Here is a 72089-nt window from a genome sequence, read left to right on the forward strand (position 1 = left end):
AGGACCCGCACATAGAGTGCCTGGAGACAAAATCACTACAGCTGAGATATGATGAGGTAAAAGGGACTGCTAGATGGTTTCCCTTACACAAAGGCTCACAAGGATATAGTGGGCAAAGGCGCTCAAGGAGCAGGTGGATGTTGCTCGGCATAAGGAAGAAGTTTTGAAAGCACGCCTACAGCCATGGATTGATGAGGTGTATACCATTATAGCCTCCATTGAAGCAAAGATCGCGCAGCTGAAAGCAACTCAGGAAAGGATTCAGGGCTGTAGTTTGATGACAGCGGTCATCAAACAACACATAGAGGATGTTCAGCAGGAAACTGCTCACTGCACTACCAAACTTGCAGTGATCCAATCAGAGTTGGGAGGTCTTTGCACAAAGATCACTGCACCTATAGAGTGACTCGAGGGCGATTCACAATGTTTGTGTTGGGGGTTTGTTGGGCGCGGGATCCCCCAAGGAAATTTTTGGGGCTTAGAGCCCAAATTTTTGTTAGTTTTGTAATTCCAATGTAAAGGCTCCGCATTTTGTGTGCGTAGAGCACGTAGTTTGTTAAAGAGTCATAGGGTTGTCCGCCCTTAATTTTGATAATGTAATTTTGGTTGTAGAAGATCCACCCATGGTCCGTGGACCATGGGATTATATAAATAGAGTGAAGCTCTAAGTAGTTAAGGAAGGGAAGTAGATCACAATATGGAAAAAGATATGATGTATGCGAGATAGTCTTGAAGTGTGAAGTCTAGTTTTGGGTCATAGCGTAGGAAGAGGCCCTGTAGCTGAGTGCCCAGAGGGCTAGTAGTTTGTAGCTGAGTGCACGCACCCCTGCAGCTGAGTGTGCAGGGAGAGTCGAGTCTATAAATAGTGGAAGTACTAATAAAGAGAAGTTTCTATCAATTCTGAGTCTCTATTTCATGTTTTATGCATCTGTTATACTGGGTATGAATTTCACTTTTAATTCTTATATGATGTGTGAATGTGTATAATTGTATTTGATAAGTGAACGCAACATAGAATATCTATTTTCACGAAGATAATCAAGACCTGTTAATAAGATAAGTAAGATACTTGGCGTAGTTTAGGAGATATAGGAGTTTGCTGCCATAGCAGTGCGAAAGGACTTCAGCCCTTAGTGAGGGCTGTGCGAAAATCGATTATAACAAATCATGAAGGTAATGAAAGGTAGAATAGTTTATGAAGTGACCTGTGCAAAGGCAGGTTTAGTTGGACTAAACCGAAATCACATCCATCTCAAGGGTGCAGAAACTTGGTTCTAGCATCACCCCATACTGCTTCGAGTGAGACTTCAGTCCGCACTCTGCAGGCTAATGCCGAAAGGGCCAGTAGAGTAGGGATTTGTTTGGCTAAATAACTCTGACCCTGGGTCAGGCCCCTATAAGCCAACAAATGGTTCCGTTGTCAGGACTAAAATTTGCATGAGAGATTTGTGATTCCGTATCATTGGACTCCAACTAAGAAAGAAATTGAAGGCTGGTTGGACAGAAGAATTCATGAGTTCGCGGTGCAGGAGAACATAAACCTACGACTATCAAAAGAAGAGCAGCTAGACAACTACCTGTATACAGAGATCCACGAAATCTTTTTCGCGTCCTTCCCTACTGAACTATATGAGTGGATCGCGAAGCTAGTAGATAGCTAAGGAAGGTGGAAACTTGATGGTCCTATTGTGTGGACCCAAGAATTGGTGCGGAGATTGGAAGCATCAAAGGATAAGATCACACGCACTGTCGATCATTGGCTCGATTGTATTATAGGAGTATTCATTACTGAGTTTGTGGTTGACACCTCAATTAGCTACAACGAGGCAAAGCAACGCTTTCTTAAAGGACAGCGAGGTAAGTACGTAAAGTCTTTCAATCCTTGGATTAAATGTTGCTATGCGAAAAGAGGGTTATGAAGTTACCTTGATTTTCGGGGCCATCCGAAGTGAAAGGGTTTACAGGGATGAGGGAAATAAGCATCCGGAAAATAGCCCCTTGATTTCTCCTCCGTGAGGAAACAAGGAAGAGCTCGCGAAGGTCTCTCCGCGAAGTGCTATTCATCTAATAAGACAAAGAATTTTGCGAATACCACCTCCACCCACACTACCACCAGCTTCACTGCCATCACCTCCATCTTCACTCGTACCAAATCCACCACCACCACAATTCAATATGGCAAGCACAATGAAGTTGCCTGTGTTCAAAGGTTTGGGAAATGAGGATCCAAACCAATTCTGGTTCGTTGTAAGGGCTATATGGGAAGTGCAAGGTGTTACAGATGAACATATAAAGAAGGCAACATTGGTTAGTGCCCTGCAAGATCACACGCTTGACCTAGTATATTAAGTACTCCAATGATAACCTGAATGTGAGAGTCACAGATATCCAAGCAGTGCTAAATAGATAATTTAGCAGACCTAAATCTGAAGCATAGTCGATCATGGGATTTAAGGAGATCACGATGCTACCAAGCAAGACTCTTTGTGAGCTAGATCAGAGGCTGAAATGTACGATTTGTGAAGCAAATATGAATCTGACAGATGGACAACATCGCAAGTGGTTTGTAGCTTTGCTACTACCACATTTAAGAAGTGCGCTATCACAGCAGAAGGTAACAACTCAAGCAGAGGCCTTAGAGATCACTATGAGGCTACATGAGACCTTGATGCAGGATCCTAATTTGGGAGTTTAGCAGATCCACGCACAGCTGAAGAATCCATGCCTTGAGATGCAGAGTTTGAAATAGGACAGGACAGTTTGACCTGAAGTGCGCGAAGAAGTGTGGTGCATAAAATGCAAGAGCCAGGGTCATGACAAAGACCACTGCCCAATTTTTACAAATTACCTCACAGGAGGAGGACTGATGCCTTTAAGGCTGGAAGCTTAAACAGGACCTAGTACAGCGCTTGCTTTGTGGTGCGCGATCTATCAAATAGCTGGAAAACATGCCACAAACAATTGTCACTTTTTACAGAAGTATACATAGAATTGGCAATAGTTGTTCTACAAATTTTGTAGTTCGGTGGGACATGACGAGTGTATCTGGAGAAGTTATGAGTTGATGATGGATAGAAACCCCACCTATAGGTTTCAGGCTGAAAAGCGGCCACTTGACCAAAATGCAGAAATGGCACGACCAGGATTTCAAGGGTGTGGACAAGGCCGAGGTGGAGGAGGACCTGGTAGAGGTCGCGGAGAGTTGATTTTCTATAATTACAAAGGGCTAGGACACTATGCCCGTGATTACACCAATCCAATGCACCTATCGTGCAAGTATTGTATGCTGTTTGATCATGAGATAGAAGATTTTCCTACGATGAGAGCTAGGATACATGACAAAGGAGTGATATCACCTCCCCTGACTCAGAACCTGCAGATGATGAGGTCTGAGCCACGCGAGGAAGACTCGAATGTAAACATTGTGCTCCGAAGTGGAATTGCGATGGGAGATGACAAAGGCAAACAACCGGAAGATAGTACTTGGGTTTTCAAAGCTCCAGCGAAGGAAGCAGAGTTTGATTTGGAAGCTAAGAAGAGCTTCGTTGATGCATCCACTTCAGGAAGAAATGATAAACCAGAGCTGGAAATGGACCCATCCATGCTAACAACTTTCCTTGAAACATGTATGAAGTTACTACGCGACAGTAAGGATGTGAAAGGGCTACAAGAACTTAACAATAGATGTGATGGGACCGCACAAGAAGAACCATGCGTAGTCTAGAAGATCGGAAAGCATAAGATAAGGACAGGCCATGAAATGAGACTCACCACATATATCAAAGAATATAAGATGGATCAAGTCATTCTGGATTTGGGATCAGATGCAAATGTTCTACTGAAGCAGACACGGAAGTGAATGGGAAAACTTGCACTACAATGGTCTCTGATTCAACTAAGAATGGAAAAGCAGTAGAAAATAATACCTATGGGGTGATTGCAGGGAATAATCGTGGATATTGAGGGAGCGAGCGCACTTACAGATTTCGAAGTAATAGAGATTGTTGATGACAACAATCCCTACCCTACGCTCCTAGGAATTAACTAGTCCACTGATATGAATAGGGTAATTAATCTGTAGAAGTGAGAAATGATATTTGAAAAGAAGTCACTGCACGTAAATATATCCCTGGACCCTGCTGAAGGATCGCACTATAAGGATCTAGTCTGCGATTATGAAAGTGATGATGATTTGGATTGCATCTATAAGATAACAGCGCGAGACCAAGACAGGGTGAATCCCACCACGGATGGGCAGATTACATGGAAGCGCGAGAGTTCCTGCACTTCAAATTCTGATGAAGAAGTAGAACGATGGCAGAATTAGTTACATGAAGTAACTGCGCTAAACTACAATATGATGACAAGGTCGCTACGCTGCATGTCAACAGAAGTAAGATATCTTCCTACTTATGATGGTCTAAATGAGGTAGATACCTTCTTGGATGCATTTGAAAGGGAGGTGTTGGAAAAGCAATGCTTCCAGGCCTTGGACTGGGTACTTGTTTTGGGAAGTTTTAGTGTCTTTGGATAAACGCCTAATCCACTAGACTAGTAGCTAAGTCTAGAACAACAGTGCAAAGCATTCTCTACTTTTTCTATAATTAATAGATTAAATAAGACATTAAAGAAGCCTACCTAAAGCTTTCACTTACTCCTTATCTCCCTTGACCAATTCTGTTGCTCCTTTCCATACTTAATCCGCTTGAAAAGTACCCGCACACAGACAGAAGACAAAAACCAAAAAAGCATATGATAATGATCTATTGATTAAACATAGAATGGAATCAAGGTCATAATACACATATTAAAGCATCAACGAACAATACAAACATATGGAAAAAGCTTTGAACACTTTATTAGTAAATGGAAGAGTTACAACCCAATTTGCTTGATTCAATGTCACTCCTCCAGTTCAATTCCATCCTCTCCTCATAAAAATCAAGACATTTTGACATCATTACAATACTTGAAACCAACTCAAGTCTCATACTAGCAATATCTCCCTATAATTCAATGATTTCTAGCCTTTGATCACTTATATGAATGGTATTTTTATAGGTGAATGAAGGAAGTTATGCCATACATGGTGGTAATGAATGCCCTCCCAAACTTAGTATTTAGTTCCATGGAGGAAGGGATAAAGGGATTGATGTTCCATAACTCCCTCCCTCATCCAATTTTGATCTGAAAGGAGTGGATAGGCTCGGGAAACTTCTAGAGGCATCCTATGGATAAGAAAATTCCAAACCCTAATGCATATTTCACTCAAATTCACCTAGCGCAGGCCAAAGAGGGCTCAAGTGTGCTGCAATGCACCCTAGCAGTGTACTACGATGCACTGCAGTGCACCCTGATAAAGGCCTACCTGTGTTGATCTTCTTAGAGGCAATTTTTGGATGATTTCAATCATGGAATCTCTTGGGAAGGAGGCATTTTGATGGTTGACTTCATTAAAGGCATGTAACAACTGAAATAGGGTTTGATGGGCCCTAATAGTACTGATCTGTAAGTTGGGGTTGATGTGCCCAAATGGATCTGTAACAATTGCCACCTAAAGCATGAAGTCGTAAATATATATGTCGAGTGAAATGATTTACTATGTGGAGAGGAGGTTTCGAAGTAGAAGGTGACCTGCATCAATGACAATACATATATCATGATAATTTGATTTTTTTCTCACGAACTTGCTGAGGGAAGGCATACCCATGCTCAGCATATAAACTTTCATTACATGTACAAATATAGTCATCTACAGATGTAGACCCATGAATGGATGATCATGAATGTAAGGCCATTGTACACTTGATTTAGTACTCCTGAAAATATCGCAGCCCGGATGGATGAAACTAGATCTGGGGTCTTCAATCTCATTCAATCTTTTGCTCAAGTACAAGTCTAACCACGTGAATATATGATCTGAAGTCGAACATGGGAAGACATCGTCTGATTACCAGCCAATGATGTAAGCCATTAACAGACGCGAGAGGAATAACCGATAATGATAATGACCCTCAAGGTACTATAGTACATTTTGCATGGTGTGAATAAATGATTTGATGTTGAACACCATACAAAGTCTCTCAGTCGAAGGCCAGTGATGTCAACTTGTTAGCACTCAGAATGAACCTCAAGGCTGAGAAGAGGCCGTTCTGAGGTGACCACAGACCAAGCTTTTGATCTGGAACCTAGCCCTGCTAGACTAGAGGGGTCTCTCTCTTTTCCAACAAGATGTGGCTGCAATAAATGAATTTTAGGCTAGCTATGGAGTGCGGTGATTTGTTTGAAAGGTTTTTGGGCCAAAAAAGCAAGGGAAAGGACCATTGGGCTATGGGGTCGATGCCAGTTTCTGCCAACAAAATTGGGGCAAAGTAAGTGCAATGTCTGGCTAGATAAAATATTACAAATGTGAGAAGAATAGGGGAGAAAGCCTGTTGCCCTGTAGGCATCAAATAGGGGATGGATCTACAGCAGCAGCGTTAGACGAAAGATAAACATAGGGTTACTCAACAGAGCATCTAACAGAGGATGGATTCTGCAAAGACAACCACTACATTTAACAACAAAATCATCATGAAAGGAGCATCATGTATAGATGAATTCCTAACACATCTCTTAGATAATGCTGTAACAAGGTAGAAAAACAAAATATGTAAGTGAATTATAGGAAAAACATACTAGAAATTAAACACCGTGATGGATCCCAGGTCTAAAGGGCAGAAACTTCTTTATTAAAATAATATTCAAGTAAACTTTACACAGTCCAAATTCCTATTCCTATTGCCAAAATCGAACAATTACATCTCAAAAATTATCCCATATATACCCTATTACATATTAATTTTTATTTCCTAAACATAGGAATCAAAATAATTAAAATTAAAAAGAAAACCAAATATGTGTTGCGGTCGAATTACATAAATTAAAATCATAACTAAATAATTTAATTAGATCTCATCAAAATAGATTTGTTGCAATCTTTTGAACTCGAACTGCTGAAGGTGTCATTGCTGGAAATCTGGAATGTTTTAACAGCTATTGATTTCAAGCCCACAAACTCTACCACCTGTCCATTGGAAAATTTGAACACTGCCATCTATCCCCTTCAAAAACTCAGCGCTGCTGATTTCATGGCTAAAACATTTGCCATTAGTTCCTAGAAAAATTCGAATAATGCCACATGTATTTGAATTCCCGTTGCAGAAATGCCAAAATTAGGATCAAACCCAGTGTACATTAAACAAGATAAAGTAGTGCTGGTTGGCCATGCCCATCCATCAGGTACAAGGCAACATAAGTCAGTAAGAGACCAACTCTGTATCCAATTGTTGACCAGAGAAAATACCCATTGTAAACACCCTTTTTTGTTGACCGATCATATCTAGCTGCAAATGCAACAAGTAAGCCAGGTAAGAGGATGTCTCCAAAGTCAATCAGATCATGGCCACTCCAAGTATTGTGGAAATGATGGATTTTTAAGAGCATGGGAATGCTTTCACCACCTGACTTATCACCACATGCAACCACAATCATGACGCTCTCATGGAACATAAGAGGTGATATGAAGGCACAAAAAATATCATACACAAATGCACAACTTAATAGAATGGTTTCAACCTTGATATTTGGTCATCGATCTATTTGCAAAACTGTAATCATCAATGATATGCCTAGAACATCTCGACCAATCCAGGCATAGGAAACATGTTGATTTGTAGCCCAAGTAATAACAAAATCTATATAGAAGGGAAAAAATATCACCGACAGGAGTGAGGCCTCCCCCATAATTGTAACCTTTATTGTCACATTAGTATAGCGACCAAATGATCTGGATAGTAAAGCCACTGAACCAATATGCATTCCCTCAATTCCACCTTGGTGTTTATATGCATGACATCCTTCTCTGTCTCAACTTTGATTGCAAATATATCATGGGTCTCCTTTCTTGTCAATTGATTGTATGAGTCAGATTGTTCATTCCTAATGAACTTCAACCATAAGGAAGCACACATTATGGTACCAACAACCATCATTCAAAAGAAAATTTTTGAAATATCTACAAGTGGTCGTTTTGGGGAGTAAAGTAGCAAGTCCACTTTTCGGCCAGTGGATAGGCGATCATGAAGAGTCTCCCCTGCCGATTGTAAGGAATATACGTCATAGGCAAGCTTATCGTTGCTTCCTTTCGATAAATCCAAGAGCAACAGACCAACATCTTCTAGCGAGATGGTGTATTTTATGTTCTCAACCTGAGAAGACTAATTAAAAAATGAAAACATTGATGCCAAGTAATCAAGATGACCACCAGGTGCAATAAGTGTACAACATCTGACTGTAGCAGCTGTAAGACTCTATAAATCTCATTGATTATAAAGATGTATAATTGTTGTTCTTGCATTTCAATTAGCCAATTCAGAATTACCTTGCCCATTACAGCACCTGAAAACAGTTTTTTCCGCAGCACAGTAAACACAATTCTCTAGCTGCAACAACAGATTGGGAATTATCCAATTTGTTAATTAGTGATCCATACAATAATGCTTCTTCATGATTTAGCGAGAAATAGCTTATGCTAGACACACCCCCAAGATTTGACAAGGACATAACATCAACATTGCTAACTGTTAGTCGAAAACTGGACCAAAATCCTAGAAGTTCCCTTTCCAAGGAAACGTCCGTGAAAACCCTTATATTCTTAGACTCTGCCAAATCTACTGCACTATCAACAACATTGCACTGAATCAGAATCGAGGACTGTGCTACCTCTAAATGAAAGCCTTTTTTCATAGGTTTTCCTTCTATATTCAAACAAGTTTCTTTATTCCCTTTAAAAACAAATGCAATTGGTTAGCAGATTCAAAATATTAGCTATTAGAATGTGCCCAGAGCCATAAAGATCAAGCTATGCATGCGGTGAACAGAAATGAATGAATATAGAATAGTTCCAAATAATCTTCTCCTGAATGTCAAAATCTTTAACGTCTAAAGCTCCCACAGTTGATGCACCATGAAATCCTGAATTGTTTGCACTCACTCCTCTACTTCCCCTTGCTTGTGCATTGACAAAGTGTGAATCCCATTTTGACAGATGGGTTCTACGCATAGTGCCAAGAAGAAACGCACAGCGCCAAGAGGAAATGCACAATGCCACACTTAAATTGTTTTGGTTTGATTTTTTGACTTGTGTGTGTTGTGGATGCAGGGGCGCTGAGCTGGGCCTTCAGCTCTTAATTAATTTTTTTAAATAAAATTTGTGATTTTGGATGCAAGACACATGGAGTTTGAAGCTGAGCATTTGAAATCCTGGAGTTTGCTAATTTCAACTTCATATGCCACAATCTTCCTGAGTGAATGAAATTTACTCTCAAACAAAATGCTGAAGATGAAATCCTCTCAAATAGAGTGATGTCACCTACAAGACTGGAGTATATTAAAGCTTCTAGTGCATTACTTGATGGGAGGTCATTCAAATCATAATTCTAGACGTGCTTTGCTACCTCGGAAAATTTCAAACCATTAGCCCCATTCCTACGATAGGATGCGGAATAGTGTAGCCTTCAATGTCCCAAGAACCAAACCATGGTATCCTGTTTGACTGCACTCCTTATCAACAGTTTTATTAAGCATTTGCATTTCCTTCTTTTGCTTTAGACAAAAGCCAGCATCCACTGCAACCTGCCTCAAAATATCTCGCCATGTAAGGGGATTCAAGAATTCTTTCCAAACTATAGCATCAAAGCTTCGATGTTTTACAGCTTGAGTTAATCTCAGAAAAATACCATCATTTAGAGAAGGATCACATTAAATCCATTTTCCAGCATTAACAGAGCTCTGAAGTTCACTTTCAACATCTTCTAGAAGAAGTTTCAGAAAAGCAATATGAATATGCCCAAGTAGCTTTGAATCATGGTCATGGAAATCCTGAGGAAACTTGTCCAGTGTGAATGGGCACAAACTGATCACATCAGCTAAAGTATATAAAAATTGAAAAACCATAAACATAATTCTGACATTCTCCTTTGAATCCTTCCATGGATGGACCAGACAAAGTTGTTTCATTTTCAATGAAGCAGGTGGAAACCTCCCCAAGATTCATACTTCTAAATCTCTAAGAAATTCCTCGAACCATGAGACCAGCAGCTATAAACCTTTCACCAACAATATCCCTATCAACAATGTACAATGCCCTCTGCACAAGATATCTCTTTTGATCAAAGCAGAGAAACGAGCTCGCCATATGTTGAGATGAGGATTAGCAGCATGGAAATAGACCTCAAATGCTATGTTCTCTCCTTATCTATCACAATCCAGCCACAAAACTAGCCACTGACATCTCCTAGCTTCCACTGGATCATTAAATACATGAACTGTTGCACGGGGAGATCTTTGAGTGAATCATTCATTTAATCATATCTTCTGATCTGGGAGTCGATTTTGGGAGTGTGATATACCGTTGGAAATCTCTTTTGGATTTTCTTCTGATGGAAATACTTATGAAATGTTTTGCACTGAAGATCATGTGCAAAACATCTCTGAAAAACAAACATAGTAAGAGCCCACTTTGATCCTTGGTGACAGGCTACGAAGACTAGAACCAACATTGGCCTTATTGGTTATGACAACTCCCTGGAGGTGTCAAGAACATAATAGACCAAGTGCCTCATCCATTGGGCAATACGGTCAGCAAACTTGAACAACCTGTACCAATCCAAAAACATAGATACACTACAACCTATACATAAACAAATACCAGAAGCAAAGTGCTGCCTTGGGTAGCTTATTTATGCACAAACCTACCCTAATTTGCAGCAAAATCAATAGAGCAAGTGATGTTGTAATGCCAGATCAACCAATAAAGTAACTGTGACAAGGATACTACTTGGAAGTGCTTGAACCAGGACAAAATTGGAAAGGCTGACAGCCATCCATGCACAAAATGAGTCTGGTTGTGTAAAAGACAATTTGATCTATCATTCAAACTGAAAATTTTTTCCATGTATGCTGCAATAGGATTGAAGAAACCAGACTCTGTTTTCTACCCTAACTCCTCAATACATGCTTCCAGCTACAACTTATTAATGCAAACATCCATGAACAACCCTATTGTTTCTTGTTTTAAAGGAGGGAGAGTTTCCAAGAAATTTTTGGGATCTCGAAACTCATGTGATTTAATTTGAACATTCAGCAGTTCAATTTCATTTTCTACTCTTTCAGCAACTAAGCCAAGAAAACAATATTTACTTTCAGGTGTGAGTCGGTTAGATTTCAAACTAAGAAATGCTAATGTCGAGAAATTTTGATCAATCTGAAATTTTGCTAACCCATCCCTTCAAGTCAATAACATTTCACTAGATAACGGATTTGCCACATACCCTATCATCGGTGATTACCATCAACACTCTGAAATATGGATTCTGGATTCGTTGGCAGTAAAGTCACTTTGAAACTTTGAAGCTTAGGATCTTGAACAATGGAGTCATCAGGTAGATGATTTCAGCCTTCATATGTGTTTGACCACTATCCACCATCAACAACAAGATCTGCAACTTGAACGATCTTTCCCGGAGAAGATCTGTCACCTCGTTCCTCAGCAATAACACCAATATGTTAGAACTCAGAATGAACCTCAAGGTTGAGAAGAGGTCGTTTGGAGGTAACCACAGACCAAGCTTTCGATCTGGCATCTAGCCTTGCCAGACTAGAGAGGGCTCTCTCTTTGCCAACAAGATGTGGCTGCAATAAATGAATTTTAGGCTAGCTATGGAGTGCGGGGATTTGTTTGAAAGGTTTTTGGGTCGAAAACAGCAAGAGAAAGGACCATTGGGCTATGGGGTCGATGCTAGTTTCTGCTGGAAAACTTGGGGCAAAGTAAGTGCAATGTTTAGCCAGATAAAATATTGCAAATGTGAGAAGAATAGGGGAGAAAGCCCGCTGCCCTGCAGGCATCAAACAAGGGATGGATCTACAGTAGCAGCGTTAGACGAAAGAGAAACATAGGGTTACTCAACAGAGCATCTAACAGAGGATGGATTCTACAAAGACAACCACTACATTTAACAACAAAATCATCATGAAAGGAGCATCGTGTGTAGATGAATTCCTAACACATCTCTTAGATAATGCTGTAACAAAGTAGAAAAACAAAATATGCAAGTGAATTATAGGAAAAACATACTAGACATTAAACATCGTGATGGATCCCAAGTCTAAAGGGTAGAAACTACTTTATTAAAATAATATTCAAGTAAACTTTACACAGTCCAAATGCCTCTTCCTATTGCAAAAATCGAACCATTACATCTAAAAAATTATCCGATATATACCCTTTTACATATTAATTTTTATTTCCTAAACATAGGAATCAAAATAATTAAAATTAAAAACACAACCAAATATGTGTTGCAGTTGAATTACATAAATTAAATCATAACTAAATAATTTAATTAAATCTCATCAAAATAGATTTGCTGCAATCTTTTGAACTCGAACTGCTGAAGGTGTCATCGGTGGAAATTTGGAATGTTTTAATAGTTGTTGATTTCAAGCCCACAAACTCTGCCACCTGTCCATTGGAAAATTTGAACGTTGCCATCTATCCCCTTCAAAAACTTAGCACTGTTGATTTCATGGCTAAAACATTTGCCATCGGTTCCTAGAAAAATTTGAATAATGCCACATGTATTTGAATTCCTGTCGCAGAAATGCCAAAATTAGGATCAGACCCAGTGTAAATTGAACAAGATAAAGCAATGCTGGTTGGCCATGCCCATCCATCAGGTACAAGGCAACATAAGTCAGTAAGAGACCAACTCTGTATCCAATTTTTGACCAGAGAAAATACCCATTGCAAATGCCCTTTTTTGTTGACCGATGATATCTAGCTGCAAATGCAACAAGTAAGCTAGGTAAGAGGATGTCTCTAAAGCTAATCAGATCATAGCCACCCCAAGTATCGTGGAAATGAGGGATTTTTAAGAGCATGGGAATGATTTCACCACCTGACTTATCACCACATGCAACCACAATCATGATGCTCTCATGGAACATAAGAGGTGATATGAAGACACAAAAAATATCATACACAAATGCACAACTTAATAGAACGGTTTCAACCTTGATATTTGGTCATCGAGCTATTTGCAAAACTGTAATCATCAATGATATGCCTAGAACATCTCGACCAATCCAGGCATAGGAAACATGTTGATTTGTAGCCCAAGTAACAACAAAAGCTATATAGAAGGGAAAAAATATCACCGACAGGAGTGAGGCCTCCCCCATAATTGGAACCTTTATTGTCACATTAGTATAGCGACCAAATGATCTGGACAGTAAAGCCACTGAACAAATATGCATTCCCTCAATTCCACCTTGGTGTTTATATGCATGACATCCTTCTCTGTCTCAACTTTGATTGCAAATATATCATGGGTCTCCTTTCTTGTCAATTGATTGTATGAGTTATATTTTTCATTCCCAATGAACTTTGACCATAAGGAAGCACACACTATGGTACCAATAGCCATCATCCACAAGAAAATTTCTGAAATATCTACAAGTGGTCATTCTGGGGAGTAAAGTAGCAAGTCCACTTTTCGGCCAGTGGATAGGCAATCATGAATAGTCTCCTCTGCTGATTGTAAGGATTGTACATCATAGGAAAGCTTATCGTTGCTTCCTTTCAATAAATCCAAGACCAACAAACCTAAATCTTATAGCGAGATGATGTATTTTGTGTTCTCAACCTGAGAAGACTGATTAAGAAATGAAAAAATTGATGCCAAGTAATCAAGACGACCACTAGGTGCAATAAGTGTACAACATCCGACTGTAACAGCTGTAAGACTCTGTAAATCTTGTCAGTTATAAATATGTGTAATTGTTGTTCCTACATTTCCATTAGCCAACTCAGAATTACCTTGCCCATTATAGCGCCCGAAAACAATTTTTTTCGCAGCACAGTAAACACAATTCTCTAGCTGCAACAACAGATTGGGAATTCTCCAATTTGTTAATTAGCGATCCATACAATAATGCCTCTTCATGATTTAGGGAGAAATAGCTTGTGCCAGACACACCCCCAAGGTTTTACATGGACAGAACATCAATATTGCTAACAGTTAGTCAAAAACTGGACCAAAATCCTGGAAGTTCCCTTTCCAAGGAAACGTCCGTGAAAACCCTTATATTCGTGGACTCTACCAAATCTATTGCAATATCAACAACATTTCACTGAATCAAAATTGAGGATTGTGCTACCTCTAAATGAAAGCCTTTTTTCACAGGTTTTTCTTCTATATTCAAACAAGTTTCTTTATTCCCTTTAAAACAAATGCAATTGGTTAAGAGATTCAAAAGATTAGCTATTAGAATGTGCCCAGAGCCATAAAGATCAAGCTGTGCATGCGGTGAATAGAACTGAATGAATATAGAAGAGTTTTAAATAAGCTTGTCTTGAATGTCAGAACCTTTAACTTCTAAAGCTCCCGCAGTTGATGCACCATGAAATTTTGAATTGTTTCCACTCACTCCTCTACTTCCCCTTCCTTCTCTTTTGCATTGACAAAGTGTGAATCCCATTTTGACAGACGGGTTCTATGTGTAGTGCCAAGAAGAATTGCGCAACGCTAAGAGGAAATGCGTAGCACCACACTTAAATTGTCTTGGTTTGATTTTTTGAATTGTGTGTATTGTGGATGCAGGGGTGCTGAGTTGGGCCTTGGGCTCTTAATTAATTTTTTTAAATAAAATTTGTGATTTTTGATGCAAGGAGCGTGGAGTTTGAAGCTGAGCATTTGAAATCGTGGAGTTTGCTAATTTCAACTTCATATGCCACAATCTTCCTGAGTGAATGAAATTTACTCTCAAACAAAATGTTGAAGATGAAATCCTCTCAAATAGAGTGATGTCACCTACAAGACTGGAGTATATTAATGCTTCTAGTGTATTACTTGATGGGAGGTCATTCAAATCATAATTATGGATGTTCTTTGCTACCTCAGGATTTTTCAAACCATTAGCCCCATTCCTGCGATAGGATGCGGAATAGTGTAGCCTTCAATGTCCCAAGAACCAAACCATGGTATCCTGTTTGACTGTACTCCTTATCAACAGTTTTATTAAGCATTTGCATTTCCTTCTTTTGCTTTAGACAAAAGCCAGCATCCACTACAACCTGCCTCAAAATCTCTGGCCATGTAAGGGGATTCAAGAATTATTTCCAAACTGTAGCATTAAATCTTCGACGTTTTACAGCTTGAGTTAATCTCAGAAAACTACCATCATTTAGAGAAGGATCACATTAAATCCATTTGCCAGCACTGATAGAGCTCTGAAGTTCACTTTCAACATCTTCTAGAAGAAGTTTCAGAAAAGTAATATGAATATTCCCAAGTAGCTTTGAATCATGGTCATGGAAATCTTGAGGAAACTCATCCAGTGTGAATGGGCAAAAGCCGATCACATCAGCTAAAGTATATAAAAATTGAAAAACCATAAACAGATTTCTGACATTCTCCTTTGAATCCTTCCATGGATGGACCAGACAAAGTTGTTTCATTTTCAATGAAGCAGGTGGAAACCTCCCCAAGATTCATACTTATAAATCTCTAAGAAATTCCTCGAACCATGAGATCAGTAGCTATAAACCTTTCACCAATAATATCCTTGTCAACAATGTACAGTGCCCTCTACACAGGATATCTCTTTCGATCAAAGCAGAGAAACAAGCTCCCCATATGTTGATATGAGGATTAGTAACATGGAAATAGACCTCAAATGCTATGTTCTCTCCTTCTCTATCACAATCCAGCCACTGACATCTCCTAGCTTCCTCTGGATCATTAAATACATGAACTGCTGCATGGGGAGATCTTTGAGTCAATCATTCATTTGATCATATCTTCTAATTCGGGAGCCGGTTTTGGGAGTGTGATATAGCATTGGAAATCTATTTCTGAGTTTATTCTGATGGACATGATTATGAAATGTTTTTCATTGAATATCATGTGCAAAACATCTCTGAAAACCAAACATAGTAAGAGCCCACTTTGATCCCTGGTGACAGGTTGCGAAGACTAGAACTAACATTGGCCTTATTAGGGATGACAACTCCCTAGAGGTGTCAAGAACATCGTAGACCAAGTGCCTAATCCATTGGGAAATACAGTCAGCAAACCTGAACAACCTGTACCAATCCAAAAACATAGATACACTACAACCTATACATAAACAAATACCGGAAGCAAAGTGCTGCCTTGGGCAACTTATTTATGCACAAACCTACCCTACTTTGTAGCAAAATCAATAGATCAAGTGATGTTGTAATGCCAGATCAACCAATCAAGTAACTGTGACAAGGAAACTGCTTGGAAGTGCTTGAACCAGGACATAACTGGAAAGGCTGATAGCCATCCATGCATAAAATGAGTCTGGTTGTGTAAAAGACAATTTGATCTATCATTCAAACTGAATTTTTTTTCCATGTATGCTGCAATAGGATTGAAGAAACCAGACTCTGTTTGCTGCCCTAACTCCTCAATACATGCTTCCAACTGCAAATTATTAATGCAAACATCCATGAAGAACCCTATTATTTCTTGTTTTAAAGGAGGGAGAGTTTCTAAGAACTTTTTGGGATCTCAGAACTCATATGATTTAATTTGAACATTTAGCAGTTCAATTTCATTTTCTAATCTTTCAGCAACTAAGCCAAGAAAACAATATTTACTTTTAGGTGTGAGTTGGCTGGATTTCAAACTAAGAAACACTGATGTTGAGAAATTCTGATCAATCTAAAATTTTGCTAACTCATCCCTTAAATTCAATAACATTTCACTAGATAATGGATTTGCCACATACCCTGTCATCGGTGATTACCATCAATGTTCTGAAATCTGGATTCTGGATTCATTGGCAGTGAAGTCACTTTGAAACTTTGAAGCTTGGGATCTTGAACAATGGAGTCATCAGGTAGATGATTTCAGCCTTCATATGTGTCTGACTGCTGTCCACCATCAGCAACCAGATCTGCAACTTGAACGATCTTTCCCAAAAAAGATTTGTCACCTCGTTCCCCGGAAATGATGCCAATATGTTAGCACTCAAAATGAACCTCAAGGCTAAGAAGAGGCCATTCTAAGGTAACCACAAACCAAGATTTTGATCTGGCATCTAGCCCTGCCAAACCAGAGAGGGCTCTCTCTTTGCCAACAAGATGTGGCTGCAATAAATGAATTTTAGGCTAGCTATGGAGTGCGGGGATTTGTTTGAAAGGTTTTTGGGTCGAAAACAAGAGAAAGGACCATTGGGCTATGGGGTCGATGTCAGTTTCTGCCAGCAAACTTGGGGCAAAGTAAGTGCAATGTTTAGCTAGATAAAACATTGCAAATGTGAGAAGAATAGGGGAGAAAGCCCACTAACCTACAGGCATCAAACATGGGATGGATCTATAGTAGTAGCATTAGAAGAAAGAGAAACACAGGGTTACTCAACAAAGCATCTAACAGAGGATGGATTTTGCAAAGAAAACCACTACATTTAACAACAAAATCATCATGAAAGGAGCATGATATGTAGATCAATTCCTAACACATCTCTTAGATAATGTTGTAACAAAGTAGAAAAACAAAATATGTAAGTGAATTACAGGAAAAACATACTAGACATTAAACACCGTGATGGATCCCAGGTCTAAAGGGAGAAAACTACTTTATTAAAATAATATTCAAGTAAACTTTACAGAGTCCAAATGCCCCTTCCTGTTGCAATAATCGAACCATTACATCTCAAAGATTATCCCATATATACTCTATTACATATTAATTTTTATTTCCTAAACATAGGAATCAAAATAATTAAAATTAAAAAGAAAAACAAATATGTGCTGCGGTTGAATTACATAAATTAAAACCATAACTAAATAATTTAATTAGATCTCATCAAAATAGATTTGTTCCAATCTTTTGAACTCGAACTACTGAAGGTGTCATCGTTCGAAATCCGGAATGTTTTAATAACTGTTGATTTCAAATCCACAAACTCTACCACCTGTCCATTGGAAAATTTGAACGTTGCCATCTATCCCCTTCAAAAACTCAGCGCTGCTGATTTAAGGGCTAAAAAATTTGCCATGGGTTCCTAGAAAAATTCGAATAATGCCACATGTCTTTGAATTCCCATGGCAGAAATGTCAAAATTAGGATCAGACCCAGTGTACATGGAACAACATAAAGCAGTGCTGGTTGGCCATGCCCATCCATTATGTACAAGGCAACATAAGTCAGTGAGAGACCAACTCCGTATCCAATTGTTGACTAGAAAAAATACCCATTGCAAAGGCCCTTTTTTGTTGACCGGTTATATCTAGCTGCAAAAGCAACAAGTAACCCAGGTAAGAGGATGTCTCCAAAGCCAATCAGATCATAGCCACCCCAAGGATCATGGAAATGAGGGATTTTTAAGAGCATGGGAATTCTTTCACCACCTAACTTATCACCACGTGTAACCACAATCATGATGCTCTCATGGAACACAAGAGGTGATATGAAGGCCCAGAAAATATCATACAGAAATGCACAGCTTAATAGAATGGTTGCAACCTTGATATTTGGTAATTGAGCTATTTGCAAAACTATAATCATCAATGATATGCCTAGAACATCTTGACCAATCCAGGCATAGGAAACATGTTGATTTGTAGCCCAAGTAATAGCAAAAGCTATACAGAAGGGCAAAACTATCACAGACAGGAGTGAGGCCTCCCCCACAATTGGAACCTTTATTTTCACATCAGCATAGTGACCAAATGACCTGGATAGTAAAGCCGTTGAACAAATATACATTCCCTCAATTCCACCTTGGTGTTTATATGCATGACATCCTTCTCTGTCTCAACTTTGATTGCAGATATATCATGGGTCTCCTTTCTTGTCAATTGATTGTATGAGTCAAATTGTTCATTCCCAATGAACTTTGACCATAAGGAAGCACACACTATGGTACCAACAGCCTTCATCCACAAGAAAATTTCTGAAATATCTACAAGTGGTCGTTCTGGGGAGTAAAGTAGCAAGTCCACTTTTCGGCCAGTGGATAGGCGATCATGAATAGTCTCCCCTGTTGATTGTAAGGACTCTACGTCATAGGCAAGCTTATCATTGCTTCCTTTAAATAAATCCAAGACCAACAAACCTACATCTTCCAATGAGATGGTGTATTTTGTGTTCTTGACCTGAGAAGACTAATTAAAAAATGAAAAAATTGATGCCAAGTAATCAAGACGACCACTAGGTGCAATAAGTGTACAACATCTGACTGTAACAGCTGTAAGACTCTGTAAATATCGTTAATTATAAATATGTGTAATTGTTGTTCCTGCATTTCCATTAGCCAATTCAGAATTACTTTGCCCATTACAGCGCCCAAAAATAGTTTTTTCTGCAGCACAGTAAACACAATTCTCTAGCTGCAACAACAGATTGGGAATTCTCCAATTTTTCAATTAGCGATCCATACAATAATGCCTGTTCATGATTTAGTGAGAAATAGCTTGCACCAGACACACGCCCAAGATTTGACATGGACAAAACATCAACATTGCTAACTATTAGTCGAAAACTGGACCAAAATCCTAGAAGTTCCCCTTCCAAGGAAACGTCCATGAAAACCCTTATATTCGTGGACTCTACCAAATCTATTGCAATATCAACAATGTTGCACTGAATTAGAATCGATGACTGTGCTACCTCTAAATGAAAGCCTTTTTTCTCAGTTTTTCCTTCTAGATTCAAACAAGTTTCTTTATTCCCTTCAAAACAAATGCAATTGGTTAGTAGATTCAAAAGATTAGCTATTAGAATGTGCCTAGAGCCATAAAGTTCAAGCTATGCATGCGGTGGATAGAAATGAATGAATATAGAAGAGTTTCGAATAATATTCTCTTGAATGTCAAAATATTTAACTTCTAAAGCTCCCGCAGTTGATGCACCCTGAAATTCTGAATTGTTTCCACTCACTCCTCTACTTCCCCTTCCTTCTCTTGTCCATTGACAAAGTGTGAATCCCATTTCGACAGATGGATTCTACATGCAATGCCAAGAAGCAATGCACAACACCAAGAGAAAACGTGTAGCACCACACTTAAATTGTCTTGGTTTGATTTTTTGACTTGTGTGTGTTGTGGATGCAAGGGCGTTGAGCTGGGCCTTCATCTCTTAATTAATTTTTTAAAATAAAACTTGTGATTTTTGATGTAGGGTGTGTGAAGTTTGATGTTGAGCATTTGAAATCATGGAGTTTGCTAATTTCAACTTGATATGCCACAATCTTCTTGAGTGAATGAAATTTGCTCTCAAACGAAATGCTGAAGATGAAATCCTCTCAAATAGAGTGATGTCACTTGCAAGTCTAGAGTATATTAATGCTTCTTTTGCATTACTTGATGGGAGGTCATTCAAATCATAATTCTGGACGTACTTTGCTACCTCAGGAATTTTTAAACCATTAGCCCCATTCCTGCGATAGGATGCGGAATGGTGCAGCCTTCAATGCCCCAAGAACCAAACCATGGTATCCTGTTTGACTGCATTCCTTTTCAACAGTTTTATTAAGCATTTGTATTTCCTTCTTTCGCTTTAGAAAAAATCCAACATCCACTGCAACCTACCTCAAAATCTCTGGCCACGTAAGGAGATTCAAGAATTCTTTCCAAATCATAGCATCAAAGCTTCGACATTTTACAGCTTGAGTTAATCTTAAAAAACTACCATCATTTAGAGAAGGATCACATTAAATCCATTTGCCAGCACTAACAGAGCTCTGAAGTTCACTTTCAACATCTTCTAGAGGAAGTTTTAGAAAAGCAATATGAATATGCCCAAGTAGCTTTGAATCATGGTCATGGAAAGCTTGCAGAAACTCATCTAGTGTGAATGGGCACAAACCGATCACATTAGATAAAGTATATAAAAATCGAAAAACCATAAACATATTTCTGACATTCTCCTTTGAATCCTTCCATGGATGGACCAGACAAAGTTGTTTCATTTTCAATGAAGCAGGTGGAAACCTCCCCAAGATTCATACTTATAAATCTCTAAGAAATTCCTCGAACCATGAGACCAGCAGCTATAAACATTTCACCAGGAATATGCCTATCAACAATGTACAGTGCCCTATGCATAGGATATCTCTCTCGATCAAAGCAGAGAAACGAGCTCGCCATATGTTGAGATGAGGACTAGCAGCATTGCAATAAACCTCAAATGCTATGTTCTCTCCTTCTCTATCATAGTCTAGCCACAAAATCAGCCACTGACATCTCCTAGCTTCCTCTGGATCATTAAATACATGAATTGTTGCACGGGGAGATCTTTGAGTCAATCATTCATTTGATCATGTCTTCTGATCTAGGAGTTGGTTTTGGGAGTGTGATATACCGTTGGAAAGCTCTTTCTGAGTTTCTTCTGATGGGAATGCTTATGAAATGTTTTTCACTAAAGACCATGTGCAAAACATCTCTGAAAACCAAACATAGTAAGAGCCCACTGGTGAGCACCAGTATTGCAGTAATAATGCTGCAATTCCTGGGCTGCCTACCTTACTCTTATCAGCCGGGTAGTTTGTAACAAAATTGGAAGCAACGATGCTGTATGCATAAGTACTAGTTGTTACTGTAGTTTGTCACTTGGTCAGCCAGCACAAGATCACTAGGAGCTCAAGCCAACTTCTATGGATTCCAGAATAAGCTTTATATGTGATGGAAGGAAAAAGAGATTACTCTATTGATGCTATTCTACTTACAGAAATGAAGACTGAAATGTAAAGCAAACCAAGGAAATCCTAGTTAACCACTAATCCTACTTTTGCAGAAACACTATGAAAACCATGAAAAGAATGCCATTATCTACTAAAGGAAGTAAACAACATCTACCTAAGCTATTTCTGAAAGTAAATGAGCAAAAAACATCTTTTTGGATTTTTATGTATTTTTATGTGAATTTGTTATGCATGTAATTTATTTGTTTGTAGATGTGGCAGTGAATAGGTGGCGATGGAGGGCAGTTTTGGGACTTGAGAGGATGTAGGATGGTGTGGATGGGCCCTAAGAGGTCTTAGGTGGCCTCTAGAGGCCTTTCCCACACTCGGCCTTCAAAAGAAAGCCTACAAGAAAATCTACAGGAGGAAAAACAACGTTCTACAGGAGGCCTAGAGGAGGAGGCCGAGAGCAATTTTCATTGTTTTGAAGGTGTGAGAGTCGGTGAAAAAGGTGGATGAAGGTTGGGATGAAGTGTTAGGGCACCTAAGGTCTACCAAGAATCATTAGGAGAGAGAAAGATGATTGGATTTTCTCAAGGAGAGAGAGAAACGTCTATGGAAAATGCAGGAAACTAAGGCAGAATTGAGCGGAGACTTGGGCGACCTGTAGGGCATGGATTAAATGGAGGATGTAGTGGTTGATAGGCTAGACTACTGCTAGAATATATCTACTAGATAAACAACTGATAGTCAACCAATGAGATTAAGCAAGCAAGGAAATAGGTGCATCTAAAAAAACAGAGTTTTTGCATCAAAGTAAACTATGATCTATGGAAGAAAATGCTAATAACCATTGCATGAAAGAAAAACATGAAAGAAGACTGTTGCAAATAAGGAAATGAGCATGATGAAGAAGTTCTAAAGCAAAGCAAACTAAACTATGAACCAATTAGAAAGCTGCAAACACTAGAAGTCCTATGAAGGAGGAAAATCTGTGTTTTTGGGCTAGCAAGAGGGTCTTGCCTCAGCTCATTGTCCCAAAGGGAGGAAGAGAGGCCAAGGCACTACTGCTAGCCTTTTGGATCTTTTCTTTATCACTACTTAACCTGCTATTGAAAACACAAATGGAAGCAAACTACTGAATCATCAAAAACAACCTATTCTTAACCATAAAAGAAATATATCTAATCAGCAACCTAATCTACAAACTGAAATGAAACATACAAATACAAGAAAAGAGGAGCTTGGCTACTTGGATTGGGCCCTAACCCAAGAGCTTCAGCCCTCTGAGGTAACTCAATGCTAACTCAAAAAGGATTCCATCTTTATTCTCAAAACAATAACAAGATTACATGAATTGTCACGATAAAAGGTCGAAGTTGAGCAGAGTTACATAAGCAATACTGCAGCAAAAAATCAACAAAAATTTGACCCTAGTGAGGCCCTAGGCTTCTCTACTTATACAAATGAAGCTCCCAATAGCTTCCTCAAAATCAAGGAGGCTTTGCTCCCAAAACTTGAGATAAACATTAGTTATCCTCCACTTGCTCGGCTGCCTGCTAATGCATGACTTGGCTGCCTATACTCCGAGATGAATGAAGGGGAATTCGAAGTGGGGAGTAATAAATGAGGGGGATCCCCTCCTATAAGTCCTCTCCTTTGTCCACTTCGAGTTATTGCTGCCATTTGTCCACCGTATCCTTAACTTTGACCACAAAAATCATCAATAATCTGCATTAAACACATATTAGACCTCATGGCATCATAACTAACTCAACTCACTCTATAAGCATAAATATAATCATAAAATCATGTAATAAGCTAAGAGAATAGTTGATTTGACTAGGTTAGGAGGTAAAATGAGCCCATATAATTACCCATTTATGAGGCTCATCATCACCCCCCTATTGAAAGTGTTGCTCATCCTCTAAGCAACTTAGTCCATCTCCTCATCTTTTATGGCCCTGGTGGCCTCCCTAGCATCCCATGCTTCTGATGTGGTCTCCTCTTCCTTGTCATAGAATCTTGCCTTCCTGTCTACCTCTTCCCGCTGTTGTTGCTCTTCTTCTTCTTTTCTGCCTTCTAGCATGCCTAGCAGTAGTGGGGGACTCAATTTTAGGCCAATCCAATTGACTTGCAACCTCTGGATGGAGCGCTTATACGTGGGCACTCTCCTTAATGCCTCCCTCATCATCATTGGGGAATGATATTCCCTGATCTGTAGACTGTGTGATAAGGTATTCCATCTCCTCATACAGGCATGTACACAGTTGTCCCCAAGTAATATATCCATATCCTCAAAATGTGCAATGGCTTGTGCTTGGTCACTGATATATCTAGGTGCAATCTGAGGATTATGTGCAAGCATGTTATGTGTGCTGATGAGGGCCATGGGTCTGATGGCTTAGCTCTGATCATTAAAGGCTCATTTTACTCCTTTATCATCAACCTTCTTATTTCTGATGCCCTTAACTCTTCATGGTTCATCCATGAGGCCATGGCCATTAGTTGTAGGTCCCCTAGCCTAGCATTGGGGTCCCACACATTCATGTTTGTGAGGGCCATATTATGCAGGTAGAATTTTGCCATCTTTGCCTTATCTTCTGATGTGCTTTGGTCACATAGGTCCTTACTCCAAGGAAACCCAAGAGGAAGGGTTGTGACCCTATTGATAAATTCAAGGGTTATCTCCATGGAAAGGCCCCTAAAGGTGACAGTGGCATGTGTTCTAGAGTGAGGTACCAAAGAGTGGGCAAATTCCTGAGAAATTTCCTCATCAAACCCTCAGAATTTCTCAAAAAGGTTCATCCTATTGGCTCTTGTGAATATGACCACTACTTGGGGGTGTGCATGGAGCTTGGAGAAATTGGTGGGCTCCTTCCTCATAAAACCTCTTGTCATTTTGCCTATGCTTCCTTGGAAAACCAACTATGGAAATGGAGAGAAAAATTTCTGAATAAAATAGAGAGACAAATAGACTATGTTTTTTTTAAGAAATAAGCAGCAATTCTTTTTTATCAATTTCCTCCACCCAAAAGTTCTATTTTCTCTTCAAAACTAAACCACTGCTTGCATATTTTAATACTCAATGGAGGTATGCCAAGAACCTACCTCTTCAGCCTGAGAATTGTACTAAAAACCATGTTTTCCCTCTTCAAAACAGCTTATTGGCCCTCTTGTAGAACACTGCCATCCCTCCAGTAGGATTCCTGTAGGTTCTCCTGTAGAACCTGTAAGTGCTCCTGTAGAATGCCAAGAGTAGGGATATGGGAGAGATCAATGGAGAATGATAGGTACAAGGCTTGTGGGGGCACGAGAAGGTAGCAGGAGTGGAGTTTCAAGGAGAGAATGAAGGAGAAAGGTGGTGAGAGTGCTTCGGCGAGGAGTACTTATTGCTTTTTATGGATATTTTTGGTGATGGAGGGTGAGCTAGCCAAGTGTACATTGGACCCATTCAGACCGTTGGTCCCCACCTTCCTTGTCATCATTTCCTTTTCCTCATAATCATCTCTCATGATTGCATCGGAGTTCCCATCGCCTCCACTACCTGTCCTTGACATCTCTCTTGAGTTTGACTAAGTGCACGTGTGGTGACATCTTCGGATGAGTGAAGTCAACTGGATGAAGGTGGCCAAGTTAACTGGCCACCTCAACCCCAACCAGCCTCAATCATCTCATTGTTGTTGCATGCTCTCTAATTATACCAATGAAAACAGAGGAGCGGGTTAGTTACTTACCTAAGATCCGAATGCATTTGTTGTGAGGTGCTATGGCCTTTCCTTCTGTTGCATGCCTTTATTTCTTTTGATGCATGCTTGTCTTCTTGCTGAGATATGGTTGTGTTGTGTGCAAGTTCCTTTCTGGCTGGATCTGATCTTTAGGTGTCTGTTTCAACCTTCAAATTTGCACCCTCATGCTGTTGATGCTAGATTTTAATGGGATCAGCTACTGTGGGTTTGTAGGACAGTGACTTGTTTTGTCCATATCTCCCAAATGGTAGACTTGATTGACCTGAAAATTTTTGAGCATGTTTCCATCATCATTATGCACCTCCCCATAGAAAAATTTTGGTCAATGGATGCATGGATCTCAAGAAAAACTAAAAATCATTGAAGGCAATGGAGGTTGATTTCTTGGAAACCATGCACTGGAATTTGCTGAAACTACTTGGGCATGTTACTACCCTCCATATGCATCTCCCCATGAAACAATTTTTTAAATGGATGAAGGTGATGGAGGTTGATTTCTTGGTAACCATGCATTGGAATTTGCTAAAATTGCTTGAGCATGTTACCATCATCCATATGCATCTCCCCCTGAAACAATTTTTTAAATGGATGCACGGTTTTCAAGTTATGGAGAAAACAAATTTATGCTCTATGTATTTTTGTATCCTATAGTAAAACAGAGCAGCCTGTAGTTTTTTTGTTTTGTTTTGGAAAGTAAGGAAAATGAGTGGTAGAAACTCGAGAATGATGGATGGATGGTGCTGCTTCCTCTCTTATTTTTTTGTTATTTTGTTTTTCTAAAAAAACTATTTTTTCTATATTTTTTCTTGGGCAGGAAGAAAAATGATGCTTGGGGTGTGATGCAGGTTTGGAAATGATGGTAAGGAGGTTTGAAGATTGTAGGAGGGTTTATAGGTTCTTCATGAAGCTTCCTTTTCCTTCAAATTGCCTTTTGTATCCATTTCTGGCTCTCTGTAATTCCTATAGGAGCCTCCCGTAGAAAACACAGTGCCTCCTGTAGAAAACACAGTTTTTGAAAAAGAAGCATAGTGGGGTGAAAGAAATGCCAAAAATGATGGAAAAAGTGTGGAGAAGATGAGATAGGTGCTGGTATGAATGTCAGGGTCCCCTTGGCACCTTCTTCTACTCCCGGTAGTCCTCCTACAAACCTGCATTGCAACAAAAAATTCTCCTTTTTTTCTCCTTTTTTTTTTGAAAACAACTAGGGTGCCTCAGAGAGGTTTTCACCCTAATTGCCTGCCCTGGGTGCCTCCAAGGGAGGTTTTAACCTAGGGATCTTATTTTTCCCTTTTTTTTTGTCATCACTGGGTCGCCTTAGAAGAGGTTTTCAACCCAATGATGGGATTCAAGCACCTCATGGAGGTTTTCACTTGAGTCCTTATTATTTTTTTTCTCTTATTTTTCATTTTTTTTTCCTCCTACCCTGCCCTACTTGAAAAACAAAATCACTTTCAAGTATAAGAATACTTCCAATGGAGCCATGTGCACATTAAGATGATAGACAAAATGATGTGGATGCTTGAAATGTATGCTTTGACATGTACCTGGATTTCGGAGACCAAATGATTTGACTTTGAAAGGATCAAGCATAGTTGAGGAAGAGAGTGATGCTGCAACTTAGTGACTGTCTGGAACCATATTTTAATATAGCTGTGATGTCCTTGGTCCTTTTTTTGATCTGGATCATTCTTCATGTCTTCTTCTATCATGACCTTCACATCTTCCTCTTTTTGTTGATTCTTCTCTTGAATACATGGAGGACTTGATGGTAACCATGAGGGACGTCTCTTGATCTTTGATTTTGATGTCTTCTCTTCATCAAGTGCAACCCATGGTCCTTTGATCTTCTCTTTTGAATCTTCTTTTTCTGGATGTGATCCTTCAATGATATCAATATAATCTCTTTTTTTTAATACTCTTCCTGAGCTATGGTGAATATCATTGAGCTCAAGAGGAGTTGTTTGGAAGTGTTGTACCTCAGCATTGTAAATGGGTTGAGCTACTTCAATGTGCAGGTTTGGAAATGGTGGTATAGGTAATTGAGTGGGAGTGTATATTTGAGATGGATGTGGATGGGGTTGTGGTTGGGCAAGTGGTGGAGGCAGAAGAGTAGGAAGAGATATGTATTGGGGCCTCCACCGCTGATCAGATGCATTCCACTGAGGTTGCAGTTGAGCATAGTGTTGAAATGAATGGGTGGCTGGTTGGGCATGATATTGAGATGTGAAGGACCAAGGAGGAGGTGTGGACCAAGAAGGATGAGCAAGGGGGCCCCAAGAAGGTATGGATGTGACTTGGTTGGGGTTTTAGTATGCCTGAGAGGTCCCTTGCATCCCCTGTTGATATGGTCTAGGTCCATGCGGCCTCCTTTGGTATATGTAATAGATATGTTCAATGACTCCTTCAGCCCCTTAGTATATAGCATTAATTCCGGGCAAGGATGGGCACTTGTCTGTAGAATGATTTTCTTCACAGATTGAACAAACCTCTATAGAGTTCAATGGGCATTCATTCCTGTGATGCCTCCTGGTGCATCTAGGGAAAAAAATGGCTAAAGCCCTCTCTGCTTCCTCTTGTTTTCTTTTGATATGTAAGGTATCCATTTGCATGGCAAGAATCTGCAGCATCTCACTCTTGAAGTCTTCCAGCATGTTTCTAATTTCACCTTTAATGGATGAATTGGAAGAAGAGGTACTGCCCCCAACATTTCTATTTTCAGCCATTGGCTCCAAAGGAATGTTTTTCTTCTTCTTCTTCCCGTATAGATTCTTTAAATATGTCTTGTTGTTCACCAAAGGGTTCTTCTTGATCGTAGCCACCGAAGAAGAGAGAAGGTTGGCTGTGTGAAGCAGTGGGGGTGTTGGGAAATTTTTTTCCTGAATTATCTCTATTCCTATGAGGCATGAAAGGAAATCTTTTTGGTTGGTTTTTGTTTCTTTTTCCCCACACTAATAGTACCTGCAAAACTGAAATGAATTGAACAAAACAAATTGCAACTAAATGAAATGAACTTGTTGAAATGAAATTTGCAGAATTGAAAAGGAAAGCAAGGAAATGAAGAATTTGAAAGAAATGACTAGCCTACTCTTGCTAAAATGAAATTTTCAAAATTGAAAAGGAAAGCAAGGAAATACAGAAGCTGAAAGAAATGACTATTCTACTTTTGCTAAAATAAACTATTTAGCAGATTGTTGCGATAGAAAATAGAAGAAAGCAGTAATCGCAAAATACTCTAACGCTTCCCTGGCGACGGCACCAAAAAGTGGTGAGCACCAGTATTGCAGCAATAATGCTGCAACTCCAGGGCTGCCTACTTTACTCTTATCAACCCGGTAGTTCGTAACAAACTTGGAAGCGACGGTGATATATGCACAAGTACTAGTTCTTACTGCAGGTTGTCACTTGGTCAGCCGGTGCAAGATCACTAGGAGCTCAAGCCAACTTCTATGGATTCCAGAAGAAGCTTTATATGTGATGGAAGGAAAAAGAGATCTAGGAGCTCAAGCCAACTTCTATGGATTCCAGAAGAAGCTTTATATGTGATGGAAGGAAAAAGAGATTACTCTACCAATGTTATTCTACTTGCAGAAAGGAAGACTGAAATGTAAAGAAAACCAAGGAAATCCTAGTTAACCACTAATCCTACTTTTGTAGAAAACACTATGAAAACCATGAAAAGAATGCCAGTATCTACTTAAGGAAGTAAACAAGATCTACCTAAGCTATTTCTGAAAGTAAATGAGAAAAAAACATCTTTTTGGATTTTTATGTATTTTTATGTGAATTTGTTATGCATGTAATTTATTTGTTTGTGGATGTGGCAGCGAATAGGTGGTGATGGAGGGCAGTTTTGGGACTTGAGAGGATGTAGGACAGTGTGGATGGGTCCTAGGAGGTCTTAGGTGGCCTTTTGGAGGCTTTTCCCACACTTGGCCTTCAAAAGAAAGCCTACAGGAAAATCTACAGGAGGAAAAACAACGTTCTACACGAAGCCTACAGGAGGAGGCCGAGAGCAGTTTTCACTGTTCTGAAGGTGTGAGAGTTGGTGGAAAAGGTGGATGAAGGTTGGGATGAAGTGTTAGGGCACCTAGGGTCTACCAAGAATCATTAGGAGAGAGAAAGATGATTCGATTTGCTCAAGGAGAGAGAGTAAAGTCTATGGAAAATGCAGGGAACTAAGGCAGAATTGAGGGGAGACTTGTGCAACCTGTAGGGCATGGATTAGATGGAGGATGGAGTGGCCGAGAGGCTGAACTATTGCTAGAAGGTATTTTCTACATAAACAACTGATATTCAACCAATGAGATTAAGCAAGCAAGGAAATAAGTGCATCTAAAAAAAACAAAGTTTTTGCATCAAAGTAAACTATGATCTATGGAAGAAAATGCTGATAACCATTGCATGAAAGAAAAGCATTAAAGAAGACTGTTGCAAATAAGGAAATGAGCATGATGAAAAAGTTTTGAAGGAAAGCAAACTAAACTATGAACCAATTAGGAAGATGCAAACACTAGAAGTCCTATGAAGGAGGAAAATCTATATTTTTGGGGTAGCAAGGGGGTATTTGCCTCAGATCATTGTTCCAAAGGGAGGAAGAGAGGCCAAGGCACTTTTGCTAGCATTTTGGATCTTTTCTTTATCACTGCTTAACCTGCTATTGAAAACACAAATGGAAGCAAACTACTGAATCATCAAAAACAACCTATTCTTAACCATAAAAGAAATATATCTAATCAACAACTTAATCTACAAACTTAAATGAAACATAAAAATACAAGAAAAGAGGAGCTTGGCTACTTGGATTGGTCCCTAACCCAAGAGCTTCAACCCTCTGAGGTAACTCAGTGCTAACTCAAAAATGATTCCATCTTTATTCTCAAAACAATAATAGGATTACATGAATTGTCATGATAATAAACTTGAAGTTGAGCAGAGTTACATAAGCAATAATGTAGCAAAAATTCAACAAAAATTCAACCCTAGTGAGGCCCTAGGCCTCTCTACTTATACAAATGATGTTCCCAACAACTTCCTCAAAATCAGGGAGGCTTGGCTCCCAAAACTTGACATAAGCATCAATTATCCTCCACTTGCTCGGTTGCCTACTAATGCATAACTTGGCTGCTTGTACTATGAGCTGGATGAAGGGGAATTCGAAGTGGGGTGTAATAAATGAGGGGGATCCCCTCCTATAAATCCTCTCCTTTCTCCACTTCAAGTTATCGTTGCCATTTGTCCACTGTATCCTTGATTTTGACCACAAAAATCATCAATAATCTACATTCACATATTAGACCTCATGGCATCATAACTAACTCAATTCACTCTATAAGCATAAATATAATCAAAAAATCATGTAATAAGCTAAGAGAATGGTTGATTTGACTAGGTTAGGAGATAAAATGAGCCCATATAATTACCCATTTATGAGGCTCATCACCCACTTTGATCCCTGGTGACAGGCTGCGAAGACTGGAACTAACACAACCTATTGCTAGAAGCGAGAAACCTGCCATTGATGTATGCAAGCCTCAAGGTACTGAAGGGGTGTTTCTAAGTCAACTTATTGGATAATGTGTTGATGTAAACAAGAAGCGACTCATTGTAGGAGGGCCTTGATGTATCCCACATCAACGACATGAAATGAGGTAAATGATTTTGGAGATGAAAAACGACTGATGACAAAAGGTTCAGGAATGGTGGTCATGAAAATGAAGGTTTACGGTATTGCAAAGGATGAAGTTTAAACTGAATGACCTCTCTTGAACATGGCAGCGACACTAAAATGAATTGGTAGCATTGACCCAAAACAAAGTAACGAATGGTATGATATACCAACGGTGTGATAACCATCAAGCTGAATGACCCAACCCACATAGTCATGGTGATGAGGTGAAAATGTCATGTTCAAGAGCGACTTGCTACCATAAAGTGTTCTCCCCTTTTTCCCATTTTCCCCAGTCATTGCTGACCAATATCTCTTTATTTTTATCAAGCTTGAGGAGGACAACATACGCTTGTTGTATAATTCCACCCTTCGGGTGAATCCATCACTATTTGATGCTTTAACGAGTCTAGTGAAGGTGAAACTCGGTCTTGTCTAGGTGGACAAGTTTGTTGCTATTTGATGTTTTTAACGAGTTTAACAACAAATATAACTCAGTCCTTTTCATGTTTAGAGAGTTTGAAAAGGTACAAAAGGAAAACTTCACTAGTTCTTTTTCATAAATTAATCTCTCAAGTCCGAAAAAATATAAAATAATACAAGAGAGATATCGTTTCCAATCCATTAACGAGCTGGAAATGACAAGCGCTCGACAATCTTTTCATGTTTAGAGAGTCTGAAAAGAGCTTAAATAGGACTCCAATTTGAGGAATGAGTGGTGTCTAGGATAGCAACTGGTTCCGGTGATGTTGGAACTTCTCAAAACATGTTGATTTATGTGAAGAGGCTAGCTAATAAGACCAATCATTGCGACTGTTCATCAAAAAGGGTAAAACACCCAAGCAAAAGCGTATGATCTTCCAAAGGGATGGTGGTGATGGGATGAAAACAAACAAGGCTCATCTGACAAAAGAGGCTGATAGAATGGAAATCACGAGGGTTAAAAATGGAAATGGGTTCATTTTTAGACAAGCTTGAACCATAGGGAACTATGCTTGGATTCAGTTTCATGTTTACACAAGCTTGAAATGAAAAATTATGCTTGGATTCAGTTTCATGTTTACACAAGCTTGAAATGAAAAACTATGCTTGAGATTGATTTACATGCCCCCAACATGATGAAAGGGAGAGTCTCCTGTAACTAGATGGAAATCACTGAGGTGAAGCAGGACGGTTATCCATCACCTTTTTGGCTTCGTCCAGATAGGGACAAAGGTGAATGGGGTGATTCCCTTCACATAACCTAAAGGGAAACTTAACTTTACCATTAGGTGCATGCCCCCTAATCTTCATTACATTCACCTAAGTAGACTACTCATGGCTATCAGGTGGATGGAATGAAGGTTCTTTTACGAGATCAAGTGAAAGACTCGACTGGGATTTTACGAGATCTAATCAAAGAATCGACTTGGAACTTTGACCCCATTTCATTTTTTAATGAGTTTGACACAAGACAAGGAACTATGCTCATATTCCTTGTTTCATTTTCAAAGAGATTGACACAAGACAAGGAACTCTGCTTTGATTCCTTGTTTCATTTTTTAATGATCTTGACACAAGACAAGCAACTATGCTCATAGACCCTTGTTTCATTTTTTAGTGAGCTTGACACAAGACAAGGAACTATGCTCAGATCCTGGGCTTCTTTTCTTTTTAAATGAGGTTGACAGAAGACAAGGAACTGTCCTCATGGGTCTGTTTCATTTTTTAATGAGGTTGACACAGTAAAAGAACTATCCTCATATTCCTTGTTTCATTTTTTAACGAGGTTGACACAGTAAAAGAACTATCCTCATATTCCTTGTTTCATTTTTTAACGAGGTTGACACAAGACAAGGAACTATCCTCATGTCCTTTCGATCACATCTCATAAGTGGTCATGAAAGAGAGATCTGGTTCCAATGCCCCTAGTACATGATGTACAACATCACAAAATTGATCGTCATTTGATGCAGGTATGGAATGGGTTGCCACATAATTAACCCATGGCGGGGATGATACCATTGGTAAAAAAGGACCATTTAGGGAAGATGATTGACTAGGAACCATATTTGGACTAGGAAATGAAAGCTGGTCAATGGTGACAATCCTGCCTTCATGCGGGAAACAAATCACTCGAAAGAGTGTTGAAACAATAGCTCCCATGTCATAAACATAGTCACACCCAAGAAGTAAATTGTAATCTAAAGGGCCTGGGACTACCATCACATTCAGATAAACGATTTTTCCTCCCAAAGTAATAGGTAACTGAGGGAGGATCCCTAGTGGTCGACTAGTTCCTCTGTTAAAAGCCAACAGATTCTGGGTAACTGGCACAAGTGGCAGCGAACCGAGTGCTTTCCAAGCAGTTGAGGAAAGGATACTCACTGATGTACCTTCATCTATAATAGTGCTAGATACAATCATATTACAAACTTGTACTATGATCTGGAAAGGCACATAAGAAGGAAGACGAAATCCTTCCAGTCGATTCCAATCAAAGGAAGTGACTAGACTACTTGGAGGGGGTACCATAGAAATGGGAGAATTAACCCCTTGAGTTACAAGAGCGGGATGATTTTCCTCCTCTCTTGATGGAACAATAGGACAACCCCCAAGCAAATTAGAATCTGAAGAAACAAAAATAACTTGAGTGGTATCATATTCACTCTCTTCGAGAAAAGTATGATTAGCTGAAGGTGAAATCGGGTCAACTGTTACCTCGAAATGTTGATTTGGGTCGGGTATAGACTCATAGGATTCACTTTCAGAGAGAGTGGTTTCGACTGACGGTTGATTTTGGTCAGCCAATTCCAGGGAAAATTTTAAGAACCCCCCCTAAATTTATAAATGTAATAAATGGGCGAATCTCCATGGTATATAGGAAAAATAGAAGGCGGTTTTATCAATAATATAATATGTATATATAATTTTTTGGCGAATCTCTCACCAAGCAAGGTGAATATTTCACTCAATTATAAAATCTTGTAAGATCTTGGCGAGTCTTTCACTAAATAATAAAACTTTGTAAAGTCCTAGTGAATCTTAGCATTGTGAACTCTTAGAGAAGAGTAAAAATGGATCTATGCTGGTTTAATCCCCCCATTTAAATAGGCCACATTCCAGGTGAATACCATGGGTCAATACCATGTGCCATTTTTATTTTTAATAATTCTAATATTATGGTTAATAATGGTTTTTTGCATGGTATTAATAGCAATCTAGTCCATTGTATTTGTCCCATAGTATTTTTCCCATAGGTTTCACCTAAATATAACCCATTTCTTGAGTGTTCGTAAATATAAGGTGAATTATGGAGTAAATATAAAAAAATGTTTTATTTGTTTACCATACCTCTAGTTTATTTATATTTTTATTAATTTACCATACCTCTGTTACAAATATGGTATTTGGCCCATAGGATTCAATTAAATAAAACCTCTTTCTTGAGCCTTCATAAATAGAACGAGGGTTATGGACTAAATATAAAAAGAGGTTTTATTTATTTACCATACGTCTAGTTTATTTATATTTTTATTTATTTACCATACCTTTTGAGTAAGTATAAAAAGACGTTTTATTTATTTACCGTACCTCCACTTTACTTATATTTTTATTTGTTTACACCAGGTGACTTATGGAGTAAATATAAAAAATGTTTTATTCATTTACCATACCTCTCATTTATTTATATTTTTATTAATTTACCATACCTCTTTTATATATATGGTATTTGGCCCATAGGATTCAATTAAATAAAACCTATTCTTGAAAATGGGCGAATGGAAGGTTGTAACTCCTAATTTCAAGGGCTAAATTTACCTTTTTTACCCTCTCCCTTAGAATAAGGTGGGCTATTTGAGGTGATTTGTAAAAATGTACTATGATACAAAATATTCGCCCACTAAAAATTTAAAACCCCTTAATTTCGCCAAAGGGCGAACATTCGCCCCTAAAATTATCCTTGGCCAATTCATCAACTAGTGAAGGATTTCGAGAGAGTTTCCTGTAACCAGATGGAAGTTGCTGCGGTGAAGTAGGACAGTTATCCAACACTTTTTTGGCTTCGTCCAGATAGGGACGAAGGTGAATGGGGTGATTTCCTTCACATAACCTACAGGGAAACTTGACTTTACCCTTCTTTCCATTAACTTTACTACCACTAGTTGATGGCGTGTCACCAACATGATCTCCAGAAGTCAATGACATAAGATGATCTAAACGGGAAGACCATCCTTCTAAGATTTGAGGAATATTAGGACAATTTCAAAGAAGATGGTCTCCCTCACAAAGTTTGCATGGATATCAAACTTTGTGAGGCTTGACAGATGGTTTCTCATCATTTGTTGCATTCAAAGCAATGGTTGCTTGGTTGGCCCTCTACTAAATTTTCTTCTTCTTCCCTTTCTTCTGCTTCTTAGCCACGTAGTTACTAGTACCAATACTTTTACCAGGCAAAGAGGAATAAGGGGAGGAAGAAACAACCAAGGAATAAGGCAAAGGGTCAACATTAGGATCAACTGGAAGTTGATTTTGTCTAGTTGGAGGTGTACTCAATTGCGGAGAAATCACAACATTTTGAACCAAGGAGGTTGAAAACAACCATACTGGAAAGCCAATTGTAAATCCCGGAAGGGACAATGTAGCCATATAAGGAGCACCAATATTTCCGAAAGGAGGAAAAGGACTAGGATTCCCATCAAAAGAAATTCCTTGATCAATGGACTCTGGATTTGTCGCCATATGTTCCAACCTAAGATCAACAAAGGAGTGAGCGTGGAGGACATTATTGCAGTCAATTAATTTTATTTTAATCACAGTAACATAACAAAACAAAAGAGGGATAATCTAGGCAAAAGGTTTACCAAGCAACTGTGAACTGCAGAATACCTCCTGGGGAACCAAGAAGTACAAGTAGGCAATCTCCCCGAATGTTGTGTTCGGTGTATCACAGTGTACAAGGTGGCCGACTCGGTTACCTAAGGATGGACAACAACCTAGTGTTTTCCTCCCATATATACCCGAAAGTACGTGGAGGCCCAATCCGTATAAGCGTTGTCTAATGCAAAACCGCACAGTGAGAGCATTCCTATATACTTTACATACTATAACACCGCCCTATATACCCGAAGGTACGTGGATGAGCTACGATATACTCACGTACGTGGAATGAGGTATCACACTTGAGATGTATTGCAGACAAGTTAGGGACAACTGCTTTGTTTTACGACACTGAAACATGTCTCTAGCCTAGACATCTAAATGTTTTTCATTAGGTGACAATGCTCCATTAGGTAAATTCAGATAAATTTTAAGTTGATCTTCTTTAGAATTTTCCTTTCAAGGTTCACCATGTTATGTATGTTTGCAATTCCTAAAATGCAACTATAATGATAAGCATTTCTCCATTCAATTTAACAATGAAAATCCTAGCTACTTAGGGATAATGCAATTAGATTCCTTTTGATCAAAGAGCAAAGAGCATAATCTAAATGCAATTTCCCTAGCTGTTCCTTTCAAGAATTCACAAACTACAATATGAAGGATGAAAAATGCATGTATTTATTTTCGATTTCCCTTAATGTGAATGAACAAAAACGAAATCTAATGCATAATCGATCAATAAACTCTTTTCACAAAAATAATGATTTTGCGACAATTTCTTTTCAAGGAAAGGAAGACATTACGACACTGTCGTTTTCAAAGAAATGAGGAATTATGACACTTTCAACGAAAAGACTAATCATATGCACACATCAATCAATTGATCTTTCATTAATGAAGGCTTTACGACAATTCAATTTTTGAAGGAAAAGATGATTTTATGACACTTTCTTTCGATAAAGATAAATCGACCAAAAAGCTAACTTTCGACTATAGATTGAAAATGACAAAGTAAATACATAAGAAACATTTATCAATCCTAGTCTGAGTAGGGCCAGCTAAGGAGATGAAAAGCTATTTTTAGAGACAAGACATCATTGACATTCAGCAAATCAGTCAAACAGGAGAAAATTGGCAAAAAACTTCAGCTCCTAGATGGGAACTAACCCTCAAGGGATCAACGTAGGCTGCAATGAGAGATAGTGCGCTTCAGTGCACTGGCTCTATGCAGGAAGTGCATTGCAGCACACTATGTCCTTCACTAGGCTGCGCTGGTTACAGTAAGCCATTTTTGAAGGCAATTTGACACAGTTTTGACTCAATTTTCAATGAAATAAGACTAAAATTCAATCAACAACCCCAAGTACAATATGTAAAAATGTCTTAAGAGGATGATAAGCTACTAATATGGATAATCGATCCCTAGTGGAGTCACCAATTTGTTTTGGGAAGTTTTAGTGTCTTTAGATAAACGCCTAATCCCCTAGACTAGTAGCTAAGTCTAGAACTACAGTGCAAATCATTCTCTACTTTTTCTATAACCAATAGATTAAATAAGACAGTAAAGAAGCCTACTTGAATCTTTTGCTTACTCCTTATCTCCCTTGACCAATTCTGTCACTCCTTTCCATACTTAATCCACTTGAAAAGAAACCTGCACATAGACAGAAGACAAAAACCGATCAAAGCTTATGATAATGATCTATTGATTAAACATAGAATGGAATCAACTGTATAATACACATATGAAAGAATCAATGAACAATACAAACATATGGAAAAATATTTGAATGCTTTATTAGTAAAAGGAAACGTTACAACCCAATTTGCTTGATTCAATGTCACTCCTCTAGTTGAATCCCATCCTCTTCTGATAAAAACCAAGACATTTTGACATCATTACAATACTTGAAACCAACTCAAGTCTCATACTAACAACATCTCCCTATAATTCAATTATTTCCAACCCTTGATCACTTAGATGAGTGGTCTTTTTATAGGTGAATGAAGGAAGTTATGCCATAAATGGTGATAATGAATGCCCTCCAAAACTTAGGATTTAGTTCCATGGAGGAAGGGATAAAGGGATTGATGTTCCTTAACTCCCTCCCTCATCCAATTTCAAGCCCAAAGGAGTGGATAGCCTCAAGAAAATTCTAGAGGCATCCTATGGATAAGAATATTCCAAACCCCAATGCATATTTCGCTGAAATTTTCCTAGCGCATGCCAAAGAGGGCTCAAGTGCATTGCAATGTACCCTAACAGTGTATTGGGCTGCACTGCAGTGCACCCTCATAAAGACATGCCTGCACTAATCTTCTTAGAGGCAGTTTTTCGATGATTTCAATCATGGAATCACTTGGGAAGGAGGCATTTTGATGGTTGACTTCATTAAGGGCATGTAACAATTGAAATAGGGTTTGATGGGCCCTAATAGTACTGATCTATAAGTTGGGGTTGAAGTGCCAAAATGGATCTATAACAATACTATGCGCTATGCCTGTGAGATGGTGGGGTACGCAGAAAGGAAGCTTTGATGATTGGCGCGAATGTAGGAGAATAATGCGCACATGATTCAGGAAGCCTAAGGTGCGACTGACAGACAAGTATGATGGGCAAGATGATTCGCGCATGCATTTGGCCAAGTGGACACAGGCCTATGGAGAAATGCCACAACCTAAGAGGGTGCACTTATTATGTCATACCCTAGATATTATACCAATGAACTTGGATATGGAAACAGAGCTCTGCCATGGGACAAGTTACATGCAAAAGCCATTTTAGAAACCTTCCTCCAAGTGTCGCTTTTTCCTAGATTTTTAGCATGTGTGTCATAAGCCTCAATCTTATCAAAACTGTTTATTCGACACTTCAGAGCTCATTCTGCACATTGATCTTGGAGCTCTGGCATCACACATCGCAACTAGGAGAATTTTCCACTTTAGATCTCATTTCGCACATTGATCTTGGAGCTCTGGCATCACACATCACAACTAGGAGAATTCGTCACATTTAGCTCAACTTTTTCTAGGTAAGTCTAATTTTCATGTCTTTTGCTGATTTTCTGTTGCTTTTTGTATTTTTGTTTGTGTGAGTGTTGTTTTCTTGGTTTTTCTGAATGCTTCTTGTCGTTTTAATGCATGTTAACTTGTAGAATCACTATTTCAAGTTTTTCATTGCATCTCACAACTCTTGCATGCATGAAACTATTTTCTCACTAAAAGTCATCATTGCGGTGACTCGCTTCACACACTTACTTGTTTTCCCATTTTCTGAATCCTGCACTCACTGTTTTCATACATGATCATTCACTCTTATCTGCACTCAGCTTCACCATGCATTTAGCCTTTTTATGTTTTTAGTCACTCATCGACGATTCTAGGCTGCCTTGACCTGAACCTTGTTGAGAATGCAACAAGATGATGGAGCTTAGTGGAAAGGAGTCGCCTTCACTAAGTGGGCCCGCAGGCAAATTATGGCGCAAAGTCTATTTTTAGACTATGTCTATTTTTAGACATATGGATCATGGTCTGTGAGTTGCAGTATGGTGTTTATGGATGATTGGTCATGTTGGGAAAAATAGATGGACTTCTATTTCTGGTTCACAGCAGGAGTGAGCAAAGTCTATTTTTAGACTGCCAGGTTAAAAATAGAAAAGTCAAATATTATTGTCTCACAATAATATTTAGACTATAAACATTATCTTATCCTCTTGGAGCACTTCAGTTTGAGCTACAGATGTGGCACATGCAGCTGTCAAAAGGAAATATGCTTTTCTTGTGAGTCAGTTGAGCTATTGCATGCATGACATCAGTTAGAACTCATGCATGTGAGTTCTGTGGAGTTGGATGTGGAGTTGATGGAGTTGTGTTCAGTTTGACTTGGTTAAACTAGTTGTAAATAGTCTAACTGCAAATAGACTAGTGATGAGTGATGTGAATTAATGGATTAAATTAATTCACTAATTATTAACTCATAATGCAACTGAGGAATACATCAGTTAACTCAGTGCATGTACAGTTCAGTGGAGACAGGTGTTAGAGGTTGAGATTGCTATCAGTTGTGACTATAGTTGTGCATGAGATCTTGCACAAGCAATGTATTGAGTATTCCCATGAGAATTTCCCAGTATATGCCCAGTGAAATAGCCTGTGCTCACGTGATCTCCAGTGTGAGTGATTTTCACAAGGTATTGTGTGCAATAGAGGTAGGCAAAGCAACAGAGGAGATTTGAACTTGTGACTTGTTCAGATCTGAGCTAGTTTTGTGTGTAACAGGTGGAGATAGTGCTGGATACTTGTGAGGAGTATTGTACTGTGTAATGTTACATGTTCTCAATCATTAATATACAGATAGTGTGGGGTTTTCAGCTGTAAGCTTTCCCCGGGTTACATACTGTGTTAATGTGTGCATGTGATTGATGTTTCGTTGTTTTTAATGCTGCTAAATTGATGATCAACGTAGAGGAGGTTATGTATTATGCATGTATTCCGCAATAGTGTATAATCGAGATAATCTCTGTTGAATATGTGTTTATTATTCAAAATTTCTACATGGTATCGGAGCTGTTGATCATTAGATCTACTATTCAGGAAGTGTTTACATCTTATTTCTTCAGGCAGAGTCTGTAATCGGGCCAGGTAGCCTCTGGATTCATCCTTCCTTTGGAAGGTGAGATATCCGGTAAAAGCCCATACAGTCAATCTCTGTACGAGAAATACTTTGTTCTCACGAATCTTAGATCATAGGCGGTTGAGTTTGGAGGTGGTGGAATTCGAATTTGTAGCAGTGTTTTCTTGGTATCAATGTGGCAATGTCTTTCAACGGATTGTGATTGGAGTATGCTCTTGAGGGTAGCTCAAACTATATTGCATGGAAGGACAGGATGGAGGCAGTGTTGGATGATAATGGGCTGAAGGATTTCATAGAGGCTGATGTCCCAAAGCCTACTGATGCTGCGCAGGTTGATGCTTGGCAAAAGAAGACAACAAAGTGTTGAAGGATTCTGTTGGAGGGCGTGAAGGATCACATTGTGTCCAGCCTGCATGGAAAGGCTTCTCCATACTTGATGTTGACAGATCTATTCCAAAGCAAGAGCGATCAGAGGAAGCTGGCACTCAAGGATAAACTCAAAAACATCAAATGTGAGAAGGGAGACAATATGCCCATGTATCTCACGAAGTTCACTCAATGTCGGGATGAGCTAGAAAGTGTGGGGGTGACTGTCGATGATGAGGACTTGGTGAGCTTGGCTCTCCTTGGTCTTCCGAAGAGTTGGCATTCCTATCAAGACTCTGTCAATGGTCGGGAGAAATTGCCAGGATGGGAGAGACTTTGGTTAGATCTTGTGCAGGAAGAGATCAGGCAGAATACCAGGGACGGATCTTCATCAAAGGGACCTGATGAAGAAAATTTCACTTTGGCTGCCAAAGAAAAGAAGGGGAAGAGCAAGAAAGCTTCTCAGTCTGGTGTGAAAGGCAAGAAGCAGGACATGTCCAAGGTGAAGTGTTTTCACTATCACCAGCATGGACACTATGCCACTAATTGTCCGCAGAAGAAGAAGAACAAGCAAGCTGTTGGTTCTGCAGCAGGAGAGGCTCTAGCCTTGCAGTTTGAGCTTGATTTTTCATTGATCGCATGCTTGGTTTCAAGTTTGATGGGATCGGTGTGGTTCTTGGACAGTGGTGCGTCTTTTCACATGACAGGAGATCGAGATTTGTTTTCTAATCTGGAGGACAAAGATCTTGGAGTGCACATCGAGATGGGCGATGATGGTAGATACAATGTGACCAGTATCGGTACCATTTCCTTTGAGAGGGAGTCTGGTAAACCCTTCGTATTGAAGGAAGTGATGCATATTCCAGGATTGAAGAAGAATCTTATCTCTGTGGCGATGTTAGAAGACAAGGGATATGATGTTGTTTTCAGCGAGGGAAAGGCTTTCCTGCACAGCAAGACAACTGGAGAAACCCGGAAGATAGGGGTTCGAGTGAGGAACCTTTATCAGTTGCATGTAGATGGATGCATAGCAATGGCATGCAAGGTAGAAGGATTGGTGAGCCGGGATGATGGCGAGCTGAGGCATAGGAGATTGGGTCACCTTCACCATGGAGCCTTGAAGATACTGTAGTAGATCACTACAAGGCTTCCTAAAGGCACTCTTGCGCAGTCAGATCAGTGCAAGGGATGTACTTTGGGAAAGTTTGTGAAAGCCACCTTTCATGAGAAGGATAGTTACACCATGACGATCCTTGAGAGAATTCACACAGACGTGTGTGGACCTTTCTTAGTAGCTTTGACAACAAAACACAGGTATTATGTGATCTTTGTTGATGATTTCTCTCGTAAGTGCTAGATCTTCTTCATCCAGAAGAAGAGCGAGACATACTCAAAGTTCTGTGAGTTCAAAGCACTGGTCGAGAAGGATTCGGGGAAGAAGGTGAAGGCTCTTAGGAGCGATAATGGTGGTGAATACATCTCTGGCGAGTTCAAGGATTTCTGCAGTGCAGAAGGGATTCGAAGAGAGCTCATAGCTCCCCATAACCCACAGCAGAATGGGGTTGCTGAGCAGAAGAACAGAACGATCGTGGGTGTTGCATGGGTAATGTTGCATGATCAGGGCCTACCCCTTCACTTGTGGGTGGAAGCATGCAATACAGCAGTTTATGTGCAGAACTGTTGTCCTCATAGGATAATTGGCATGAGTACACCCGAGGAGGCTTATTTTGGTAAGAAGCCTGATCTTTCTCATTTGAGGATTTTTGGTGCTAACATTTACATGCATGTGACAAAGGATGCTAGGAAGAAGTTGGAGCTGACCGCAGAGGTTGGGATATTTTTGGGGTACACTGATATGCCCCACAACTATCGTGTGTATTTTCCAGACAGTGGCAAGACTGTTGTGCGACGAGATATAAAATTTCAGGAGGAGAAAGACATGAAGTGTTCGCTTGAGAGGGAGCTACACTTGCATGCAGATGAGGAGCTATTAGTTCCTAAATATGAGCCTCAGGACGTGGATCAGCCATAGGACGAGGTTCATGGAGTGGAAGAGACCACTCATGTAGCGCCAACCATCAGAGGGTGAAAGCGCTTGACAGAAGTTGAGCGACTGGCTCAAGATGCAGAGAAAGTTGTAGGACCACTTACAGCCCAACGTAGGCAGAGACAGTCACCTGATCGATACACTGGATACATGGCTCTTATGAGCAAATGTGTTGTGACTGAGCCATCCTCTTTCGAGGAAGCTGTGGAGGATCCCGCATGGGTAGATGCCATGGTGGAATGGTATGATTCGATTGTCAGAAACAGTGCATGGGAGATTGTTCCTAGACCGGAAGGGAAATCAGTGGTGGGTTTGAGATGGATCTACAAAGTTAAGCAGGCCGCTGACGGGAGTGTGGAGAAGTACAAGGAAAGATTTGTTGCCCGAGGCTTTTCACAGATAGAGGGGATCGATTATGAGGAGACCTTTGCACCTATCGCAAGGTATTCTTCCATACAGATGATTCTTGCTCTCTCAGCATAGATGGGATGGCACATTCATCAAATGGATGTGAAGACTACGTTCCTCAATGGAGTCATTGAGGAGGAGGTGTACATTGAGTAGCCTGAAGGTTTTGAGATCTTCAGCAGCGAGTCACATGTGTGCAGGCTCAAGAGAGCGCTGTATGGGTTGAAACAAGCACCACATGCTTGGTACACATGGATAGGCAGCTATTTCACCGGACTTGGATTCTCCAAGAGTGAGGCAGATCCTAACCTATACCAAATTGTGGTGGAGGGTAAGTATCTTATCATTGTACTTTATGTAGATGATTTGATTCTAACGGGTGATGAGCTGTTGATACGTTCATGCAAGGATGATCTTGCTAAGGAGTTTGAGATGAAGGACTTGGGCCTCCTTCATTATTTCCTAGGATTGGAAATTTGGCAGCGCAGTGATGGATTATTTGTTTCTCAGGGTAAGTATGCTCGAGAGATAATGGAGAAGTTCAACATGCATGGCTGCAAGCCTGTTGATACTCCTCTTCCTGGAGGTTGGAGGAAGGAGGATGCCACTTCGGTAGAAGAAGTGGATTCCACTATTTATCGACAGTTGGTGGAGTCGCATGTGTGCAAACTCAAGAGAGGAACATCAGGATATGGATCTTGGTACAGACAGGAGTATGTAGATTGGGCAGGGAGCTCAACAGACGACATCAGGTACCATCATATCAGAGATTGTGTGCAACGGAGAATCATGTTACTTTCATACATTCCAACGGAGGATCATGATGCTGATATCTCGACGAAGCGCTCACCAGGAGCAAATTCGAATACCACCGAGGTAGGATAGGGGTTGCTGATAATCCATATCTTGTTGAGAGGGAGTGTTGAGAATGCAACAAGATGATGGAGCTTAGTGGAAAGGAGTCGCCTTCACTAAGTGGACCCACAGGCAAATTATGGCGCAAAGTCTATTTTTAGACATATGGATCATGGTCTATGAGTTGCAGTATGTTGTTTATGGATGATTGGTCATGTTGGGAAAAATAGAACGACTTCTATTTTTGGTTCACAGCAGGAGTGATCAAAGTCTATTTTTAGACTGCCAGATTAAAAATAGAAAAGTCAAATATTATTGTCTCATAATAATATTTAGACTATAAACATTATCTTATCCTCTTGGAGCACTTCAGTTTGAGCTACAGATGTGGCACATGCAGCTGTCAGAAGGAAATACGCTTTTCTTGTGAGTCAGTTGAGCTATTACATGTATGACATCAGTTAGAACTCATGCATGTGAGTTCTATGGAGTTAGATGTGGAGTTGATGGAGTTGTGTTCAGTTTGACTTGGTTAAACTAGTTGTAATTAGTCTAACTGAAAATAGACTAGTGATGAGTGATGTGAATTAATGGATTAAATTAATTCACTAATTATTAACTCATAATGCAACTGAGGAATACATCAGTTAACTCAGGGCATGTACAGTTCAGTGGAGACAGGTGTTAGAGGTTGAGATTGCTATTAGTTGTGACTATAGTTGTGCATGAGATCTTGCACAAGCAATGTATTGAGTATGCCCATGAGAATACCCAGTATATGCCCAGTGAAATAGCCTGTGCTCACGTGATTTCCAGTGTGAGTGATTTTCACAAGGTATTGTGTGCAATAGAGGTAGGCAAAGCAGCAGAGGATATTTGAACCTATGACTTGTTCGAATCTGAGCTAGTTTTGTGTGTAACAAGTGGAGATAGTGTTGGATACTTGTGAGGAGTATTGTACTATGTAATGTTACATGTTCTCAATCATTAATATACAGATAGTGTGGGGTTTTCAGCTGTAAGCTTTCCCCGGGTTACATACTGTGTTAATGTGTGCATGCAAATGATGTTTCATTGTTTTTAATGCTGCTAAATTGATGATCAACGTAGAGGAGGTTATGTATTATGCATGTATTCCGCAATAGTGTATAATTGGGATAATCTCTGTTGAATATGTGTTTATTATTCAAAATTTCTACAAACCTTTCCTTTCTCGGCTTGCACTACGCATTTATGAGAGTGAAGGGTCTTCCTTCCTCCTAGGAATTGCGTAGAGATGGCCCAACACTGGTCTCCAGGCTTGCTCTATGCAATTCTGAGAGTTAGTGCCCTACTGGCCCCCGGGATTGTGCAGATAAAATTTTATGGGTTGCAGTCATTGCTGTCTGAAACTGCATAGCAAGCCAAGCTGAACTTTGCATTGTACAGTCTCATAAATAAGTCATCCCACTAACAGTCCAAAATGTGGTCTGCGTAGTTCTGCTAGTCAGTCTCCCAGCCTCCCAATGAAGATTGTTCGATCTTTCTAGTCAATCACCCAGGTGTGTTGCATGTCAGTCCTCAAGTTGTTTTGGTTTTCAATTGAGAGATTGCTTACCATGAGTGTTTCTCTGTCTCCAGGTATCACAGGTGTTTGTTCATCTCTTAGAAGTATAGGTGTTAGAAAATTATATATTACAGAGCAATGGAACACATAAAAATATTGCAGAAATATAAGCACAGAAAAAGCATAAAACAAGAGAGACACAAATGTACGTGGTTCACCCAATTTGGGCTACATCCATGGAGAAAGAGCTAGTCCTTCCTTTTATATTATCTAGCAAAATGAAGAGATACAACCAACAACAGATCCACTGTAATTCCCTCTTCGTTCTCAATCTCCTCTCTCTTTCTTGCTCAGAATACACATCTCCATAGCCACAATACAATTCCCTCATATATAGCGAGGGGTTTCCTTCTAGGGAAGAAAACCCTAAACTAAACATAACTTCTACCATCAGATTTCTGCCTAATAAATGACCCAAATTGACTACAAAATTACAACATTTTACAAGGTAATTTTACATCTATTTTTAGCTTCGGGGGCGCTACCCATGATTCCCTGTTGGGGAGGCTCTAGGACCCCTCAATCACCCCCCTTGGACCCCCTTGGTGGCGCACATAAATGGGCAGTGTTGCCACCACATTATGAAATGGGGTCCAATGTGGTGATACCTCTGAATAAAGGAGATAATCAGGCTCTAGACCCATCAATAGGTACAATGGATTCCAAGAGAGTAGGGTCAAAGAACACCATTGAGAGTGCAACTGGAGATGTAGTTGAGAAAGTGTCTATGAGCTTGCCCATCTATGAAGACACTAAGTTGTTCATAGACAAGGAGATCAATATGAAATGGTAAGACATCAATGCCACCTTTTCAGGCACATTTGAGGAGAATCTGGAGGATCGCATAGTCTATGTCAACATACACAAGTCTAGCTTGTACCAGATTGCATGTAGGTATCCCGCGTTTCCATGACCAGAGATGATCCACTGGAATATCTCGCATATTGATCCAGAGACAATGGTGTTGAGTAGTGTCAGTGGAAAACAACTTTCTACCTTTAGGGAAAAGGACTTTCATGATATGTATCACTTGCCGCAGCCTGCAATCACCATGGATACACCCTTCACCAGACCCAGTAGTAGTGCGCACTCAGGAGACATCTTGAAGAGTTGGGTAAAAGAATCATCCAAGTTCAGGACAACACCCAACCAAGTGTACAAGACAAGGATACTGTGAAGGGCATATCATCTCTTGGTTGTCTTCTCATGTTTCTTATATCACCAAGAGAGCACATAAACCTTCTCATAGAGTTGGGTGATTTTGTTGGATCAATTGGCGAGCGAAGGAAGACATTTGAACTGGTTCGACATATTGGCTCTCAAGTTAAAGGAACAAGTGATAGAAGCCTGACATCCTCTGAAGGGATAACAAGCAAAGATATTTATGTCCTCTTACATACTTGATGGAGTCTGTGCCTATCAACAGTTCCCAAGCTTGGGTTGGGCATGGACACCTTCAAAAACCTCTGTGCACACCTAATTAAGTTCTTTTTCTGAATGTAGCTTCTGCAGTGTTATCATACAACTATCAGACCACTTTGTCACCTCGGTAGACCAGATGATCTTTGAGCAGGATCCGCCTTGCATGTCGTAGGTAGTGATGGAGGCATTGTTTACCATAACAGATTGGTATGCCTCACCCCTTAGCACTTTCATATGATGTACAATGTGGGGAAGGCTCTGCATGTTTTATAGAAGTTTGCCATGGATAAGTTGGTCATGCAAGAAGTGTCATATCACATCTCGACAAGGTTGTCAGCTAGACTGCATAGGAAGAAGAAGGCACCTTGGTCCACTCTTCCTTTGTGGTTAGAGTAGTATGATATCTGGAATCTCAATCATGCTGAGGCTGAGATGGAGGAATTCAAGGGGTTCACCTTCAACACCAGAAGTTTCAATCCCGATAACCCACATTGCTTGGTAAAAGACCACTGTGCAAGACTGCATCATCCTTGGATCCACAGGGTGTGTCATTAGCCTGAGGCCATGGAGAAATTTCTATCACTTCTCTAGGCTCAATGAACTTGTCAACATGGTTGTAGAATGGTTAGTAGTGCAGAAGGTAGCAACATCACAGAGAGCAGCATCATTAGTAGTAGCAGAGGGCAACAAACCTGCACTTGACAAAGGCAAGAGGAAGGTTGCAAACAACGTAGAGGTGGAGCAAAGCTATAAATTCAAAGAAGATCGACTTGTGTTGAGAGAAGCTTTCGAGATTGAGGCAAAGAGGTGACAACGTGACAGAAGGATTGCGTAAAGGCAGAGAGAGAAATAGAAGCTGGAGGAAGCAGAAAAGGAGTTGCAGGAGTTGAAGCACCAACTCAGGCAAGAATAGGAGCTGCGCAGAAGAGAGAAGGAAGTGCGCTAGGAACATGAAATGTAGGAGGCACAACATGCGCATATTGATGAAACTACACCCATATAGGTTATTGACTCATTCGAGTAGCTAGCACATAACAGACAGGGTGAGCAGTAGCAGGAGCAGGGCTTTGCTCAAAAGATTGAACAAATGCTAGAACATATGGACATGGATATGGTTTAGCTTGAGCTAGGTCAGGACATTGACCTCATGCCTCAAAACCAAGAGGTCACCCCACCGGCTACACGAGATCCGGAAGCATAGAAAGTCCCAAGCATTCAAGGAGACATTGAAATCCTTGGAGACAATCTCGAAGCAGAGATGCACAACATATCTTTCGATGAGTCACAACACATAGTTGTGCAATTGCGCGGAGTGCCTACTCTAGATGTCTATGTATCCCTTGCGCAGTTTGAAGAGTGAGTGATCGTATCTGATATGCGCAGATATCTAACCGCATTACCTGATGCTACCAAATCATATGTCAAAGCCATCATTTCGAGTGTTAGATTCTTGATAGTTGAGAATGAGCGCATGGATAAGGAGTTACAAGTGACCAAGAAAGGAGGTCTAGAGTAGGTTAAAACATTTGCCAGTGTAGAGTTGAGGAGAGTGATATTGGATGAAGTATCATCTATCGAGATAGCCATGCAAAATCTATACTTCAGATTCATCACTATGCATAAGTCAGCTGTCCATCTCAATGGTTGGCTACAATGCTATGTTAGGAGAGCATGCATCTTGTCAGACTTACACACTATTGTCAATCACATGCAAATATAGACAATGAGTTACAAGGGAGCTCCACTTCATTTCCCAAAGATAATGAAGCCAAAGGCGATAGATTTTAAGGCACACATCTAGAGTCAAATATGGAACTATGAGGAACTCCCACAGCTCATCAACAACTTATATGATTTACATGCATGGGTATTTAGGAGCATGGATTTCATTGTGTGCATGCATGTGATCTCCTCCATTGGCACACTCACCAAGGCAAAGCCAAAGAACCAGGTCTGACTGGATTTGGACATGTACTTTGATCAGTTGATGCGCGTAGCCACCTGCACTAACTTTCAGATGAGAGAAGACACTATGCACTAGTATGTTGCTAGTCAGAATGCACTCAAGACTATGATGCACATGTTATCTAACGAGTTGGAAAGAGGTGCCAAATCAGTGTACTCCAATGCAACAGACGCAAGATTTTGCTTTAAGAAGGATCTCACCATAGAGCACATGGACACCATAATAGACTACTAAGATGGGCATTAGTTCTCCACCGTCGATCATCAGAAGGATGTCGAAGAGTTAGTCTTCCCATAACTATCTAAGTCTTAGTAATGTCTTGCATGTGTTACTCAAGTCTATTTTGTCTCACATGGGTACATGTGTAGATTGTAATGAAAACATTTTATAAAAGTGAAAGAACAAGTGTCAATAGTAGAATGTAACAGTCATGTAGTAGTTGAAGAGTCATGAGGGTAGGTGAAGAGTCACAAAGGGGAATGTCAAGGGTCACCCCACCCTTTATTATTTATAGAATCTCATAACTCATTGTACAGGCTTTTGGGTTCCAAGATTCCTATAGGATAACTTAGAGAAAGCTTGGAGTGTTTTGTAACGATCTTAGGCTTCTCCACAGTGGAGAGATAGTACATCTATTTGGAGGAGTAGGTGGCAGTGACTATAATGTTCCGCTATTGGGGCTAGTTGAAGTCATGGTTGTATATATGATTGGATTTTTCACTCTTTTATTTTAACAGAGCCAGCACATTTCACGCATATGTTTTTATTGTAGTTTGGCTATCCTGGTTACTTTAATGATGTATGTAGTTGTTATTTACACATGTATGCATTGACTATTCTGTATGTGTTTATATGAATCTTACGAAGCATGTTGTTGATATAATCCATCACTTTGGATCGTCAGATATCCTTCTTTCCATCTCGTGATATCTTTTGGCTCTTGTGTTCCCTTTCAAGATGCGTGCTATCACAGGTTTCGAAGGGGCACACTCTTCCCCCCTTTCGTGTGTTAGAGCCTTTCATGCACCTTCCTTGACTTGCTGCAAGGTCACACCCTTGCTTCCAACAACGAAACCTTACTTACTTCTACATGTAACTGCATTCAAGGTAATATCATACTACCCACTATTGAGACTCCTATTCCAAATGGTCTGAGGTCTAGTTGGGTCTTCTTATTGGGGAGATCCCCTAACATGTTGGCGGGTCTAGCACCGTCAACACACCCCTTAGGAATACTTTGATGGAGACGATCAAGGCCACCCCCCTCGTTGTGAAATTTGGGTTGTCCTTTATTCTTTCCATACTCACTTCATGTATTCTTGATATGCGTTGAGCATGGGGGTCCAGTAATAAAGCATAATTTGTTGATGTTAGGTCCCTATAATACTAGTGTAGCCCCCATATTGTTGTTGTCGTGCCCCATAGAAGCCCACTATTATTATTTTTGTTCCCTCACATTATTATTGCTATGTAGGCCCTAATTATATTTTGACCCTTTAGACTCCTATATATACCAAGGAGCTCTTGTCATTTGAATCATCCAAGAATTGTTCATTTATGTGATCTAAAGGGAGGTTTCCCCGTAGAAGTGACTTATTCTCTAGTCGTTGAGCTATATTTTCTTATGTTTCTATGTTGTTTTGATCTAGATAAATAACATTTGGTATCAGAGCTCTTGATCTTAGGGTTTTGCTACTTCAAACAAGTCATTGTGACATTTTTGCAATAATTGTTTTCTATTAAGCTTTTGTTAAAATTGTAGCAAGAAAATCTCCATTTGACCTATGCCTTAGTCAAATGGAGAAATTCAATTTTCCACATCAGCACGATGACTTAGATTGTAGTTATCTAGAGTGACATGGCCTTGTCTACTAGTTAAATCAGTAAATTCGAGTTGTAGGCTAGAAGTAGGGTTGTGCATGGGTTGATTGCTAAAATTTAGCAATATAGTGGATTATTGTTAGTTAAACTCAGTGAAATAAGCTCTAGTCACCAGTTGAGTTAGTAGAAGTTCAATTGAGTAGTTATAACAGTTGTAAACTCACTGATCTCTCACTTAACTAATCAATTTACTAGAAATAAACCCATACATGCATGGAATTCGAATTTCCTAATTGGAGTAAAGGAAAGGCACATTGTAATTATCAATTGTATAGTAGTTGAGTGTACAAGTTTTTCAATCGAGCAAGTGGTCAAATCCTTCAGGATTTGCACAAGGAAATAGGGATTTCCCTACTATTTAGGAGCAAATTTCCTCCTAGATTATGCACGGAAATAGGAGGTTGGTTGAGGCTAGAATTAGCTAAGTCTTGGCCAGAGTAGGTCAATGGAAAAGAGATCAGAATTGCAGTGCAGGGTGTGCTTCAGAGTTGAAGCAAGACATTGTAATTATTTCTCATTCTCATCTAATTAATGCAAAGCATCGAAAGGGATTTTCCTAGTTGGGTTCCCCTATAAAATAATTGTGTTCCTTGTGTTTTATTGGTTATATGTCATTGTATGTGTCTATATCGTGTGTTTTCCTTTCCACAAAATAGCAGAAGAAATTTGTGTCTCTTGATTTTAGTTTAAATTCATTAGCAATCTAAAATTTCTTGAAATTTCGACATGGTATCAAAGCTTCAAAAGACTACACAGAAACCTTATTACTGATATTCTATTAGAGAAATTTCGATTTGTAGAGTTTTTGGTGCATATTCTCTTTAGTGCAGGAAAAATTTCTTTCAACAAATTGAGGCTAGATTATGCATTGGAGGGCACCCTGAATTTTTATGCTTCGAAAGACTAGATGGAAGCAAACCTGGATGAAAATGGAGTCTCGGAATATACACAAACTGGTATTCCTAAACCAGCAACATCATATCCATAAGAATTTTCTCACTGGAAGAAAGACAAAACAAAGGCCAAGATAATTATTCTGGAAGGCGTCAGAGATCATGTGGTTTCTAACTTGCATGGAAAGGAGACTCCTTTTCCAATGTCAAAAACTCTCACAGATATATTTTATAGAAGTAGTGATCCCAGGAAATTGGCATTAAGAGATAAACTCAAAAAAATTCTAATGCATAAAAATGAAACCATTCCTCAGTACTTATCTAGATTCACTCAAGTTCAAGATGAACTTGGAGGAGTAGGAGAAAATGTTCCATCATCTGAACTTGTGAGATTAGCAATCCTTTGCCTTCTGAAATTTGGGCACAACTATTAGGATTTAGTTAATGGCATAGACAAGATATTGAATTGGCAGAGACTTTGGACTAATTTGGTGTAGGAGGAGATCAGAAGAAACACTAGAGATGGGATCACATCCAAATATGAGGAGGAAGAAAACTTTTCCTTTGCAGAAAATGGAAAGAAGGCCCAAGGAAAGGAAGAATCGAGCTAGAACCATGGCAAGAAGAAAGACCTCAACAAAATAAAATGTTTTCACTGCCATGAATATGGACACCATGCCACCAAATGTCCACACAAGAAATTTGGGAAGAAGCTTGTAGGAGTAGCAGGAGGTGATGCTCTTGCATCACAATTCGAGTTTGAATTCACACTAATTGCATGCATGGAAAGTATTGTACAAATTAGTGTATGATACTTAGATTTCGGTGCCTCATTTCATATGACAGGAAGCGTGGAATTCTTCAACATCTTGGAGGAGGAGGAACTACAATTACGCATAGAACTTTGAGATGATGGGACGTATAGTACCAAATGGATTAGTACTGTCACCTTTAAGAGGGATTCAGGCTCCCATATTCACCTGAAAAATGTAATGTATGCACCTGGTGGTGAGCCCTAGTATTGCACCAAGAATGTTGCAACTCCCAAGGGCTCCTCAACTCAAATTATCAACTCAGGGTTCGTACAACATTTTAGGTGACAGTGCTATATGCATTGCATAAAGGATTCCACTCATGCCACCCTAAGTTATGACATTAGTTCAAAAGTGCTAAGAGACCCTTCCTCCTACTTAATTAGAATGAAAGCCTATGGATAAAGGTACAACTGGAAATTGCTTCTAGCTATGAAAGTAGAAATTCGATTGACTCAACTTGTAAATTCTAACTAATCCATTAATAAAAGGAAATATGTTAATCTACTAACAGAAAGAAAGCTATTTTATATTTCATAATTCATCAAAATACCAAATCTACTTGTAGAAAGGAAGCTAATTTATCTTGCATAATTAATCAAACTACCAATTAGAATTGCATGTACCATCTACCTAGTTCACACTTGCTTGTAAATCAGTAACCTACTTTCATCATACTTGTGATAAATAAACTACCTCTACTTTATCTTTCCAATGAAGAAAAGGAAGGGCTGGAGTGGCCTAGGAGCTTCCCCTTATCATAACATCACAGTTGGGGGTCATTATTGATCTAGACTAAGTCAAAGTTGTAGTGGGGATCAAAACTGATGAAGGAAAGTGATCCTACAAGTTTGCTACACGTGATTGGTACAAGAGTCCTGTAATGATACGGGAGGGAATTCTTGTGGCTTTTGAAGGTGAAAATGATGTCTTGAGGGTATGGAGAGGTGGATGGAAATTGAAGAAAATGGAGGGAGGTTGGTTTGAGCCCCTAGCCAAGCTCAAGACCTCTCAAAGGTCTTTCTTGCACTAGGATGAGTGTTCTCAATATACTGGGAAAAATGACTTATAAAACAGGGTTTCAGGAAATAATTTGGGAGTGGAAAGAGAAGATGAAGGAGCTGAATATGGAAGTGGTAAAGCTTCCCTTCCATGCAGCTCAACACATCCCTACAAACAATCATATTCATGCATCCATTTATCATTAACAAAATGAAATAACTTATGATGGAAAATATGAGTTGAACTTAAATAACATATAATTTATGCCATAACATTGATCTAATCACTAAAATGACTTCGAAGCTACATAAATAAAATGTAAAATATTGATCTTCAAAATGTACCTATTGATGGGACTCATCATCACCCCCGTGGTGAAGGTATTGCTCATCCTCTCAACAAATCAGTCATCCATGTGAAGCTCTTTCACGACCCTGGTGGCCTCCCTAACATCCCAAGGTTCCTCAGATGATGTGCCCTCTTTTGGGTAAAAACCTACATTCCTTTCTATCTTTTTCCACTCCCTTTACTCTTCTGCTTCATCTCTTCCTTCTTGTAAGCCTAGTAGCAAGGGTGGACTGAGTTTGACTCCTATCCACATGATTTTCATCCTCTACATGATCCTGTTGTACAAGGGTTTTCTCTCCAAGGCATTCCTTAGCCTTTTAGGAGAGTGATATTCCCTGATTTGTAGGTTGTGCAGTAAGGCATGCCATCTTCTCTGGTAGGCTTGCAAAATTTATATTACCAACATCTGAAATGTGCCTTCAAAGTATAGAATGGCTCTCTGCTAGGTAGAAATGTATTTGGGTGCTAAATCAACCTCAATGGAGATAAGGCTATGGTTTCTAATGATAGCCTTAGGGCTCACTAGCTCTGCTCTGATATACAATAGTTCATTCTCCTCCTTTTCTATTTCCTTTTTCACCTCCTCAGCTCTTGTTTCCACATGAGTCATCGAGGATGCTAAAGCCATTAGTTGCATATCTCCCAATCTTGAATTGGGATCCCAAAAATTCATATTTGTCAAAATGAGGTTGTGCATATAAAATTAAGCCAAGTTTTCCCTGTCTTCCATGTTGGTTTGGTTGCAAAACTCAATAAACTACCTATAGTCCTCAAAAGGTAGAGATCCATATTGTGCCAAATTTTTGATTTGGACCTGCAACCATTGTTCTTTGAGAAAGAGAGCATACGACTTTGATGGTTGTATACATTGCAGGGCCTCCATAGAGAGACTTTCCACAGTGGTAAGTTGTCTTTCTTTCTTCTGCAGCCTCTCTCTCAACCTAGTGTTTTCTACTTGTAGTTTCTCCTTCATCATAGAATCCCTCATTCTCAAATCACTTAACTATTTTCCCATTTCAATGACATTCTCTTCCATGAGGCCTACATCCTCCACATTATTAGATTTATCAATTTTCATCTACCTCTGGGTTCTGCCTCTCTCTATCTTTAACTCATAAAGGAGTGAGATTGCAAAATTTTCGGGGATAATCCTTCCTCCAATAAATTTATAATAGGACCCTAAGCTAGGTTTTGGGCTAGGTTCTTGGAGTTCTTGTAGCTATTTTCCAATAGTCTTTGAGGTGGTGGATTCATTTTGTAACTCTTTCTTATGCTCATGTAGCTTCCCCCGTCCTTCCTGCAACAGATTCAGCCCCTCCAGTAGAAAACCCCATCTCTCCTATAGCAAAGCTTGACCTTCCTGTAGCTTCTCTTTTTCTTCTTCCTCAAAGGTAGATTGTGTCCTTGGCTTCTTGAAGGTGACATACCTAGTGGTAGGCCTACTAACATTTTCTATAGATGACTTGGTTTTGGTCTTAGGATGAGTGACATCCTCAATCTTTCCTTCACTAGGTCCTATTTATTCCTTTTTTCTTGGTAACTCATCAATACTTATAGGAACCTTTGTAGGAGTTTGTGGTTTCACTTTTCTAATACTAGTGCTCTTCCTAGTTCTGAAATATATTTTACTTGGTCTTAAATGCTTCCTCTTGGGCTTGACAGGAGTTCCCAATGTAGATAATGTTGCAGCTACTTCCAATTCAATATCTTCTACTCCTTGGGGTTGACAAGTCTCCTCTGGGCTTACTCTTTCTTCTCCTTTCTTATCCCCCTCTTCTCCTTTCATCTCTACTTCTCCTTCCTTTGTGTTTGTTGCCTCACTTTTCTCTGTTTTTTTTCTTCTTCTTCTTCTTTTCTTGCTACCTATTCCTCCTTTGTCTTTGCTCCTTCTCCTTCCTTTGTTTTTCCTTCTCTTGTTCCTCCAAAACTAGATGTTGGAGTCTCTCTTGGTGTGAAGGTTTGTGTTTCTATGAAAGTCTCACTATCCATATCCACAAATTTTTTCCATATGATAGGGATCCTCAAGTGGTTTAGAGCATCCATCCTTATTAACTTGATGATGCCATGGTGACCTAAATGTTGGTTATTTCCTTCCCTCACCTTTTGACTCATCTCCATGATTGACTGTTGGAGGAAATGAGGGAGACTAAGTCTTTGAGAGAGAGGTAATTTTGCCTTAAATCTCAGCTCTTGGAGTAGCCTAAAGTAGTAGGCATAAACCACATTTAATCTTCCTTCACAAGAAATGTACTTGAGGATATGGTAATCTACCTCATCCAAAGGGTAAGGCAAAATTTTTATTCTCACTCCATTATTTTCTTCTATAGGCTTCTCTTTTGAAAGTAAGAAGTTTTTCCTAGCTATGGCACTTACTTGTTTGTCTTCTTTTCTCCACCTAATTCCAAGAGGCAAGGTGGTCACTCTGCTTCTGGCTTTAGGACTCAGAGAGATGACCAACCCTCTGATAACAGTTGTAGCATTTTCTTCCTCTTCATATTGTAATGCCATGGCATATTCATGGGCAAGATCATCATCATACCCCTTCATCAACTCAAAGAAACCCAACCACTAGTGTCTTATTAAGATATCAACTACATGAGGGTGTTGGCAAATTCTCTTGGTGTTTGAGGGTTCCCTTCTATTAAATCCTCCCCACATTTCTTCTCTATTGATCCTTAATGCTATGTAGGTGTGGAATTTAAGAAATTTTCAAACACTCTCAATGGTGAAACAATGGTAAAGTGCTTGGTAGTATTGAGGAAGAAGGGTACTCGAATTGATATCAACCAAACTATTTTCTCTTCTCTTAACCACAAAAAAAATTCAAAAAGACCTCCTACTAATCAATTGACTGTTCTAGGCTCTTAATTTCAAGAAAACTTCTCATGCAATTGGGTGTAGAAACAAAGAAGGAGGGTGTAACTTACTTATTTTTAGAAAACTTTTGGGTGTGCATGAAGTTTTTGAGACAATATCGAGCCACTTTGACCCAATTTTCTCCTCCTAACTCCTTCTGTAGCTCCTCTCGGCCCTCTTGTAGCAATTGCAGGCTTTCCTATAGCTTTCTCCTATAGCACTTGCAGACAGGGTTCGAAACTCCTCGATGGCACCCTAGGTTGTCTAATGCACTAGCTCGTTCTTCCTCTACTTATTTTTGGAATGATTGATGGTGCAAATGAAGTCGAGCCATCACATAATATCCTCTTTTGGCTAAAATATTGGAACACTCTAGTGACTTGGCATTAACATGAGTTTCCTCTTTTGGACCGTTGTCCCCACTAATTGTAATCATTTCTCTCTCATCGTGATGATCACTTTTAGGTTCCTACAATACTAGTGTATCCCCCTTATTATTATTTTTGTTCCCATGTACACCCCATATTGTTATTTTTGTGCCCCATAGAAGCCCACTATTGTTATTGTTGCGCCCTTACATTAGTATTGTTATGTAGGCTCTAATTATATTGTGACCCCTTAGACTCCAATATATAAAAGGAGGTCTTGTCATTTGTATCATCTAAGAATTGTTAATTTATGTAATGTAAAGGAGGTTTCCCCACGAAGAGGATAATTTTTAAGTCGTTGATCTATATTTTTGTGAGCTGGTTGCATAACATTTGGTATCACAACTTTGGATTCTATGGTTTAGCTTATTCAAACAGGTCATATTGGAATTTTCTCTATAATTTCTTTCCTACGTGGCTTCAAAAGTTGAAATTTTTACCCCAAGGAGCTGAATTGTTGGTGAACTTTGATAAATATTTCAGAGCTTGGTTTGTTATATTTTCGGACATATGATCTGAGGAAGTTAGGATTTTTGCAGGATCCATAATTTTGTCACAAACAGGTGATCTAGGTAAAATCCCATAACTTTTGTTTCAAGCATCATATTTGAATTATGTAAAAAGTGGTTGAAAGTGAATGGGCTGTATTTTTTCTTGTAGCAATTTCCTGGCCAAGTTTTGAAACTGTAACACGTTACATCCCGTACAACTTCTCTCTACTAAACTAGTCCATAATCAGGCCATCGTGAGATATTTGATATAATTCTTTCTTGAAGAATACAATTGCAGTCAAACTTGTGGTGTTGGAAAGAAGACTCGGGGAGATACCACAAAAAGAAATTTAAAAACTTGGAGATCTGAAATTACAGAGTTATAACCATTTCAAGATCGAGCTCCTACAAGCAAGAAAAAGGTGTGTATTTTTTTAAAAAATTGCACCAATTTTCTTTAACAAATCAATTTGTGTGATTTTGTCAATGGTGCTGGACCCACCAACATTTAGGGGATTTCCTCGTTATGATGTCCCAACTAGACCTCGCACCATTTGGTGTAATAGTCCCATATGGTATAATGGCCCAATTTCCATTACCTTAGAGATTTTCCTTAGCTCTTGTTGTTCACCACATGAGATTGTTATGCTTGTATCTTCAATAAGTGAGGTGAGCATGCATAGTGAGTGCATAATGTAACTCTGTGTATGGGTTCTCTTACTGTAAAGGAGAGGGTAAAAGTGAGCCTCTAGATGAGAGGTAGTAGTACCACCCATGGAAAGACACACATGAAAACAACAAGGGTCCGTTTAGCATCGAGCATAGTAGTACATAGTGGGTGCGGGAGTCATTAAAACCAAAGTGCAAGGAAAAACAAGTACACCATCGAGAAGAGCATTCCACCTCTCTAATGTCCTGGGGAGTAGTCCACATCAACGAGATGACATTGATAAACAATAAAAACATATTCAACAATGTAAGTACTAAAATAACCAAAGTAGTTCAACTATCTTTGTACATGTTAAGCAAACATGCATTACAAATGTTTAAAGAGTAGTCTTACAAACATCTACAAAAAAATTTGTGAAAATGTGTTCGCCTAAAACAAGCTTATGAATTAAGAAAAAGTCCCAAGACACATATGTACACCATACATCACAAGTCCCGGTAGTGGGACAATGGAGCCACTCCTCACTCCTCAAAGAATAGACTCCAGACTCTCAAGGCTATGTGGGAGGAGCCAAGGTTAAAAGTATTTTGCTCATATAATAGGAGGGGTATATATAGTCAAGGGTGACGCTTGACCCTTTTGATTCTTGTACTACCCTCATGACTGTTCAACTTCCCATGAATTTTCAACTGACATGACTCTTCGACTTCTATGTGCGTCCATTGGACTTCACTTTACATTTCATTCAGTTACAATGGATATGGCCCATAATGGTGTTGTGGCTGAGACATCTCATGACACAACTCAACATGACACTATTGATATGTACTGGCTGACTATGGTGTCCATGTCAAGCTGCTACGCTATTAAGTGATGGATGTACTCTTGGTGTGCTCTGTCTTCTCCTCCACATGCAATAGTGCTGCAGGGTCTTCGATGGTATTGGTCGTGCTTGATGGTTCAATACATGTGTTCCTTTTTATTTTTGCTTGATATGCTTGATATGTTCATCTGAATGTGGAATATTAGTTTTCTATGCTAAGATCCTCATCAGAATACAAAAAACGTGCTTGAGGTTTGTACTCCAAAATAGCAAGTAAAAGCATGAGTTTTTATGTGTGTTTTCTTATGTTAAATTCATGAAAAATTTAAACATGAATTCAAAAAAACTAAATGGAAGCATGCATCAATCAGTAATACACCAGCCATTGTTAAAGGAGTTCACTCCTCTTGGGCTACATGTCCTTGGATCAACTCTAGGGGCATGACCCCTGCTAATTATGCTCAATGCTTAGAAAAGAAGAGTACATAAAGTGTTGAGAAATGGAATGGTTAGTTTCTCCTTCAAAGAAAAAAACTTATGCAAGATTTATCCCTCCATCTACATGTTAACTTATATTCAAACATGTAAACTTTCAGCAAACAAAGGCATCTTACACCAAGACCCCATAATCCAACTTCAAAGAGCATCAACAATACCATAATCCACTTGAAGTACATAAACAAGTCTCTTCTCCAAAAAACATAGAGAAAAGATGAATGAAAGCTATAGCACTGATGTAATAGGTGTTGCAGAAATCACATGGAGGCTGGAAAACCCTTGTAAGTTCATCTCCATCTTCAAAGTCCTCCATAAATTGATTCAACTCTCTGGTTGCCCATGTCACCCATAGAATTAAACCTACAAATATCCTATCTAGAAGTGCTCATTTGATTCTAAAAACTACTCCAATGAGTCCATCATGTCGAAAAATGACTATCTAACCTCTTTTTTCACCCAATTTGGTCAAAATCTAGAGAAGTTATGACCTCTCCTAGTTTCTCCACTATTCGCTCTACAAATTACACAAGATATGGCATCATCCTACAATTTCGCCTGCCAAGTTCTCTAATTGAGAAAAATTTTAGCCAAAATTCAAGCAGATTTGTAGGAATGCTAATTTAGCCACTGGGGCATAAAATCCAAAAGATTGGTCGTATGGGGGGCCATGTGCCCAGGGGATAGCCCCCGGTGCTGGCCCGCTTCGTCCAGCGGTTACATAACATGCTAGCGATTTATGAAGGTGTTTACATGTGGAGTTGTTGGTAGTAACTATTAGTAGTCTTCATTGGTGGTAACCATTGATGGTTACTTTAAATAGTGGTCAGTGTTCACATGGGGGTTTAAGTCTGCCCGACCCCCTAACCATTCCGACAATAAACTTTATTATGAACTTGCCTCCCTTATAGGTTAAGTGACACCATGTGGGCATGTTGGTAAGTCACTGGCCTGTGTGATGGGAGGTCACGGGGTCAAGCCTAGCCTCCTCCCTGTCCTCTATACAAAAGTTTTCATTAACATAAGGAGGACACATGGCGGCCATAGGCTTCGTCATGTGTCACCTCCTCATTGGCCCAAACAAAAACACATGGACCAATTGAACAATGCCACCAAACCTGAGAATATTCCGAAGAATATGTCGAAGAAATATACCACAAGAATGTACCAAGAATATTCCTTTTGCTGGCTGGGTTGTACCGATGCCCAGTCAACATCCCTATCAAAGATTTTACCTCTTTGACAAAGTGAAAAAATTGCGTCTCAGGGAGCATACAGTGTTCATTTTTCATGGAACGAGTTATGCCAGAATCAGGATGATGAAATCTATGCGGTCTCTCAGGTTCCAAATCATTCTGACAACTTTGAAATTTTTAGCAAATTTTGAGCTCTTGATCAATCTTCCCCTTTGAAAACTTTTGGTCCCCAAAAGTCCACATTCAATTTTTCAGCATTTGAAGGTACAATTCCTTCACTTTTCCAAACTTGATCCAATCGATGATTGTAATGCCTTGAATTTTACTTGTCTTGGCTCTTTCTCAAGATGAACTTTAAATATAACCCAACCAAATAATTCAAGTTCAATGTTCTTCTCGGCTTTTCCATGTCGTTATGGCCATCCACAACAACATCCTTCCCAAGAATAAACCACATGGCGCTCTTCTGCAAAATACTTATCAAGGATAAGATCCCAAAAATACTTTGAAAAATGAACCAAAACAAGTTTCACATAGTGAATACTTGTATAACCTGAGTTCTTAACACATTTGTAGTATATTGAATGTGCTGCAACTACTCATACAATAGTTCTAAAATGCTTTCTTAAACTACAAATAGAAATGAATTTTTACAAGATGGAATAAATTTGACTCCCAAATTTTCCATTCAAATTAACTATCAACAAGCCAAACTAGCATAGCATTGCCAGAGAAAACACTTTTTCATATAAGTGATTTGTTTATGAACATCACTTTTACAAATTGCCCAACTATGGGATATGCAACTAGTGCAAAACAAAGATTTACAAACTTCAGCTAGACAAATAGTCCACCCATTTCTTACCTAACTAGGTAAATGAACCCTCTATTTGAACCTTTTCTTCTTCAAGAGTTGCTTCAGGGATGGTCACATCTTGCACCACTTTTTCTTTTATCGCTTCCTCTTCTGGTGCTTGCATAATTTGCTTTCCCTTGCCAAGATGAAGTTGTGGAAACAATTTCCAACACTTCTTGACCCAATGCCCACTGATATTGCAGTGAATGTAAAATTTATTTTCAGCTTCTCTTGGCTCACATGTCTTTAATCTTGGATGAGATTTTCTATTTTCGGTCTCAATTCCATTAAACATAAACATCTTCTTGATGATTGATTTCCTTTTATAGAACTTATCTACACAATGGTTTGATGAAAGGAAAAATGTGCATGGAAACACATTCCTCAACATGTTATTCAAATCAGCATGTTGTTTTCCATTATGAAAAGCATTTGAATTAACAGGAAGATTATAACTCTTTTTGTTGTCCTTTGGCTTACACTTATTGTGTGTGGAACTTGCATGGAAAGAAGAAATTAGCTTTTTTTCTTCTTCAAATTTTTCATCTCTCTTAGAGATGTTTTCACTTCAAGTCCTCCTTATTCTTGAGGAAACAAGTGGGTACCAATTCTGGATGCAAATCCCAACATCTTGCCTCCTCATGTCCTCTCTTATGGAAAGAGGAACATAATACCCATGAGCTGTCGCTAGAAGACCATTATTATTTTGCAACATAGCCTAAGACTTCATATTTAGGCCTCTCCTTTTCCTCAATTGGATTTTTAATGTCTTGATGGTTCACTCCAAGGCCTCCTCCCTTGTAACCCATCTTGGTCAAGAGCTTGGATCCAATTCCTTTACTATGTTTTTCAAACGCTGCAAATGAATTTACATCAACACTTTCATGTAAAGAAGAATCATGTAAATGCTTACCATTTGCCTCATCTTTTGATTGACATACAAAGATGTTTTCAAACTCTCTTTTGATTCTAGATGTGTCCTCTTGGACTCTTTGGCTCTCTTCTTTCAGCTCCTTGAATTTGGGTGCTGATAAAACCTCATCCTCCACATCATGTGGACAAAAGGTACAAACTTGTCCATATATGTCCTCTAAGGGACTTTATACACTATAATATTGCATAAGAGTTGTAGAAAAACATGAAGATTATGGAGAAGATGGTGGTTTATCAACATTTTTGTTACCTTTTTCCTTTAGAGAACATTCTCCTCTTGGAGGTCTAGAGATTTCACCTCGCAATTTGATATTCCTCTCTTCATAGAGGACTTTCACCATTTCTTCCATGTCTAAGAAAGTATTTCTAAAAGCCTTCACATCCTCTGACATTCTTACAGGCTCTCCTCCTTGGGACATGCTTTGCTTGAAGCTTCTACTACAACTTGAGGTACAACTAGTGGTAGAGATTGTAATAATCTTTCTCTCCTTTCCAAAACCTTCTCCTCACTTGAGCTTCAAAACACATTCACTTGCAAACAATAGCCAATTCCTCCTTGCACAAAGAAAACCAATGCTCTACTAACAACTTGATCTGAATGTGGAATATTAGTTTTCTATGGTAAGATCCTCATCGAAATACAAAAAATGTGCTTGGGGATTGTACTCCAAAATAGAAAGTAAAAGCATGAGTTTTTATGTGTGTTTTCTTATGTTAAAGTCATGAAAAATTTAAACATTAATTCAAAAACACTAAATGGAAGCATGCATCAATTAGAAATACACCAAGCATTATTAAAGGAGTTCACCCCTCCTGGACTATATCTCCTTGGATCAGATCTAATGGCATGACCCCTTCTCATTATGCTCAATGTTTAGAAAAGAAGAGTACATAAAGTGCTAAGAAATGGAATGGTTAGTTTCTCCTTCAAAGAAACAAACTTTTGCAATAGTTATCACTCCATATGCATGTTAACCTATAGTCAAACAAGTAAACTTTCAACAAACAAAGGCATCTTACACCAAGACCCCATACTCCAACTTCAAAGAGCATCAATAATACAACAATCCACTTCAGTGCATAAACAAGTCTCTTTTCCAAAACACATAGAGAAAAGAGGAATGACAGCTATAGCATTGATGTAATAGTTGTTGTAGAAAGCACATGGAGGCTGGAAAACCCCTGCAAGGTCATTTCCATTTTCAAACTCATCCATAAAATAATTCAACTCTCTGATTGACCATGACACTCATAGACTTAAACCTGAAAAAATCCTATCTAGAAGTGCTCCTTTGATTCTAAAACCTATTCAAATGAGTCTAGAATGTCCAAAAATGGCCATCTAACCTCTTTTTGCACCCAATTTGGTCGAAAACAGGAGAATTTATGACCTCTCCTAGTTTCTCCACTATTCACTCTACAAATTGCACAAAATCCTACATCATCCTACAATTTCACCCGCGAAGTGCTCTAACTGAGCGAAATTTTAGCCAAAAATAAGGTAGATTTGTAGGAATGTTAATTTAGCCACCATGGCCTAAAATCTAGAAGATTAGTCATATGGGGGCCCATGCACCCAGGGGCTAGCCCCTCCCTCCGGCGGTTACATAACATGTTAGTAGTTTACGAAGGTGTTCACATGCGGAGCCATTGGCGATTACTGTTAGCAGTCTTCATTGGTGGTGACCGTCGATAGTTACATTAAACATTGGTCTGATTCACATGGGGGGGTTAAGTCTGCCTGACACCCCAACCATTGCAGCAATAAACTTTATTATGAACCCACCTCCCTTACAGGTTAAGTGACACTGTGTGGGTGCATTGTTAATTCATTGGCCTATGTTATGGAAGGTTGCAGGGTGGAGCCTAGCCTCCCCTTGTCCACCATACAAAATTTTTCATTAACATAAGGAGGACATGTGTCACCTCCTCATTGGCCCAAACAAAAACAATTGGACCAATAGAATGATGCCACCAAATCTGAGAATATTCTGAAGAATATGTCAAAGGAATATACCATAGGAATATACAAAGAATATTCATTTTGCTAACTAGGCTGTATGGACACACAATCAGCATCCCTGTCAAAATTTTTACCTATTTGACAAAGTGAATAGATCGCATTTCTCGGAGCATACGGTGTCCGTTTCACACAAAACGAGTTGCATGGGAATTAGGATGATGGGATCTATGCAGTTGTTTAGGTTCCAAACCATTCTAACAACTTTGAAATTTTGGCAAATTTTGAGCTCCTGATCATATGTTCATCTACCTGCAAGTAAGTCTTCTGGCATGTTCGCTCCTTCTTCATCTCGTTCATCATCTCGCCATGATCTACCAGTGTACCTATTCCTGCAATTCACTCACGATGGGATGACATCAAATCCAAAACCTCCTAGTCTAGCATAATTCATTGTTCTTGTGTTCCGGGCGACAAGGAGGGAGGACAACTCACTAAGACAACGCAGAGCGTATCTTAGGCTAGAATGAGGCATTCCAAGAGGACAACCTGTATGTTGTGTGTGGAGCATGATTGTTCAGAGGTCTTTGTTTCAGGCGGATGTATACCCCTCTCTTTGTATGAGGGCATTGTATTTGAGGCTGTGTAATAGATGTGTATTCTGTGAGCGAGAAACAAAGAGGTGAGACTGTGAGAGAAAACAGAGGATATTACAACGAATTTGCAGTAGGTTGTGTCTCTTCATTTTGCTAGATAATAGAAAGGAAGGACTGGCTGTTTGGGGTGGACGTAGCCCAAACTGGGTGAACCACGTATATTTGTGTCTCTCTTGTTTTATGCGTTTTCTATGTTTATATTTCTCTAGTATTTTATGTGTTCCATTGCTCCGTAATATATAATTTTCTAACACTGTACTATTGGGAAAAATTGCACAATGATAACTAGGAGGTAGAATTGCACAGTGAAAATCACCAGTGTCAGCTGCAAGGTGGGATCTTGAGGGACTGTTGGTCAGTTTTGTACAATTTCCAGAGAAAAGAGAGAGAAAGATTGCAGAGGGAAATATTGGTCATGACTGTGCAATCTCTGTAAACAGTGCACGATAGTCAGCAGGGGAACTACCATACATGTCTGGGCAATTTATGGAGGCAGGGAAGAGCAAGGCAGCAAGGGTCATCTGGGCAGCTCTGCATAATTTTGGGAAACATTGTAGAGCAAGGTAGCAGATGACTAGCTGGGCATGTCTGCACAATTTTGGGGAACAGTGCAGACTGAGGTCTTAGGGCAGTGTAGGCTCTCGGTGCACAAGGAGGAGGGTTAATGATTGTGCTTGAGAAATGCATAGTTTAGTTGGACAAGGAGGCAATTTTTGCGTAATTCTGGGAGGCAGAGAGGCTGCCATTAGGGGAATTTTGAGGTCTAAAATGGGCCTCCTAAGAAAAATGTACAACCAAAATAAACTTTATAAGAAACAATAGGATACAGGATGATGATGTCAACCATGGGGGATGATTCACCATTTTTGGAGTAAAAAATAAAAAGATTAAAAAATAATAAAATAATTAAACTACTTTTTCAACTCATATTTTTAACTTATCTCCCTAAGGTTTTACTGAAATTTCGAGTGGGAGTGATTGTTGGATGAAAAATTTAATTCTTCATCCAAGGAGTACCCATGTTGCATACTTTTGATGGACCTAATACATGAAAGATGAGAAATACATGAAAAAACATGATTGCAATCACGTTTTTCATGTATTTCTCATTTTTCGTGTGGTAGGGTCCATCAAAAGTAAGAAACATGGGTACTCCTTGGATGAGGGATCAAATTATACATCCAATGAGTGTTTCCACTTGAAATTTGAGTAAACCCATAGAGAGATAAGTTGAAAATACGAATTGAAAAAATAGTTTTTTCTTTTTTCCCTCTAAAATTTGATGATGTAATCTAATATTATTTTATTATTTCCACTATTATTTTATAATTTCCTTGGGAGGCCCATTTTAGACCTCAAAACTCCCCTAATGTCACCTCCATGATTGCGTAGTGCAGCTGACCTAGAGGACAACCTCAAGCACTGTGTAGTTTTGGGTAGCAGAGAAGGGTCACTGAGGGCTGATACTGCGTAGTGTAGCTCAGTCGAGGTCCGACAGAAGAGGATTGTCCGGTCAGGAAGATTTTCAAGAAAATGGATGAGTGTCGAAAGAAAGAAAACTTCTACAGTCTGACATTGTGAACATACACTTAGCATACTCGATGACAAGACAACATAGACCACCAAGACAATGAGACAAAACATGCCCCTAGTGAGACTTTCTTGGAGTAGAGAGCGACAAGTGCAACACATGTGATAGACCTATGGACCACCGTGGCGACACTTGCTCAACATTGCTTACAACTTTGTGTGTGAGTACGATGGATGTTTTCATGGCAAAGAGAACCTAAACACATAAAGACAGACCTTCAAACTCACCATGATAAGATCACAAGTATGACAAAGTAATCAACATGCTGAAAGATGACTGCTAGTCAAACAAGAAAAAATGTGGAAAGACTTCACAAGATCTCATGGGGGTGAGCTCGAGTGTTTGCAACATGTTAGCACTTAGAATGAACCTTAAGGCTGAGAAAAGGAAATTCTGAGGTAACCACAGACCAAGCTTCGATCTGGCATCTAGCCCTGCCAGACCAGAGAGGGCTCTCTCTTTGCCAACACAACATGGATGCAATAAATGAAATCTTAGGCTAGCTATGGAGTATAGGAATTTGTTTGAAAAAGTTTTGGGTTGAAACAACAAGAGAAAGGACGATTGGGCTATGGAGTCGATGCTAGTTTCTGCCGACAAACTTAGGGCAAAGTAAGTGCCATGTTCAGCCAGATAGAAAATTGCAAATGTGAGAAGAATAGGGGAAAAATCTCGCTGCCCTTCAGGCATCAAACAGGGGATGGATCTGCAATAGCAGCTTTAGACGAACGAGAAACACAGGTTTCTCAACAGAGGATCTAGCAATTGATGAATTCTGCTAAGACAATCATTACAACTAATAGAAAAATCATCATGAAAGGAGCATCAGTATAGATGAATTCCTAACATATCTCTTAGATAATGTTGAAACAAGGCAGAAAAAACAAAATATTTAAATGAATTGTAGGAAAAGCATACTAAACATCAACACCGTGATGTATCCTAGATCCAAAGGACAAAAGACTGCTTTATTAAAATGATATTCAACAAAAAATTTACACAAAGCCAAGACAGCCTCTCTGCTACCAAAATCGAACCTATACATTATGAAATTCATATTTATACATTTAACTCATCCCTGTATTAAGGGAATTGATCTCAACCATCTTCTTCAAAATAGAATCAGTTACATTAAACTTGGACCGAATTTCTGAAAATAGGTGTTGAAGATGAACTTGTATTTCCTAAACCATAGCACCTATTACAAAACTAAAATACGTTTCTATAGATAAGGTCATGTTGGAGAAAAACCTCTCTCAAATTTTGGAAATTTGTTTCAAGCTGCTCGAAATCTGTGCCACAAAATCATCTCTAAAACAGAAAATCATTAAAAATTTAAATATGTGAAAATGAGCTATAAAGATCTAGTCACATATCCAAATTCACGATACCTATGAATAAAATGAAAGAGGTTTTTGTTATATGGCTTGTGGTTAACAAAGACCTCCTTGTTGTTTTCAAAATTACTTTCCATCTATTGTAAAATGGCACTGCACTAAAATGACTAAAACAGTAAAATAAATGAAAAAATTGTTTTGTTTTAATGTAGGCTCCAAATATCACTGCATATCTCTCACATAGTAGCACCTGTGCATAAAATGAAGGAGGTTTTTGTTATTTGGTATTTAATGGACAAAAACCTCTTTCACTTTTGTAAAATTCCTGTCCAAACTTATTTTTTTGTAAGCTTGTCCTTGTGTGCAACAACTGACCTCAAAACATGCATAACCAAGAATCAATCATTCATTTCGATCATATCTTTTGATCCAGAAACCGGTTACGGGAGTGTGATATACCATTGGAAAGATTTTTTCCGAGCTACTTCTGATGGACATACTTAGGATATGGTTTGCACTGAAACTCATGCACAAAACATCTCTGAAAACCAGACATAGTAAGAGCCCATTTTGATCCTTGGTGACAGGCTGTGAAGACTGGAACTAACACAACCATTAAAGGAAAAACCAAGGAAGGCTCCGAAATTTGGATGCAAGCCAAAATTTTGGAGGGTGCTACAGCCACTACAACACTTGGCAACACACTGGTTGAATACCATCTTCTCTATTTTAGTTCATTTTAGCGTAGGGCCTTGGCCTTTCGAGAAGTATTGATTCATTGTGTAGGTCACTTTGGCTTCCCCACTTATCCTGTGGACATACACAGTTCACCTTGTGCTGACTCAATTGAAAAAAACACAAAAATTTATCCATATCACAATGTTTCAAAGAGGGAAGGGTAATTTGGCTTGTGAGATAAAGATTTTTAGAGTATAAGTTTTCATCTTTAGTGTTTCTCCACTTCCAGCAGGCCCGGACAGTACCCTGACGAAGTCACATAGGAACACAAACATTGCTCCACTACCAGTGAGCCTGGATAGTACCCAGGTGGAGTTGCTTGCTTCACCTCTCTGCATAGGAAGCCTTTCTCTTCTTTTGCCTTTTTAATTTTTTGAAAGAGGACTATGCATAGGAACTTATTTATTTTTGGGGTGGAAGAGGGATCCTAACTTATTGAGATCATAAGAGGTTGTTTCTTCAGAGAATCATGTAAGACCTCTGATTCAGGTTTACTCATTTATATTTTCCCCTTCTTCATTTCTACTAGTTGGATAAGCTTGAACACACAAAGCAGAAAACTGAGTATAGGCATGAGGTTCCCCAGACTAGACATAGGTTCATGGTTTGACCAAAACTTTCCTCATAGATGGATCATATTTTCTATCAAGACTTTATTGTCCAAAGGCTACAAACAAGCACAAAATAGATAGACACGAGATTGGCCAAGCACTGTAGTGTCACAAGACTCTTTGAACTTTAGCCAGATGCACATTCAGAAGCCAGAATGCAGTGCGGGACAACACTTATTTACAAAACAAACAACTGAACAACAAAGTAGAGCAAATTAGCAAAGCGAAGAAAAAATCAATAAAGAAAAGTAGAAAAATCAAAGAAAATAACATAACAACAATGAAAGGAGTATGTACACGGCGTGGGGCGCGACCCCAGATCATTGAAAATAACATTTCCAGTCTTGTCCATTAGCAGGGAGAGTATTACTCTTCCCGTCAAGTGATTGTAAATGTTATGTGTGTTGGCCAAGCTTCTCATGAACAGTAAACGTGCCAATCCATATGGACCGAAACTTCATATGTTTGCCTTTGTCTTCATGGGGTTTATCCCACTTCAAGACTATGTATCCCACAACAAAGCTGGTACTCCCTGCATACTTTCTGTCAAACCATCTCTTGATACGGTTCTGGTGAAGTGTGAACTTTTCTTTTTCTTTCACCCTTTCTTCTTGCAGCTTGTGTAATGTGGCCATCCTACACTGAACCAATAGACACGACTTGCCTTGGGATTTTCTAGATAACTAGAGAGTAGACAAGTAGATATTTGGTGGGAGGATGGCTTCTTTTTTGTATACCAGGAAATAGGGGGAGGTATTCAGAGAGGTTTTGGGTGTGACTTGGTCAGCCCAAAAAGCATTCACCAGAGCATAATTCTAGTTGCGTTTTTCAGAGTAAATGGTCTTTTTTATGATGCGAATAATATTTTTGTTTGTAGACTCGGCAAGACCATTTCCCTTTGGGTAGTAGTTAGATGAATGCTTTAATACAATACCATTTTGTAATGCAATGTCATAAATATTTAATGAAGAGAAGTACGTTTCATTTTCAAAAGCAAGTGATACAGGAATGCCAAACCTCGAGATGATGTTTTTTCTTAAGATGCTGATGACTTCCTGGTCATTCACTTGTTTTAGCAGAACTGATTTTGTCCACTGCGTGAAGTAATCTATAGCAGTTAAGATGTAGTGGTGTTTCTTTGACGAATGTGGGAAAATATCCCCAATGATGTCCAAGCCCCACTATTGGAATGGTTCATCCACTACAAGAAGCTGTTGAACTTTGTTTTCTGCCGGCACATCTCTAACAGACCGGACACTTGCAGGCATAGGCAGGTGCATCCTTGAATAATGCAGGCTAGTAGAAACTGGCCCTCATGACCTTGTGCATTCTTGTGTTTCCCATGAAGTGACCCCTAGCTAGTCCATTATGGAGATAATGTAACACCCTTTTTGAATGTTGTGCCTCTAGGCACCTAAGTAAAACATCGATGTGATGTTTTCTGTGAAGCACTACATGCATTAACTGGTAAGATAAAGCTTTCAGTTGGAGTGGCCTCTTTTGCCGCATAGAGAAGCGAGAGGGCATGGTGTCATGCTCATGGTACTAGCGCACGTATATGTACCAAGAGTTTCTGTGTGAAGTGGGGGGGGGGATCGCTCAACATTATACATTTCAATTTCTTCCTCCCAGCTGATGAGATCTTCTTCTTCCTCTTCTGCATGTACTTCTTCAGCTACTAATCTGTAAATATTGTGACCCTTTATGGTGTGAACTGGATTGATGTTAAGATCATACTCTTGCAGTCCAGTCATCGAGTTCACCTGCCTCTCACCCAGCTCTTGCTAAACAATCAGTGTTGGGACAAGGTCCCCTAAGGTCAATTTTCAGGAAAAATCCCAAGTTTTGGGGTCGAAGGCCAAAGTTTTTGTATACAAAATGTAAAGTCTCCGCAAGTTGTGGTAGCAGAGTACGTAAATGTAAAGTTTCATAAAGGGATTTTCCCTTCTTTTATGTAAGTTGTGTCGGCTTGTATAGACCTACCCATCATCCGCGGACCATGGGATTGTATAAAAAGGAGAGTCTTAGAGAGTCTAAGGCAAGTTTTTGGTAGCGAAGAATGAATGTGATGGGTTAGTAGAAGTGACAAGTGAAGATTCTTAGAGTAGAGGGGAGGCTCTACAACTGTGTGCGCAAAGGCCTAAAGTAGAGTCCGCAGTTGAGAACGCAGGCCCCT

General features: G+C 39.3%; 3 pseudogenes; all 3 read right to left on the reverse strand.

Annotated features, from left to right (window-relative positions):
• Positions 1-7149: 7149 nt before the first annotated feature.
• Positions 7150-9103, reverse strand: LOC149139392 (signal peptide peptidase-like 2; annotated as a pseudogene).
• A 3527-nt stretch (positions 9104-12630) lies between these two features.
• On the reverse strand, positions 12631-14580 carry LOC149139393 (signal peptide peptidase-like 2; annotated as a pseudogene).
• A 3536-nt stretch (positions 14581-18116) lies between these two features.
• LOC149139394 (signal peptide peptidase-like 2 pseudogene) lies at positions 18117-48801 on the reverse strand (annotated as a pseudogene).
• Positions 48802-72089: the final 23288 nt, after the last annotated feature.

This window comes from Pinus tabuliformis, chromosome X, assembly GCF_031772625.1.
Source record: "Pinus tabuliformis cultivar Carrire ecotype Pingquan chromosome X, CPIR1, whole genome shotgun sequence".
Taxonomy (NCBI): domain Eukaryota; kingdom Viridiplantae; phylum Streptophyta; class Pinopsida; order Pinales; family Pinaceae; genus Pinus; species Pinus tabuliformis.